This window comes from Mangifera indica, chromosome 12 (assembly GCF_011075055.1).
Source record: "Mangifera indica cultivar Alphonso chromosome 12, CATAS_Mindica_2.1, whole genome shotgun sequence".
Classification (NCBI taxonomy): domain Eukaryota; kingdom Viridiplantae; phylum Streptophyta; class Magnoliopsida; order Sapindales; family Anacardiaceae; genus Mangifera; species Mangifera indica.
The window spans coordinates 2,428,758-2,500,846 of record NC_058148.1 but is presented as its reverse complement, the minus strand read 5'-3'; the positions used below and the strand labels follow the sequence as shown (position 1 = coordinate 2,500,846).

General features: G+C 36.2%; 1 pseudogene; it reads right to left on the bottom strand.

Annotated features, from left to right (window-relative positions):
* Positions 1-45,201: 45,201 nt before the first annotated feature.
* Positions 45,202-67,326, bottom strand: LOC123193111 (annotated as a pseudogene).
* Positions 67,327-72,089: the final 4,763 nt, after the last annotated feature.

Below are 72,089 nucleotides of genomic sequence, written 5' to 3'. Positions count from 1 at the left end.
TGTGACATTCATTATCTATAAAACATATTAATATTTTCTTAGATAAATGTCTTAAGAATAGTTAAATTATGACGAGGGGATCCATGTTTGACACCTGATCGTGAAAACCCTATATGCACATTAGGTAGTTGTTTTTAAAATATCTGTAACTTTGATATTTTCATAACCAAAGGCACAGGTAATAGTGATAAAGTTATCATAATGTTTTTTTGTAATCGAGGACCCTATTCGTATTTATTAGACATGTAAACTGAGGGCACAATGACCAGACACACAACCACTACATTGAGTTAGTCATGGTTTCACAAGCGTGGCAAAGGCTCAAACCTAGTCTTTACTTTCAAAGTTCTAATACTTCACTAGTTTTGCTAATCCTTGGGGTCTTAGAGTTATCATAGTATTTTATGACCTCATCGAAAGATGATGACAGTTCTCATGTGTCAAAGTTGTTTGTTGGCAACTTGGTGCAACATAGAGCTATACATTGTAAATGTGTTAACTAAACTAACCCATCAAGAGGATTCCATATGATTGGTTGTTTCAATGTCTATGGAATATATCCTTTTAATGAATGAAGGTACATGTGATCTTTAGACTTAAGGTCATCATACCGTCTTGTGCAAGGAGTGGTATGGCTTGACACTAATCCAATATAGTCTAGTAAGAGGATTGTCAAAAAGGTTATGATTAGCCATATCAAGATGTACGAAAGGTCATGGCAGATCAACAGAGGATTCGTTACTCCCAAGCATAGAAGTTGATATCTTAGTTAAGGCCCTCTAAAAGATAGCAACGACTAACTAAATCTATAGTCATAGTGGATTGAGTTGATGTTTGATTTGATATTTATCCAATCATTGACAAAAGTTGGTTTATGTAACTTAAAGATTGCTGAGGAAGACACTTATCTATATCTCAACCTTGAAGAGATATCATATAATGAAAGGATTAAATTGTATACGCAATTGTATCATTGACAGGTTAAGAAGTCAAATATTGTCACTCCACTAGTCGGGTGCCCATGGTGTCTTGCTAAAGACTACTCTTGGTTTGTGTCTAGACGGATGTTGGGTTGGGAGACCAATACTAATCCAATCACTATCAACTTAATGGAGAGTCTATGGGTCACACACAAAAAGGAATTTATTAAACTTTAGAGGCATATTATTTTTTGAGTTGAATTCGAATTGGATTTAATCTAGATTCTAAATTGAAGGTTTCTAGTCTTGGAAAGGTCTTTAGACTCGAAAATATATTTTATGTTACTTAGGGACTAAAGCAAGATAATCTTGAATAGTCAGGGTTGTATTTGAGAAATCATAGGATTAGATGGGATTTATCCATTTGGATAAATCTAGGCCCAGTACATAATTATATGTCGGCCTAAGATCAAATAAAAATTAAATAATAAATAATATATATATATTAATATATGTGTACTTGTAAAATTCAAAGTGAAATTCATGGGTAAGGCCTGCGAGCATGCATTCATGTATATATGCTTTATGTGTATTACTTTCTCAAAAAATGCATATGTGAGAAACACTTATAATTATATTCAAAAAGGAGCCCTAGCAGCTAAGGTAGAAAAAGAGTTGGTGCATATTATGTGCAATTTCAGTTTCTCATAGAAATAAAGTGAGGCACAAACCATACATATATAAGTATTCTTTCTTTTGAAAAGATATAACATCACACATATTATTTATGTGTGAATAACCTAGTCATATTAAAAGGATTTCTTTCCCTAGTCATGACTATTCATCACAAGTCACAACCATCCTCATGATTCTAGCAGATTTTAAATGTAGATTTAGTTTCCAATCGATTTGTGCTCTATGTGGATACTAAGGTTCAGACCTACACTCACAATTCTTCTCAATTAATGGAAGTCAAATGAGCCATCTACGCAGGTATATTCTACAAATACCCTATGAGTGTTAATAACATGTTTATGAATTAATTATCCGATAAGGGCAATCTAGATAAGGTTTTTGCGGTATCTTAGTTTATTAATTACAAATTTTTAATTGCTATTCCACTGCTAGAAGGTCATAAATTCCCAATAGTGATATCAAAGCCAACCTTGAGGAATTAATTCACAAAATTATACCAATGAATTTATTTAATTTGATTGCATATTTTTAATTATTAATATCAAATGTTTTTATTATAAATTGTAATTGGTTGTTATAAAATTGTTGTTACAATTTTATAATTAATGTTATCATTAATTTAAAATTGTTGGTTGATATTTTGTTATTGCAATATATTTAAACCATATAAATAACGTAAATTTTGTGTTAAATTTATTAAGTTTCAATTTCTTGAGTTTTTGCTTGATATAGTTGAGATTTGCAAGTTATAAAAAAAATTTCTTTTGTTTGAATGTCGAATTGGTTTCACATTGGTGCATGAAATCGCCTTCGATACACGTTATTGCGTATTTCAAAGGTTGCTAGTGTGAGGATGGTTTATGTGTCATATTCCTTTATCCTAGTGATGTGGCTTGCCAAAATTGATAAATTTTTTGGTTTCTCCATCACGAAAAAAATCTAGAGAATTCAAGTTTGGAAAACACCATGCATGGGGTGGCTAAGTGGCACATTCCTCAACACCACCCCAACATAGTGTTGCTAGGCATGTTTGGACATCCCATGTCCAAGTCATGCTTTTGCATAAGTCCAACTATGCCCCCCCTCGACAACTCCCTGGAATTATGTTGCCAAGCATGACGGACATCCTATGTCCAAGTTATGCCCTTGCATAATTTCCAGGTATGCCCGCAACTTTTAGCCATGCTCTCTAACTGTGCATATTTTTGGAATTTTGTTGAATTTCATATGCATGATTGGACACTTTACCTATACACCCAACAAAGTGTAAATGATCAATTTGCTCCTGTTTTGTTGAACTAGGACTGAATTGAGATTTTCTTGACCTTTAGGGTTAAAATGCAATTATGCAAAAGTTAAGGGACTAAAAAAATTTGACACTTGGGTAAAATAATTAGAATTAATTCGTTTTAATTTTGATTATGATGTATGTATGTTTGTATATCTATGAGGCTCGATACATAGCTTAAGAACCTTATTTGAATGCTTTATGTTTCATTTTTGGGTTTGTAATCATTAAAATAGGATCTGTGTGTTCAACTTTTTCTAAAGTTTTATTTTACTTCTCTTCTCACCTAAATCCCCTCGAATGTAATACGAAGTTTCTATTTTACAAATGTAAAATTAGAATAGGATTTAATTTTTCATTATTAGAAAAATTATAACTAGGAAACGAAACCATATACAATTGAAGACTAAAGATGAAAGAATTATTGAAGACCCAAAGAGCAGGACCTAGGTTGACCAGTCAACCCCTTATGGCTCAAAGGGATTAACATTAGCTAAAACTATATATTAACACATTTAATTTACATTGTAGCATGCATGTTAAATTTTATTTTTCCGAATAATCACCTCCCATGCTAAATAACCAAAATTGGTGAGACAATAATAAATCCCTTAAATATTTATATTAAGTCGAAAATAATAAATGTCTTCCAATACAATGCTCAAGGAAAGCCCTTGTTCATTGGAACCTTATTTGCCAAAGTGAACGGTACACTTTTACCAAGCAAAAGATCGAGTGGTTGTTTGTATTGGGTCAAACTTAACTAGTACACTGAGCTTGTTTGCCAAAGCAAAGGTGAAAGTGTATTAGAAATAGAGTTAGGGACATACAATTATTATTGCATAGGTGATATGTAGTATCTACCCTAATGAAATCGAGTATCACAATTGATATCTCATGATTGATTTATGCGTAACTACTAAATTAGAGATCGTGGATTTTTGTGATTGCTTTGATTGATCTACTTAATTGGTTAATTCGAACTTGTTCGCTAAAATGAAGGGGAGAATTAATTTAATGAGATCTCAGCTTGCTAGGAAGTCCATTGAGATTTTCCAAGTCCAATGGAGAAAACTATTGGTTTGAATAAAATAATGAGAACATTTACTTGACGAAAAACCATTCTAAATTAATATAAAATTAAAATATGACATTATTTTTGTTTTTGTAGAATGGACTTAACACACGCCTAATATTTGAAAATGAGTTTGGGTTGAATGTAAAACACCTTGATTGATATCGATGTACACAAACTGTACTAGAAGAAAGGAGAATCTTGTATATTGTCATACAAGATTTACTAGTTGTGCTGAAACTTGGCACTAAAATGAAAGAATCTAATCCTTACTAGAAACATGAAAATGGATGGTGGAGTAGAAAATGAAACTCACGTGTTTAATATAATTAAATTGGTCGAGAGGGCCAAAACTTTAAACTCATATATGATAAATACAATGGCCTTTAACCTTGTTATCTCGTCTCAACCTGAAACCTACATTAAGTTCATTGTAGACTTTCTAAGGGATAACAAGGGAGAATCCATTAAAGGTTTGATAAGGATAGTAGTGAATGTTAATGTACACATTAGAATGGCTAAACAGGTCAATGCCAGTTTGAAAAGAGAGGAAGAAAAAAGTAAGGTTGACGCCTAGCTAAATTTTAAATCTCAGCCAATACACTAGAACACATTGAATGCTCATAGGGGCGTAGTTGGCAAAAGTAAGGTAATTTACTTTTGATGTGGTAAGTCTAGTCACTGAACTAAACATTGTAAAACCTTCCTATCTAACAAAAGAAAGAAGACTGAGTCTTCAACTTCAACTAGGATTGAGAATTGAATATTTTCTCAAATTCTCAAACTATTTAACACGAGATTTAAATTCTTACATTTGTTTAATATGAAGAAACTAAGGTAGAGTAAAATACTAGCCAAAAGAAGATATGGACCTACAAGTTGGAAATGCGATACGTGCATGCCACATTAGCTATAGGATTTGTGAATTCATTCTATTCTAACCCATAGGCAAGATGGAAAAAAATAATAACTAGTTATAATATTTTTCATAAATAAAACTTCTGAGGGATTTATTACTATGATTATTTCAAGAATTCTCAATCGTATAAATTAGTTTGGACCAATAATTTGGCATGAAAAACTAAGTCGTGACTAGAATTGTGATTCATTTTACTATTGCTAAATGATGGATACTAGTTATGTTTTTTAGACAAAGATAACTATGTTAGTCTTTTACTGTCTTTTAGTAAGAGCATTATTTGACTATTGAATTTCATCTAAACAATAAGAATTAGCAGTTTGTGTCTAACAAAACAAATTTTGAATTTCATCTAGTTCATTATACATACCAATGAATATGATTTATAGATCTTCAGAAATATGAATCTGAATATTTTGAAGAAATTCAAAGAATTCAAGAATAAAATAAAGATTTTGTTAACGCATGTATTCAATCAATTGGGTTAAACCAAATAAGTGAACACATAAGGTATATGGTCTAATTTAATGTTTGAGGTGTAGTAGGAGTTTTAATACTGACAAAATATTCTAAGGTAATATCTTAGTGATTGTAACCCACATTTATTTATGAGTATAACACATTTTATATTTGTTGTACATTGGATTGAAGTTTAATGACTTATTAACCTTGAAAAGGAATTGGTTGGGTACACAAGTTGATGAGTTTTATTTAAGAACTCATGTGGACATCGAAATCTAGAAATATTCGTATAAATAAAACCATAAAATTTTTTGGCATTACTAAGATGAATATGTTATCTGTATACGAAAGTTAGTGAGAGTACAATGATCATCTTGACATTGTATGACGATAAATATATCAAAATTAAATATGAAATTTGTAGCTAGCTTAGTAAAACTTGGGTAACCAAGTAATCCTTTAAAAAAGAACTGAAACTAAGTAGTCCATATCCTCAGCTGATCTATTATTGTAGATTGTATAAACTACTAAATTTAGGTTGGAGTGTTTATAACGGATAAAGGCTTAAGGGATTTAGCAAATAAGAATCCAAAAGGATTCTTTTTCGTCATAATGATACATACCTCTCTTGGATTATGTGTCATTGAACACATAAATTGAGAGACAAAGATTTTTATTAGTCTTAACTATTAGAATAATCATGAGTATCATGATATACACTCAAGGTTGATATCTCTATCATTTAGAAATATCAGTTATGTTCAATGATTTTTATTTAGACACAATTGATATTTCTCAATGATAGATATATCAACCTTGAATGACACATTAGGAATAAATGAGTGAAAGAAAAAAATTATGAGAAAGAAAAGAATTATGATATGTGTTTAATACGTGTTATGTGTCAATTATTTTGTTATAAATAGCTCAGACACGCTGAGTATGGAAGAGATTAGTACTGGTATGAAGTACTTTGAGTATTGAGTATGATTTTTTTACTGAGCTGTGGTCACTCACTCCATTTAATTTAATATTTTACAGGTAAAAGTTACAGCAAAGGTTCCCGAGGAGCACTAGTGAGACATGAGACAAAGGGAGAAAGACATCATAATTTTGTTGATTTATATGTGAATATATATATATATATATATATATATATATATATATATATATATATATATATATATATATATATATATATATATATATTCTTATATATATACTTGATGTAGATATTGGTGGATATGTATATATATATAGCTAGTTATGAAAATTGGTTGTAAAGTTTCTGTGGGTGATAATTTTTATGATGGTTATTATTATGTACTTATTTTATTAATTGTAATTAAACTGACAAAAAAAATTCACTTAGTTGGTAGGACTAGTTTGTGTGAATTGCTAATTCAGAGTGTTACAGGGCATAATTAAAAAGAAAAAAAAATTCCTCGGGCCCTCTAAAATTAGGGAACTCTTGCCGTTTTTCTGTAACACACCTATTGGTTAGGAGATGTTACATTTTTGGTATCAGAGCACGATTTTAGGCGCTTAAAAGTGGATATAATAAGAATATGTTGTAATATAATATAATATTTATATATAGTTTTGCATTCTAGTATTGCACAGGTGCCCCTCATGTCTCATAGATTAGCTCCCGAGAATTGACTATAGTAAGTTGTTTTCTTTACCTGTATTCAAATAATAGAATATTATGTATTTACACTTATGCAATTATTAGATGAGGAGTACCACAAAACGAGGACGAGGACGGGGTCGTGGAAAAGGTATTCAAAGAGAGACGGAAGAACTGTCTAACCTTACCCTATCAGGTGGTTCAGGATTTAGGCTAGCAGAAATCAGAGATATAGTCCGTCAGGTGTTGACCGAGAGTCAAGATAGACCCACACCTAAAAATATAGCCTGAGATGCCATCCGAGATGAGATTAGAAGTGAGATTCGTGAGGAGGTCATAAAAGAAATCAGAAATGAAATGAGGAATAAAGGGAGAGGAGAAATTGGAGCTCAAAGGCGACTTGAGCCCATTTATTCCTTACCTAGTCAGCATACCCCTCCTGAATTTAAAGGTACTAAAGATCCTTTAATGGTTGATGAATGGATCAAACAAGTGCAAAGTATTATAGATTTATTTCTTATGATTGATAGAGAAAAAGTTCGGTATACCAGTTTCCTGATGAGGGGAGAGGCTCGCGTATGGTGGGACCTAGTTAAAGAAACCAAAAATGTAGATCTGATGACTTGGCAAAACTTTAGAAGGGCATTTGAGGTCCAATACAGAACAACTGATGTGGTAGCAGTCAAAGTTCAGGAGTTCATTTCTTTACAGTAGGGAGAGGGTTCAGTAAAGGATTATTCTATTCGTTTTGATGTTTTATCTAGTTTTGCTCTAGGTATGGTGAGTACACCTAGTCTCTGCTTGGATAGATTTCTTTAGGGCCTTAGACCGGAGATAGCCTTGCATATGCTAGCTGGGCCACAACCTCCTCAAACTTATAAAGAGGCATTGGAGAGAGCATTGAGGTTAGAGGTATATGTTAATAAGCTACCCAGAAATGCACCTTCCATATCAACACCTCCATCATTGACAACACCCCAGACAGTGATGCCAAGTCGATCAGCTCTACCTGTTTCATTGACTGTTTCAACACCCTATTACAGTATCAGGGGGTAGTTTAATTGGCTCCAGTTTTATAAACAATGAAGGAAAAAGAAAATTCCAGTCAAAAGTAAGTAGAAAAGGCGAGAAAAGTGACAAGAAGCCTAGAAAAGAAAATATTCCCCAGTGTCAGATTTGTGGAAGACTTCATAGCGGGGAATGTTGGTACCAACAGAAACAGGTAATTTGTTATAGATGTTGACAACCAGGGCATATAGCAAAGGATTGCCAGAGTACCAAAGTGCCAGTTCTGATACAACCACAACAAATCCTGATTCTGCCAGTGCAACTAGGGAGAGGTATCAATGCACGGGTCTATACAGTTACCCATAGTCAGGTGGAGGCTAGTCCATCTACAGTTACTGGTCAACTCTTTTTCCACTATGTTTCCTTATATGCATTGATTGATTCAGGAGCTACACATTCCTTTATTGCACCGGGGGTTATTGAAAGGGTAGGTTTAATGTCTGTTAGATCTACCCATTCCAGTGGAGTTGAGATGCCAAATGGTGGGAGTGTGATTACTAATAAGATGTTAAAAGACCAGAGGTTAGTGATACATTGGAGAGAGTTAAAGGTAGACTTGATTGTCTTTGATATGCCCGATTTTGATGTTATCTTAGGCATGGATTTTTTAGAAAGATATGGAGTCGAGATTGATTGTAGAAAGAAAAAGGCTCGATTCCAACTGGATAATGAGGATTATTTTAACTTCAGAGAAGGCCATCAGCCTAGTATGATGATCAATAGTGTAGAAGCGCAAAAATTATTGAAAAATGGGTGTACAGGATATTTAGCTCATGTGGTATATGAACATGATATTCAAAAATTTGGTGTTCAGGATGTCCCAATAGTACGAGATTTCCCAGATGTTTTTCTTGATGAGCTACCAGGTTTACCTCTAGAGAGAGAGTTGGAGTTTAGTATATAGTTAGAACCTGGCTCAGCCCCAATTTTAAAAGTCCCTTACCGGATGGCTCCAGCTGAATTACAAGAATTAAAGAAATAGTTACAAGAACTTTTAGATAAGGGTTTTATTAGACCCTATCACTCTCCTTGGGGAGCGCCTATACTATTTGTCAAAAAGAAAGATGGGTCGTTTCATATGTGCATAGATTACAGGGAATTAAATAAACTTACAATGAAGAATAAATACCTGTTGCCTCGAATTGATGATTTATTTAATCAATTGAAGGGAGCTTCTGTGTTCTCCAAAATTGACTTGAGGTCAGATTATCACCAGGTGAGGATTACAAAACAAGATATTCCAAAAACAGCTTTTCGGACTAGCTACGGGCACTACGAGTTTGTGGTAATGCCCTTTGGATTGACTAATGCCCCAGCAATCTTTATGGATTTAATGAACTGAGTATTTCATAATTGCCTTGACAAATTTTTGGTGGTGTTTATTGATGATATCTTGATATACTTCAAATCAGAAGAAGAACACATTGAACACTTGAGATTTGTGCTATAAAGATTGAGAGAGAAGAAATTGTATGTCAAATTCTCTAAGTGTGAATTCTGATTGAACTGAGTAGTATTTTTAGGATATATGGTTACTAAGGAAGGTATAGTTGTAAATTCCAGTAAAGTGGAAATAATACTTGAATGGGCGAGGCAGAAGATTGTGAAAGAGATAAGAAGCTTTTTAGGGCTAGCCGGCTATTACAGGAGATTTGTACAGGGTTTTGCCCGATTGGCCAGACCACTTACAGCTCTTACTAGACAAGGAACTCATTTTTTATGGACTGATGACTGTGAAAAGAGTTTCCAATAGCTAAAAAGATGGTTGACTATAACTCCTATTTTAGTATTACCAGAGGAAGGTGTAGACTATGATATTTATTGCGATGCCTTGCATAATGGTTTGGAGTCGTACTGATGCAAAGGGGTAAGGTGATAGTGTATGTTTCTCGGTAGTTAAAAGATTATGAAACACGCTACCTTGCCCATGATTTAGAGTTAGTGGCAGTGGTTTTTGCTTTAAAAATTTGGAGGCATTATTTATATGGAGTTAAATGTAATATCTACACCGACCATAAAAGTCTAAAATATTTTTTCACTCAAAAAGACCTGAATATGCAACAAAGAAGATTGTTGGAGCTAGTCAAAGATTATGAATGTGATATTAAATATCACCTAGGTAAAACAAATGTGATAGCCAATGCCTTGAGTAGAAAGATTGCCATAGCTCATCTTACCACTCAGATAGAGTTATAGGAAGAATTTCAAAGGGAACAAATTGAGGTGATAGGGAGTCAAGTGGCCAAATTGGAAATTCAACCTAATCTCCTCAATGAAATAAAAGAGAAGCAAGTAGAAGACTTATGGTGCCAAAAAATAAGTCAACAGATATGTGAAGGGAAAACAACTGAGTTTCAAATGATAAATGACGTGCTCAAGTTCAAAAACAGGGTATGTATTCCCCAAGATCTAGAATTAAGAAAGAAAATCTTGAGTGAAGCACATGATACACTTTACACTACCCACTCTGGGGGAGTAAAGATGTATCAGGATTTAAAGAAAACTTATTGGTAGATAGGTATGAAGAAAGATATTAGTGACTATGTAGCTAAGTGCTTGGTATGTCAACAGGTCAAGGCCGAGCATCAAAGACCTTCAGGTTTGCTCCACCCACTTAGTGTTTCTAAATGGAAGTGGGAAGATATTTTAATGGATTTCATCATTGGCTTACCTCGAGTACAAAAAGGCTATAATTCACTATGAGTGACTGTAGATAGATTGACTAAATCGACATATTTTATTCCAGTGAAAGATAGTTTTGCTTCAAATCAACTAGCCCAAATTTATATACGGGAGATTATGAGATTACATGGCGTACCTAAAACTATTGTGTCGGATAGAGACCCCAAAATTGTTTCAACTTTTTGGGGTAGTTTATAGAGAGCATTGGGTACTAGACTGACATTGAGCACAACATATCATCCTCAAACAGATGGCCAAATAGAAAGGGTGAATCAAATATTAGAGGATATGTTGAGGTCCTGTTGCTTAGATTACAAAATGACTTAGCATGAAATGGTTCCATTGATAGAATTTGCATATAATAATATTTACCAGTCCACTATTAAAATGGCACCATATGAGACTCTTTATGGACGAAAGTGTAGATCCCCATTACATTGGGATGACATAGGAGAGCGAGATGATTTAAGTCAAGTTCTTGGGCCTAAGTTAACCTAGAAGATGGTGGAAGATATAAAGACTATCAAGACTAGATTGAAGCAAGCTCAGGACAGACAAAAGAGCTATGCAGATTTGAAAAGGAAAGAAGTAGAGTTTCAACCGGGTGACAAAGTTTTTGTGAAAATAGCCCCTTATAAACACGTGATGAGATTTGAAAGAAAAGGGAAACTTGCTCCAAGATTTATTGGCCCATTTGAAATTTTAGAAAGAGTGGGCAAGGTGGCTTATAGACTTGCACTTACACCTAGTATGGATCGAGTTCATAATGTATTTCATATTTCTTTATTGAGAAAGTACATTAGTGATCCTTCACATGTCTTGAAATCAGATGATGTGGAATTAAAAGAAGATTTAGCTTATGAGGAGCAACCAGTGCAGATATTAGATAGAAAAGTAAAAGAGCTTCGAAATAAGACAATTCCATTAATGAAAGTATTATGGAAGAATCATAAAGTGGAAGAAGTCACATGAGAGGTTGAGCAACAAATGAGAGAGAGATTTCCCAACCTATTTGTTTAAATTTCGAGGACAAAATTCTTTTAAGGGGGAAAGAAATGTAACACTTGGATTCAGGTATGTCAATAAACTCCACTTCCAAAATTACCCCTAGAGTTGATTTTATAACTTGTGGTTTAAATAAATTGCAAAATAATTATAGAAAACTACTAAATGAGCAATAATCTTCAAAGGGGGTAAAATGGTCATTTTAAAAGGATTTAAGAGGCAAAGTGGGAATGAAAATTGAATGGCATACTTGAAATTATACAGTACTGCTAAGGGTTTTTGGTAATTGGTTAATGATAAAATAGTTATTTATGAAAAAGGTAAAGGGCAAATTGGTCCAAAAGGTTTATAAAACCCATAACCTATTCATTTTCTTCTTCATTTGCTGAGAACCTCCATTATTTGAACTAAAGTTTTCCTTCAATCAAAATTCATCCAAAAACCTAGTTAAACCACCTAATTTCCAAAGCCTCCAGTTATAAAAAATGTAGATCTATCAATTCTGGTCAGTTCTAAGATAAGAAATTTAATTTTTAAGAGATGTGAAATTTAGAGTTTTGATGGATGATTATATTTTTGGTTGATTAAGGTTGTTAGGAAGAAGAAAAGAAGGAGAATAAGCTTAAATCACCTAATTACCAAGGAAAAGGTAAGAATTTTATATTTTACATGAAGTAAATTTGAGTTAGGTTATTTAAATAACCTTTACTTATATAAGTGTGTAAGGTATTAGAATTAAGGTGATTTATGCTTAAAAGGATAAAGAAATTCATTAGGATTCATGATGTAATTTTTTGCCACAAGGGCAAAAATGTCATTTTATGTGATATGGGTTAATTTTACTTAATTATGTGCATGATGTGTGTAATAACCCTTATATTAAGCCTACATTGTATATTTTGAAATTAATTCAATGCATGATATATATATAAATGCATGAGGAAATAATATGATGTTTGATAAAGAGTGAAAAGAATAAGGGAAAACAATGAATGGACATATTTCATATTATGGTTATACATGCATACATGAGGAATCATAGCATATGCATGATTTCAGAAAAAAAAAAAAAAGGTAAAACATTTTCTAAGTTATGCATGTTTTCAGAAAATGGAAAACATTTTCTAAGTTATGCATGTTTAAAATTCTTACACACGAGCTGTACTGTATGGACAGTAAAGAAAAATATAGGTTGTACTATGTGACAACCAGCTGTACTGTGTGGACAACCAGCTGTACTGTGTGGACAACAAAAAAAAATATTAGTTGTACTATATGGACAACAAAGAAAAAAATAGTGAAATATGCGTATAAGAGAGAATTGTACCTTACATGGTGACTACAAGTACTGTCATATGTACTCTAGTCGGTCAATGAAAATATTTGAAAAAAAAAAAAGAGAAAGAATTAATAAATATTTTATGAAAGTCAATTGCATTAGAATCATACATGCAAGCTTATGTGGCTAATAAAGAGTTAAGAAAGATGTATGATCAGAAAATAGAAAAGTCATGACACTCATACATGTATAAATCATAACGAGTGAATCATATCAGTATAGTAAGGAAATGAATAAATAGGTGAAAGAAAAGAATTATGATATGTGTTTAATGCGTGTTCTGTGTCAATTATTTTATTGTAAATAGCTCAAACACCCTGAGTTTGGAAGAGATTAGTACTGGTATGAAATACTTTGAGTATTGAGTATGATTTTCTTACTGAGCCGTGGTCGCTCACTCCGTTTAATTTAATATTTCAGAGGTAAAGAGTTACAGCAAAGGTTCTCGGAGAGCACTAATGAGACATGAGGCAGAGGGAGAAAGGCACCATAATTTTATTGATTTATATGTTTTGATGTATATGTGAATATATGCATATATATATATATATACTTGATGTAGATATTAGTGGATATGTAAATATATATAGCTAGTTATGAAAATTGGTTGTAAAGTTTCTGTGGGTGATAATTTTTATGATGGTTATTATTATGTACTTATTTTATTAATTGTGATTAAGTTGACTAAAAAAATCCAGTCGATTGGTAGAACTGGTTTGTGTGAATTGCTAATTGAGAGTGTTATAGGGCATAATTAAAAAGAAAAAAATATTCCTTAGGCTCTCTAAAATAAGGGAACTCTTGCCGTTTTTCTGTAACACACCTATTGGTTAGGAGAGGTTACACATTATATATGTATTCACTAGATTGATCCACTAAGAGGATTCTATATGGATAGTTACTCTAGTGTCTATGAAATATATTTTCTTAGTGAATGAAGGTACATATGATTTTTAGACTTGAGATCATCGAACCATCTTATGTAAGGATTGGTATGGTTTAACACTAGTCCAACGTTGTCTAGTCTTAAGATTGCTAAAAAGGTTACGATTGGTCATATTGAGATCTATACAAATGTTATAGTAGATTAATAAAGAATTTGTCTCTCCTAAGCACTGGAGCTAATATCTCAGTTAGGACCCTCTAACAAATGACAACGACAAACTAAATCTATAGCCATAGTAAGATTAAGTTGAAGCTTGACCTAATGTTTACTTGATCATTGACAAAAATCAGTCTATGTAACTTAAGGATAGCTGAGGAAGACACTTCATCTATATCTTAGCCTCAAAGGGATATTATATGATGAAAGGATCAAATTTTACGAGAAACCATATCACTAACAAGTTAAAAAATTGCTCTAAGGAGTGGCTATCATTAGGTGAGGATGAAAGAAGGAGATGAATGGAAAACAACTTTCAAGACTAAAGAAGGCTTATATGAATGGTTGGTTATGCCCTTTGGCTTTTCAAATGCTCTAAGTACCTTCATGAGGCTCATGAATAAGGTACTCAAACCTTTCATTTGCTCTTTTGTTGTAGTATATTTTAATGACATATTAGTGTATAGCAAAACTTGTGTTAATCATGTCTTGCACTTGAGGAGTGTCTTTGATGTGTTGAGAAAGAATAAGTTTTTTTTTTGGTAAGTAATGATTTTATACCAAAAATAAAGGATATACAAACGGCTTATCTAGGACAAGCCCCTAAGTTATGCCAACACACCAAGTAAACACTAGAAATACTCAAATAATGGCACATAGAGAAACATAATTACACCACACATACACACCAACTAATAGGAATACAATCTCAAATGGACTGAACACCATAACATGGCTATTCAAATATAGAATGAGGGATACCCCAATTGTTTGCAATGGACTCATTTTCACTAGACTTGTTTACTTTGTTCAAACAAGTCACCCTTACTCTAACACATTCTTTTATAAGCAATGTAATTCTCTCCTTGGGTAGTCCATCTCGTCCAAAGCAAATGTCGTTCCTAACCTTCCAAATGTGGTAGATGGTTGCACCAAAGCATAACTTACACAAAATGTTCTTGAAATTGTCTTCCTTCCATTTTTTAGCCAAATCCTTAATCAAAGAGACCCAAGGTTGGGGATTAAGATGTAGATGACATAGATTAATCGCCCCATTCCAGATTTGAAAGCTAAATGTGCATCTAAAGAAAAGATGATCCATGTTTTCCGGTTCCTCATTGCACAAAGGGCACAAATTGTGAGAGATAATACTGATTCTTACTAATTTATCCTTTGTCATAAGTTTGCCTCTTGTACCCAGCCACACAATGAAGGAATGCCTTAGAAAATATCTTTTGAACCAAACAAGGTTATGCCAAGAAACCTTTTCTCTCCTACTTCGAATCACCTCCCAAGCCAATTTGATAGAAAATATGCCATTAGATTTAGAGGTCCAAATTAAGGAGTCTTCTCCTCCTATTGGGCAACAAAGTAGTGCTTCCTTTATCTCCAAAAGGTGACATGAATTGGCCACCAACCATTTCCACCAATGCCCATCAATTACTTCCTTTACTAGAGCATGCTTAGGGATACCAGAATCATAGATAACCCGAGATCCATATTTATCTAGCAATGGACCATAGGGGTGCCAATTGTCATGCAAAAGAAAATTGTTTTTCCCATTACCAATGATCTTCTTAAACTTAGTCTTCATTAGTTCCCTTAGACCTAGAATCTTTCTCCAAACCCAAAAACTCTCACCATTAGGTTTAATTTCCTAAAAACATTTACCTCTTAAAGTATTGGCTTTAACCCATTCCACCCAAACTGAATTCCTCTTGTCAAAGAGGATTTTCCATATGTTCTTAATAATGGCAGCTTTATTCCATGATTTACTCCTCATAATACTTAAGCCTCCCTCCATTTTAGGAACACATACCTCATCCCAAGTAACTTTGGCTTTTTTACCATCCATAGATGCACCACTCTAAAGGAAAGTCCTTAAAATTATGTCAATCTCCTTATAGACTCTTGATGGGAGAATAAAGATAGATAACCAATACACTTGAATGTTAAAAAGGATTGCCTTAATAAGAATAAGTTTACCCACATAAGATAAGAATTTGCTACCCCATGAGGTAATTCGCCCAACAATCTTGTGAATGAGCAGCTTGCAATCACTACTTTTGAGTTTTGCAGAGGTAATTGGTACACCTAGGTACTTGAAAGGCAATTCTCCCACCTCCATATTGAAAATAGTCGAGAGATTAATCTTCTCCTCATAGGAAACCTTGGAAAGGAAGAGGTTGCTTTTAGCACAACTCATTTGGAGCCTGGACCATTTATGGAAAAGGAGAAGAAAGTTTTTCATGAGGGAGATAGACTCACAGTTTGCCCTACAAAACAAGATAGGATCATCGGCAAAATATAAGCGAGTTATGTTGTTCTTCTTACAGTTCCAATGATGGCAAAAAGAAGGATTGTTCTTGAGCTCCCCAAGCATTCGGGAAAGAATCTCCATCGCCATGACAATAACGTAAGGGGAAATAAGGTCCCCTTGTCTTAAACCATGAGAGCTCTTGAAGAAACCTACTAATTCATCATTAATCCCCAAGGAGAAAGAAGAGGTTGTGATACAACTTTGCAGCCAGCCTATGAATTTATTCGGAATACCAATAGCACCAAGGATTGCAAGAATAAACTCCCAATGTACCGTGTCATAGGCCTTCAAAAGATCAATCTTCATAGCACACTTCTTATCTTTGCTCACTTTGTGATAGTTATACATAAGGTCTTGACACAACATAATGTTTTCACCAATGTTCCGTCCACCCACAAAAGCTCTTTGGGCTTTATCAATGAAGTAAGGGAGACAACAAAAATTATGAATTTTATGAGCGGGAGAACAAAGCAACAATAACACAGCAAAGAAACGCCAAGGAGATGAGGAGAAACAAGAGAAACCTGATTAAAGAAAATAATCGGAGCAGTGCAAATAACTTGCAAGAACTGGAATGAAGGTGGTTAAGAAGCTAGAAAAGGATATGAAACACCATGAATGATCAAACGTAAAGAAAAAAAATACTTGAACCCTTAAAACTAATGCCATTGAATGAAAACCAAGAGTTAGAGTGAAACAAACGAAGAAGGGTGGAGGAGTCAATGACCAGGGGTCACTAGATCGAAGGTTGGTACCTGAAGGGCCACTAACCAGGGCGAAAATGATGGGGTGGATGAATTAAGAGAAAAGGGGTGAGGTTTTTGAGGTTTTATAGAGAAGCAAGAGCATTTCTTTTAGAGAGAGAGTATGCTTTATTTATAATAATAATTGCATTGTCTGTTGAGAAAGAATAAGTTGTATACAAAGGAAGAGAAATGTGAATTCTTTGTAGACCAAGTTGTGTTCCTTGGATATGTAGTTTCCAAAGATGGCATCCAAGTAGATCAATCCAAGGTAAAAGCTATTAAAACTTGGCCCCAACTGAAGACTCTTACTAAAGTAAAGAGCTTCCATGGCCTTGCTTCTTTCTATAGGCGTTTTGTGTCTAATTTTAGCACTCTCATGACTCTTATCATTGAACACATGAAGAAGAATAGGTTTGAATGGTCCACGACAACCTGCAAAGCATTTGAGGAGATTAAAAAAAGATTATGTGAAGCCCTCATCTTAGCCTTACCTAACTTTGATAAAGTATTTGAAGTGGAGTGTGATACTAGTGGAGTTAGCATTAGGGCAGTCCTCACTCAAGCTAAAAGACTCATAGCTTATTTTAGTGAGAAACTTAATAATACAAAGAGAAGATATTCTACCTATGATAAAGAATTTTATGCTATTGTTAAGGCCTAAGATCATTAGAGCCATTACTTAAGGCCTAAGCAATTTATTTTCCATTTAGATCATCAAGCTTTGAAGTTTCTTAGCAGTTAACAAAAGATAAGTACAAGACATGCTAAATGGGTAGAATTTCTTCAATCTTTCTATTTTGTTTCTTCCTATAAGCAAGGAGCTTCTAATGTAGTTATTGATGCACTCTCAAAGAGACGTTATCTATTATCCATACTTGATGCACGGGTCCTTGGGTTTTAGCTCATGAAATATTATTATCATAAAGATGAAAAACTTGGAGAGATCTTGAAAAAGTGTTCAATGGGTGTCTATGAAGACTACACTGTCCAAGATGGTTTCCTCTTCAAAGGAACCAAATTATGCATCTCTAAGGGTTCTTTTAGAGAGCTTCTCATTAGGGAGACACATGATGGTGGGTTGACAGGTCATTTTGGTATAAATAAAACCTTAGAGATGTTTAAGGAACATTTCTATTAGCCTAAGATGATTGGTGATGTCCAAGCCATTGTAGTAAGGTGTAAGACTTTTCAAAGGTCCAAATCTCATTTCAACGTTGGTCCTTACATGCCTTTGCTGGCTTTGGAGTAGCCTTGGGAAGATCTTAGCATGGATTTTGCGGTAGCTCTTCCTAGAACTCAAAAAGGGAAGGATGCAATAATGGTGGTGGTTGATAGGTTTTCCAAAATTGCTTACTTTCTACCATGCACTAAGACTAAAGATGAAAGCAAAGTGGCTAACTTATTCTTCAAAAAAGTGGTAAGACTTCATGGAATCCCTAGAACCATAGTTTCAGATAAGGATACCAAATTCTTAAGCCATTTTTGGAGGACTTTGTGGAGTAAATTAGGTAATGTTTAGCACCTCCCATCACCCGTAAATGAATGGCCAAATCGAAGCAACCAATAGAACCTTGGGAGACATTGTGCGAACCATGGTCAGCAAACACTTGAGAGATTGGGATTTGAAGCTTGCCCAAGCTGAATTTGCATACAATAGAAATACAAGCACTATAATCGGCCACTCTCCATTTGAGGTAGTGTATGGTCTCAATCCTTTAACTCCTTTAGATCTAACGTCTTTGCTTTTTGATGTGCAAGTTCATAAGGAAGCCAAGGAGAAAGCTACTGCTATGAAGAAACTCCATAAATCCATCAAATTTTAAATCATGAAGACCAATGAAGCTCACAAAAAGAAGGTCAACAAGCATAAAAAGCCACCCATTTTCAAACCTAGTGACTTGGTTTAGGTGCATTTAAGAAAAGAGAGATTTCCAAGCAAGAGGAGAAGTAAGCTAGCTATAAGGGCTGATGGACCATTTGAAGTGCTTGAAAGGGTGAATGACAATGCATACAAGGTGAATCTTTCAAATGAAATGGGAGGAGTCTCAACCACTTTAACGTTGGAAATCTTTCACCATACATGGAAGATAGTTACCTTAAGGACTTGAGGCTAAGTCTTTCCCAACCCAGGGGGGATAATGTATTTTCAACCATTTCTCCAACTCTAGCTTCCAAGTCTCTATCAAATCTCCATTTGGCTCAAGCTACCATTGAGAATGAAGAATTAGCTCCATGTAAGCCCAAAGATTCATTGCCTTATCCACCTTAGCCCACCTTTGCTTAAGGGTGCAATGTTATTACTTGCATCCGAAACTCTCATGATCTAGTAGGTCTTAAAGACCCAAGAAGTCCTCCTTTGAAGCCCAAGTGAAGTTGCAGCCATCCATCACTCCATTTTGAAGCCTAAAAAGGTGCTTAAAGCCTAATTAGAAGAGTTGGATGAAAATAGATGAAAGAAAAGCTTTTGTGGAGACAAGAGTCCACCTTTTATGGAAATAATAGTGACATTTTGTCTTATTGCATTTATTTAGAGTATGGCATGGCTTATTTTGTGTGGTTTAGAGTGAATTAAGGGCTAGCTTATTATTTTTATTAAAAACCTATGAAAACTTATATTTTTGCCACCACTTACTCCTTATATTTTTGCTTTTCTCTCCTAGGTGGCCTTTCTTGCTCATCCTCACTTGAATAATCATGAAGCATCAATTCCTCCCTATGATGTCTAGGAGGAGGAAGGGAAGGTCTAATATGTCTTCTTGGTTGATGTAGTTGGGTTGGGTAAGGTGGAGGAGGGGGTATTTGGCTTTGTGTTGAAGTTTGGGGTTGTGATAAGGGTGTCTGACTTTGAGTAAGGGTCAAGTCTCTCATCATTTACATCATTTGATTTATTTGGCCCCTAATGGCCTTAAGTTCTCCTTTGACCTCTTCTTTTAGTGCATATGGGAAAATTCCCAAGGATGAGAAGGTGAGGAGAATGAGGATGAAGTTTTTTTATGGGACATTTTTAGTAATGGTTAGTAGGTAAAGACTAATGGTTATAAGTGTTTTAGGGTTAGAGGGAGTATTGGTAAGTGTTTGGGTTAAAGAAGGTTTGTGTTTTAGGTAAATTAAGGTTCTGTGAACAGTAACTTATAGTGAACAGTAAATTTTGATGGTGAACAGTAGCTCTGGGAGGTAAAAATCAGTCAACAAATCACACAAATGGTGCATTTCCATCAAGACAATGCAACTACACATAAACTCAATTCTGGAAGTTACTATTCTTTTGGCACAACAATAATTTGTCTTCAATTTTTACCCAATCAAATGACCTTTGAATCATACAAATTATATATCAATGGAAAGGGCATTTAAAGAGATTTCTAATGGTATATAATAACAATCATAACTCAATCAACAAGGCATTCAAAACTTGTCTCAAAATTTGCTAGCAAAAACTGGAAATTGCAAAATCATACACTATGAATAGTTCCGAGGCATACAACACACATTCACACATTCGCACTTTGGATTTCAAGGGTAACAAGAAAATTAACCAAGGCATAAAGGAAAGTTTCACCAACCTTGGGATCTTCCACCACCAATTCTTCCTCCAAGATGAATTGGATAAAGGAACAAACAAAGAAAGAAAAGCTACAAAGCATTGCTTGAAAACTTCACTATCAAAGGAGTCTAAAGTTTACAAGTGAAAAAGCCACTCTTATATACAAGAGGAAGTGGCGGCAAAATGAGCATTAATTAGACAAGTAAGCTATGCCTTTCATTTAAGCTTAACCAATCAAATAAACTAAGGTCATACCATATTAATGAAGCAAAATAACAAAAGGGAACAACTTTTCCCAAAAAAGTGGAACTATGTCCACCAACTAAAGTTACTTGCTTCCTTTTTAGTTGCAATTCAACTAAATGGGCTTCATGGCATCTTGGGCTCCAATTTAAGTGATGAGTGGTTGCCTCATCTACTTGGGCTTCAAAGTGGGCTTGTAGTTGGCTTCTTGGACTCATTTAAGCTTTCATTTCATTAAGGCCTTGGATGCAAGTCATGAGAGTGCACCCAAATGTAAAGTCAGGCCAAATTGGAGATGGCAAAGGTTCTTTGGACTTGCATGGGGCTTTTCCCTCATTCCCTTTATTAGCTTGGGTTGAGTGGTGCATGGCTAAGAACTTGGGGGCTAAAAATGTTGAAGTGGCTGGAGATATATCATCCCCCCCGGGTTGGGAAGGACTTGCTTTCAAGTCCTCAAGCTGACCATCCTCCATGTATAATGAAAAATCTCCAATGTTAAAGGTGGCCAAGACTCCTCCCATTTCATCTAGAAGATTTACCTTGTATGCATTGTCATTCACCCTCTCAAGCACTTCAAATGGTCCATCAGCCCTTAGAGCTAGCTTACTCCTCCTTTTGCTTGGAAATCTCTCTTTTCTCAAATGCACCCAAACCAAGTCACAAGTTTTGAAAATGGATGGCTTCCTATGCTTGTTGACCTTCTTCTTGTGAGTTTCATTGGTCTTTATGATCTAAAATTTGATGAATTCATGGAGTTTCTTTATGGCAATAGCTTTCTCCTTGGCTTCCTTATAAATTTATACATCAAGAGGCAAAGAAGTTAGATCCAAAGGAGTTAAAGGATTGAGACCATACACTACCTTAAATGGAAAATGTCCGGTTGTAATGCTTGGACTTCTATTGTATGCAAATTCAGCTTGGGCAAGCTTCAAATCCCAATCTCTCAAGTGTTTGCTGACTATGGTTCTCAAAATGGCTCCCAAGGTTTTATTGGTTGCTTCAGTTTGACTATTTGTTTGTGGGTGAAGGGAGGTGCTAAACATGAGTTTAGTGTCTAATTTACTCCACAAAGTCCTCTAAAAATGGCTTAAGAATTTGGTATCCCTATACTTAACTATGGTTCTAGGGATTCCATGAAGTCTTATCACTTCTTTGAAGAGTAAGTCAGCCACTTTGCTTGCATCTTCAGTCTTGGTGCATGGTTGGAAGTGAGCCATTTTGGAAAACCTATCAACAACCACCATTATTGCATCCTTCCCTATTTGAGTTATAGGAAGAGCTACCATAAAATCCATGCTTAGATCTTCCCAAGGCTGCTCCGGAACTGGCAAAGGCATGTAAGGACCAACTTTGAAATGAGATTTGGACCTTTGACAAGTGTTATATCTTGCTACAATGGCTTGGACATCACCAACCATCTTAGGCCAATAAAAATGTTCCTTAAGCATCTCTAAGGTCTTATTTATGCCAAAATGACCTGTCAACCCACCACTAGATGTCTCCCTAATGAGAAGCTCTCTAAAAGAACCCTTATGTATGCAAAATTTGGTTCCTTTGAAGAGGAAACCATCTTGGATAGTGTAGTCTTCATAGGCACCCATTGAACACTTCTTCAAGATCTCTTCAAGCTCTTCATTTTCATGATAATAATCTTTCATAAGCTGAAACCCAAGGACTCGTGCATCAAGTATGGATAATAGATAATGTCTCCTTGAGAGTGCATCAACAACTATATTAGAAGCTCCTCGTTTATAGGAAGAAACAAAAGAAAAAGATTGAAGGAATTCTACCCATTTAGCATGCCTTGCACTTATCTTTTGTTGGCTACTAAGAAACTTCAAAGCTTGATGATCTGAATGGAGAACAAATTGCTTAGGCCTTAAGTAGTGACTCCAATGATCTAAGTCCCTAACAATAGCATAAAATTTTTTATCATAGGTAGAATATCTCCTCTTTGTATCATTAAGTTTCTCACTAAAATAAGCTATGGGTCTTTTAGCTTGAGTGAGGACTACCCTAATGCCAACTCCATTAGCATCACACTCCACTTCAAATACTTTATCAAAGTCATGTAAGGCTAAGATAGGGGCTTCACATAACCTCTTTTTAATCTCCTCAAATGCTTTGGAGGCTTCCATAGACCATTCAAACCCATTCTTCTTCATGCATTCAGTGATAGGAGCTATGAGAGTACTAAAATTAGGCACAAAACACCTATAGAAAGAAACAAGGCCATGAAAGCCCCTTACTTCAGTAAGAGTCTTCGGTTAGGGCGAAGTTTTAATGGCTTCTACCTTGGATTGATCAACTTGGATGACATCTTTGGAAACTACATATCCAAGGAACATAACTTGGTTTACAAAGAATTCACACTTTTCTTCCTTTATATACAACTTATTCTTTCTTAATACATCAAAGACACTCTTCAAATGCAAGACATAATCATCATAAGTTTTGCTATATACTAATATGTTATCAAAATACACAATAACAAAAGAGCCAACGAAAGGTTTGAGTACCTCATTCATAAGTCTCATGAAGGTGCTTGGAGCATTTGAAAGGCCAAAGGGCATAACCAACCACTCATGTAAGCTTCCCTTAGTCTTGAAAGCTATCTTCCATTCATCTCCTTTTTTCATACTTATTTAATGGTAGCCACTCCTTAAATCAATTTTGGAGAAGACACAAGCACCATGTAACTTATCAAGCATGTCATCAAGTCTAGGGATAGGATACCTATACTTGATGGTTATATTGTTAATGGCTCTACTATCCACACACATCTTATATGAGCCATCTTTCTTGGGAACAAGTAGGGCTGGAACGGAACATGGACTTATACTAGGCCTTACAAAGCCTTTTTCAATCAATTCTTCCACTTACCTTTGCAACTTTTTAGTCTCCATGGGATTACATCTATAGGCTGGCTTATTAGGCAATGGTGTACCTGGAACCAAGTCAATTTGATGTTCAATGCCTTTTATAGGAGGGAGGTTGGATGGAAGCTCTAGTGGAAACACATCTTCAAAGAGAGTTAAACTAAAGGATGGGTTTCTTTCTTCTCGTGTTTGATCTCCCCTTCAAGTATAAGTAATGCAAAAATAGGTTGCAAACTCAAAAGAGCCTTTTCTACTTACTGCTCATTCATATACATACTTTTCCTTCTAGCTTCTTTCCTTTTGATAGCCTTATTAGCTTCTTGGGGACTAAGAGGTAGCAAAGTAATGGTCTTCCCCTTGAATTTGAAGGAATAAGTGTTCTTTTTACCATTATGAGTTACTTCTCTATCAAATTGCCAAAGTCTCCCTAGCAACAAATGGCATGCATCCATGGGAATTACATCACACACAATCTCATCTTGGTAATGTTTGCCAATAGAGAAGGAAACAAGTACTTGTTTGGCTACTTGAAGGCTGGTCCCATTGCTCAACCATTGGAGCTTATATGGTTGAGGATGAGGTATGGTAAACAATCTAAGTTTCTCCACTAATGTAGATGAAGCCACATTTGCACAACTTCCACTATCTATAATTAAATAACACACCTTGCCTCTAATAGTTCATCTTGATTGGAAAATTTGGAGCCTTTGTTCCTCATGTGGAAAGGACTTGGAATGCAACACTCTTCTAATCACTAACATCTCTCCTTTATCAACCCTTTGTATGACCTCTTCTTCTTCTTCTTCAATAGCTCTATCTTCATGGCCATAATCTACATTTTCTTCATCTTCTTGAAGAGATTCTTCAATAGTTTGAATCTCCATCAATGACAAAGCTCTTTTATTTGGGTATTAGGCTTGGAAGTGTTCATAGCCTTGGCGTTTGAAGCATTTTTTATTGGATAGATAAAGTTTTCCCATCTTTGGTTTGTTCTTGCTAGGTTCTACCACCTTCTCTTTCCCTTTCTCCTTGAAAATGGTTTCGACAACCTTATAGTTGGATAGGGAACCCTTTTGAAAGGTGGTTCCCTTGTTGAAAGGAGGACTTTTGGAGAATGAAGTCCCCTTGGTAAATGGCTTGACAACTATAGACTTCATGGCCTTTTTTTACTTCTCCACCTTAATAGCCAACTTACAAACATCTTCAAAAGTGTAATATGGTTGCAACTCTACCATATGAGCAATGTCTTGGTTTAAGCCACCAATGAATCTTGCAATGGTTTGCTCTTTCACTTCCAGCAGCTCACTCCTCATTAATAGTTTCTCAAACTCCCTTATGTAATGCTCTACTCCATCACTTCCTTGCTTAAGGGTGTGTAGCTTGAGTAAAGATCTTGTTTATGGTTGTCCGGGAGGAATCTTATCTTCATAAGCTTCTTTAGTTTCTCCCAAGATCTCACTCTCTCTTTACCATCCCTTTCCCTTTGCTTCTTAAGATTTTCCCACCACAAGGATGCATAATCCTTGAATTTCAAGATGGCAAGCTTACATTTCTTCTCATCCGAATAACCCTCATATTCAAAAACTCTCTTTATAGCATGTAACCAAGCAACAAAATCATCCGGACTCATGCTCCCTTTGAATTTCAGAATTTCAATCCTTAAACCCCTATCATCATCCTTTTCTCTCCTAGGTGGCCTCTCTTGCTCTTGCTCACTTGAATAATCATGAAGCATCAATTCCTCCCTATGATGTCTAAGAGGAGGAGAGGAAGGGGAAGGTCTAATATGTCTTCTTGGTTGATGTAGTTGGGTTGGGTGAGGTGAAGGAGGGGGTATTTGGCTTTGTGTTGAAGTTTGGGGTTGTGATAAGGGTGCCCGACTTTGAGTGAGGGTCAAGTCTCTCATCATTTGCATCATTTGATTCATTTGATCCTTAATGGCCTTAAGTTCCCCTTTGATCTCTTCTTTTAGTGTCGTGTGGGAAAATTCCCAAGGATGAGGAGGTGAGGAGAATGAGGATGAAGTTCTTTTATGAGATATTTTTGGTAATGGCTAGTACGTAAAGGCTAATGGTTATAAGTGTTTAAGGGTTAGAAGAAGCATTGGTAAGTGTTTGGGTTAAGGAAGGTTTGTGTTTTAGGTAAATTAAGGTTCTGTGAACAGTAACTTTAAAGTGAATAGTAAATTTCGCCAGTAAACAGTAGCTCTGGGAGGTAGAAATCAGTCAACAAATCACACAAACAACCTAGGCTCTAATACCAAATGGTGCATTTCCATCAAGACAATGCAACTACATACAAACTCAATTCTGGAAGTTACTATTCATTTGGCACAACAACAATTTGCCTTCAATTTTTACCCAATCAAATGACCTCCAAATCATACAAATTATATATCAATGGAAGGGTATTCAAAGAGCTTTCTAATGGTATATAATAGCAATCACAACTCAATCAACAAGGCATTCAAAACTTGTCTCAAAGTTTGCTGGCAAAAACTGGAAATTGCAAAATCATACACTGTAAACAGTATCTGAGGCATACAACACACATTCACACCTTCACACTTTAGATTTCAAGGGTAACAAGAAAATTAACCAAGGCATAAAGGAAAGTTCCACCAACCTTGGAATCTTCCACCACCAATTCTTTCTCCAAGATGAATTGGATAAAAGAACAAACAAAGAGAGAAAAGCTACAAAACTTTGCTTGAAAACTTCACTATCAAAGGAGTCTAAAGTTTACAAGTGAAAAAGCCACTCTTATATATAAGAAGAAGTGGCGGCAAAATGAGCATTAAGTAGACAAGTAAGCCATGCCCTTCATTTAAGCTTAGCCAATCAAATAAACTAAGGTCATACCATATTAATGAAGAAAATAACAAAAGGGAATAATTTTTCCCTAAAAAGTGGAACTATGTCCGCCAACTAAAGTTACTTGCTTCCTTTTTAGTTGCAATTCAACTAAATGGGTTTCATGGCATCTTGGGCTCCAATTTAAGTGATGAGTGGCTGCCTCATCTACTTAGGGTTCAAAGTGGGCTTGTAGTTGGCTTCTTGGACTTATTTATGCTTCCATTTCATTAAAGCCTTGGATGCAAGTAATGAGAGTGCACCCAAAAGTAAAGTTGGGCCAAATTGGAGATGGCAAAGGTTCTTTGGACTTGCATGGAGCTTTTCCCTCATTCCCTTCATTAGCTTGGGTTGAGTGATGCATGGCTAAGAACTTGGGGGCTAAAAATGTTGAAGTGGCTGGAGATACATCAATCCCTTGGTTATTTTTCTTGTTACCCTTGAAATCCAAAGTGTAAAGACCAGAATGTGTGTTACATGCCTCGGGTACTGTTCACAGTGTATGATTTTGTTAGCAAATTTTGAAGCTAGTTTTGAATGCCTTGTTGATTAAGTTGTGGTTGACATTATATACCATTAGAAAGCTCTTTGAATGCTTTTTCCAATATACATAATTTGCATGATTTGGAGGTTATTTGATTGATTAGAATTGAAGACAAATTATTGTTGTGCCAAATGAATAGTGACTTGTAGAATTGAGTTTGTGTTATTGCATTGTCTTGTTGGATATGCATTAGCTAGGAATCCAAAAAAGCAAAATTAGATTTCAAATTAAAGAAAACCTTAGCCCAATGCCTAGAATTGAAACAAACCAAAAGTATAAAAACATTGACTTGGTGTCTACAGTTAACAAGAACCAAAGGTATAAGTTGATGCCACACTTTAAAATAGATAAGAAGGAGAGTGATAAGTCATATTGGAACATTGCAGGAAAATATGAATAGATAAGAAAGAAAGTGATAAATCATATTGGAACACCATAGCAAAATATGAATAGATAAGAAGGAGAGTGATAAGTTATATTTGAACACTACAAGAAAATATGCTTGATAAGTTCATGAGTTCTCAAAAGATCCAAGAGAAAAGATTGCATAATTTTATTATGTCAATGTGTATCATTTGCCTCAAGGCTTACAAGCGTATTTATAATCATAGTCTAAATAGGATAATAACAAATCTAATCTTTAGGATAATAACAATCCTAATATGAATAATAATCCTAATATAGATAAGATAATAATACATCCTAAATAATAAACCTAACATAATTATAATTCTTTAAAAAAAATAAAATTAAAACTCTTAAAACAAATAAAACTCCTAAACAAATAGAAAAATAGAAATACTAGGAAGTTGAACTTTAATTGAATTCTCTTGTTTTCTTCGCATGAATTTTTGCCTAATCAAGCTTCCACTTCATATTTTGACAATTAAAAATGTCACCAAGAATGTGCCATATCATTTCCCATGTGTTTGATGATCTCCACGTCATTTGTCATGTCATCCTTTACTGTCATGTCATTCTTCTTTCCTTTAGCTTGTGTCTTTAACATTTTCAATGTTATCCAACCTACCACATTGTTGTCATATTCCTTTATTATTGGATCACACATTCTTTTTCTTCGACAGATCACATCACCTTTTCTATACTCATCTTGACTACACTACTTCTCTTAGGTATTTTGGTCATTTCACCCCATACACAGTCGTGCTAAAGTTGTACATGAGTAATTCATGTGTCCTAGTTGACATCCAATAGTCATCAAAATGCTAGAGAAACTTAACTTGAAATCAAAGGTTCATGCACATGGGTGTGTGTATTATACCACATGGTCAAATGTCGAACTTAAAAAACAGACAAAGGAACCCTAATTTCATGTCATGTATATTTGATATCATATTCTACAATTTCAAAACGTTGGCATAACTAAATAATTATCCAAGATGTAACAACAAAATTATTCATGACTCATATAATTTCCATCCAATATCAAAACCCTTAAACATTCCTTAGTTTCATAACTTTATACTTCTCATAAAACACATTTGTTTATTAAATGCTAGAAATTCTTTCAAGCTAAGGGTACCACATTTTCAACGACTTATGATTCATAAAATAATACCATAAAATGTGTCTTTACAAACAAGGATCAGTAATTACTACAATTGTATTTATTAACCAATAAACATAACCATAACACATACTCACAACATCATTCACAAAAACTCATGGCACTTGATATTCAATATCAAAACATGACTATAGGATTATATTTCACATCAATCATAAGGGCTTAAACCTCTTTTTCACTGCAATTCAAAGAAGGACAAAAGTAGGTCGAGTCTGCTTACCTCAATTTTGTAGCAAGTTAAACACACTAGTAGGTCTCTTTCTTTCTATTTTTCTCTCACCATATCACTAGAAAACAATCATTGGAGCTACCAAAAGATAGCCCAGTCAATGGGCTTTAACATTTCCCTCTCTCTTTACGATTGTGTATTTAAGGATAAAAATAAAAATTCCTAAAACGTAATAAAAATGCCTTTTTAAGCTAAAACTTCATAATGCTATCCACAAGTATGTCTCTAAAATGCCCGACACATCATATATAAACTTATGACATGCAAAGAAACATTAGTTGAGCCTTCTCATACACAGTCATGTGTCACTCAATATTCATATTTTAACTTTAAACTCACTGAACATTATACATAAACATATAAAAAAACCATTGTGCTCTTAAGAAGTACTTGTATGTGTTACACTAACACTGTCTCATCTGTCTTGGTTACTATATCCAGCAAGTATCCCATAGAATCCTTACTCAGCATCTTTCTCACTTTAACACTGTTAATCATCATGTTGAGAACTCAATCCTCTCTAAATAAGAATATATCCCCATCATTTAAGTTGGGCCAAACTTTCTAATTTTTATAGTCTATCTCTACCCTATACTTGCTCAAGAAATCCATGCCAAGTATTACATCAAAATCCAGCATGTCTATTACTATCAAGTCCACAACCAACTCTTAAACACCTAGAGAAACCATCTCTCCCAATAACATGTGACTACTATAAATTTTGTCCATCAGACATCTCTATATTAATCTTTTTTACTAATGTGGGTTGTAAATTTGTCCTTTCTATTATGCCATATGCAATGAAACTATGCATAGCAATAGAATCAATTAAAACATATAATGGAAATGAATAAAAAATTAATTGACCATTAGAGGAAGACTGTAACACCCGGATTCAGGAATGTCAGTAAACTCTACTTCCAAAATTACCCCTAAAGTTGATTTTATAACTTCTTGTTTAAAGAAATTTGTAAAAGAATTATAGAAAACTATTAAATGAGCAATAATCTTCAAAGGGGGTAAAATGGTCATTTTAAAAGGATTTAAGAGACAAAGTGGGAATGAAAATTGAATGGCACACTTGAAATTATATGATAGTGCTAAGGGTTTTTGGTAATTGCCTAAGGATAAAATAGCCATTTTTGGAAAAGGTTAAGGGCAAATTGGTCCAAAAGGCTTATAAAACCCATAACCTATTCATTTTCTTCTTCTTTAGTAGAGAGCCTCCATAATTTTTAGCTAAAGCTTTCCTTCAAGCAAAATTCGTCAAGAAACCTAGCTAAACCACCTAATTTCCAAAGCTTCCAGTTATAAAAAGTGTAGATTTATCAATTCTAGCAAGTTCTAAGGTAAAAAATTTAATTTTTAAGAGATGTCAAGTTTAGGGTTTTGATGGATGATTATATTTTTGGTTGATTAAGGCTACTAGGAAGAAGAAAAGAAGGAAAATAAGCTTTAATCACCTAATTAGCAAAGAAAATGTAAGAATTTCATACTTTACATACTTGAAGTAAATTTGAGTTAGGTTATTTAAATAACCTTTACTCGTATAAGTGTGTAAGGTATTAGAATTAAGGTGATTTATGCTTAAAAAGATAAAGAAATCCATTAGGATTCATGATGTAATTTTTGGCCATAAGGGTATTTTAGACATTTCATATTCCTAGGGTTAGTTCAATGGATTTTGTGTATTGAATATATGAGAAATGATGAATTGATGAAAGAATTTGCATTAAGGGTAAGCATGTAATTTTATCCATAAGGGCAAAAGTGTCATTTTATGTGATGTAGGTTAATTTTTACTTAATTACGTGCATGATATGTGGAATAACCCTTATATTAAGCCTACATTATATGTTTTGAAATTAATTCAATGCATGAGATATATATAAATGTATGAGGAAATAATATGATGCTTGATAAAGAGTGAAAAAAATAAGGGAAAACAATGAATGGGCATATTTCATATTATGGTTATACATGCATACATGAGGAATCATAGCATATGCATGATTTCAGAAAAAAAATAATAAAGAAAGAGGTAAAACATTTTCTAAGTTATGCATGTTTTCAAAAAATGGAAAACAAGTATTTTTGGTTTTATACTGACTCATATGATACAAGAAAGTAGAAAGCATGTTTAAAATTCTTAACACGCGAGTTGTACTGTGTGGACAGCAAAGAAAAATATCGATTGTACTGTATGGACAACTAGCTGTACTGTGTGGACAACAAAGAAAAATATTAGTTGTACTGTGTGGACAACAAAGAAAAAAATAAAATAAAATATGCATGTAAGAGAGAATTGCACCTCTTATGGTGACTGCAAGTACTGTCATATATAGTCTAGACCGGTCAATGAAAAAAAAAAGGGAGAAAGAATCAGAAAATATTTTATGAAAGTCAACTGCATTAGAATCATACATGCAAGCCTATATGGCTAATAAAAAGTTGAGAAAGATGTACGATCAGAAAATGGAAAAGTCATGGCACTCATACATGCATAAATCATAACGAGTGAATCATATTTGTATAGTAAGGAAATGAATGAATGGGTGAAAGAAAAGAATTATGATATGTGTTTAATGCGTGTTCTGTGTCAATTATTTTGTTGTAAATAGCTCAAACACCTTGAGTATGGAAGAGATTAGTACTGGTATGAAATACTTTGAGTATTAAGTATGATTTTCTTACTGAGCCGTGGTCGCTCACTCCGTTTAATTTAATATTTTATAAGTAAAGAGTTATAGCAAAGGTTCCCGGGGAGCACTAGTAAGACATGAGGTAGAGGGAGAAAGGCACAATAATTTTGTTGATTTATATGTGAATATATATATATATATATATATATATACACACACACACATACACTTGATGTAGATATTGATGGATATGTATATATATATGGCTAGTTATGAAAATTGGTTGTAAAGTTTCTGTGGGTGATAATTTTTATGATGGTTATTATTATGTACTTATTTTATTAATTGTGATTAAGTTGACAAAAAAATCCAATCGGTTGATAAGACTGGTTTGTGTGAATTGCTAATTAAGAGTGTTACAGGGCATAATTAAAAAAAAAAAATATTCTCCGGGCCCTTTAAAATAGGGGAACTCTTGTCGTTTTTCTATAATACACCTATTGGTTAGGAGAGGTTACAAAGACTCACAACAAAGGATAAGCTTCTCAAATAAGGAATCCTTAATAAAGCTAAATCTGAGTTATGCAATCTTGAGGAGGAGTATCTTGATCATGTTTTTTTTCCAATGTCCTTATAGTAAATGAGTGGAAGGGGCTTCTTCCAGTTAATGGCAAAAGGTATGTTCCCATAGGTTGGAAAGCCTACACGATCGTCTTGGTACAATTTGGAATAATAAGGACTTGAAAAGTTACTTAAGGAAGCTTAACATAAGCATAACAGTCTATTATCTTCGAAGAGAAAGAAATAATAGGCTTCATAGAGCAACTAAGTGTCCTATAGAGATTGTACTAAAAAATGTGAAGAGGATTGTTAATGATAAGGTTGCAGACATCACTAACATAGGGAAAAGTTAGGATAACATTATGGTAGGCAAACTCATTAGGTTTTTAGGGTTTTTTGCAGTCTTTTAGTCAGTTTTTTGGGTAGGCTTATGTATTGAGTGTTTTGCATTTTTGTTGCTTGAAGTTTTTGTGTGTCTTGTCATATGGTTTGTCTTATCTAAGGGCTTGTCTTAGGTAAGGCCCTTTGCACATTTTTGTTGTTTTAATGAATTTATTTACTCACTAAAGAAAAAAGGAAAATTAATTAACCTATCATTATTGATAGATTGGCCTCAACTTGTGTCCATGCAACTGTAAACACTATATCTGGTGCTACTACTACTATGCAATCTCTAATAAAGTAACTAGGCTGCTTGTACTTATAGCATACTATTTAACCAACCAAGCACTCACTTGTATGTCTTCTCCTACATCTATGATATGTAAGGGGCTCATCACGCCTCAGTTGATTCGCTCTTCTCTATTTCTTCCTCTTTCAGTTTTTTTATTGCTTTTAATCTTGAAGGTCTTCTTGCATTTATTGTCTTTATTGCCTCCATCACGACTGTCATCCTTTTAACAACCATTTAACATTTTCTCATCTAATCTCTAGGCTAAGGTTACTAAAATGGGTTGAATTGGTATGCCTTTATCTTTGGCTATCCTCTTATGGCCTCTAATCTTTGCACCCTGCTTCAGGCCTTTAAATATGAACTGGGGGGCATAATCTCTCATCATGACATCTTTAGTTGTAATAGGCCTGAGCGTATTACTGAAATTCTTAATCTTTCATTTGTCTATGCTAGCAACCTTTAGAGCATACTTGGCTAACCTATTAAGCTGTGTGGAAATTTTTTCACTAACATACTACCTTATCTTAGATTGATAAACTTTTGGGCTTTCACATTAAGGGTATATATGGATAGGTACTCTTTCTCAAATCTACACTTGAAATTAGCCTAACTTATATCTGATGCTCAACTGGTTTGACATAGCATCTGACACCAAACCTTGGCATCACCTTTTAGTAAGAAACTAACATACTAGAGAATTTCTTGATTTGTCGTCTCAAATAGCCCAATGACATCCTATATTACCTCCAAGCACTATTTTGCTAGAACTAAGCTATTCTAGACTCGGGAGGCTAGTGTCTACCTACTAGTTGTATATAAGGTGAAATTGCCTTCTACTACCACTTGTTATTGTAACTTTTAGCGCTTCCCTTACTACTCTATCCTATTGGGGTGATAACTCAACAATTAAGGGTTGTTTAACTATTTGTGAGGTTTCAACTAGTGCTTGACACTCTTTAATGACTGTCAATTCTCCTAGAGAATGTTTTGTATAATCTATCATATCATCGAGTTGTCTACCTATGGTGTTACTCGTGTATTGAAGGCCTGTCCTTATGGCTCATTTCCTTGGTAAAAACCTTTGGAACATTTTCGATAAGCCTTCTAAATCTCCTTATCTTGAAATAAAATTACAAATCAGGCAGATGTACAACTTATCTTAATGTACATTAACTCATACTTACAATGGTAGGCATGCAGGAGAAGATAGAGTTGCATGAGTGGCTAGTTCCTTACTTAACTTATACACTTTTCAAACACACTTAAACCTCAGGACACCATTTTGGGTTCCAAAATCATGCTCTGATATTATAAATGTAACACTATTCTCTAGATACATACCCCTACATGGAATATGACTCAAAGAGATTTGTGCAACTTGAACTTTCCCTTGAATATAATGAAACTTAAAGCTTAATATTAACACTTATGCAATTCTGTGCAAAAAGGTGTCAAGATATTAACTAAAATACCTCATACCATATTAATACATAAACATCATCCAAACAAATAATAGTGTCTGAAATCCAATCTTAATAAAAATGTGCATAAAACAAATACAATGTCCAAAAAGGAAAACTGAAAGACATAAAATAGAAATGATGAAAGTGTCGTTCAACCTTATGAAATGAATTAAGCTAGGCTGTTGACTCCTCCTTATGCCCTGCTACTCACTTCTAATTGTAAGCCACAAAAAGAAATGCGCGAGTGAAAAAAAACTCAATAATAGGTGACCTCTTGACACCCTAGTGTCCTAAATACATAGGCCATGTCGCACAGACTACTAAAACCTAAGTTGAACTCAACATATTTGATGCTATCATACACCCCAGACTAACTATCATGCCTTACGCTTATGTCAATTAGACTATCTAACTAACTAGCTATGATACCCTGGTTATACAAAGAAACTAGTCGTAGTCCCTTCCTTACCACATATGCATTACTTTACTAAAATACCATCCTCAAATGACCCTTACCATAAGCGTGTATGTGATGTATCCCTCTAATCAAATGAGTAACTAATCGATATCCCACTCTATCTTACTATGGACACCTAAACTAAAAAAGACTAGTTAATGCAACTTGGCGTCAAGTGCATGATTCATCTCATGGGTATCTATCTCTTGTATAATCCTATTGCTTTCACATGTATCACCACTTACACATACAGTTGATAACTATCTAGATATACACTACTTTCCTTAACTTTCTCATTTTTTACCTATGTACGATTCTGATATGATTAAAGCTCAACTAAGCCTTTGGATAATGTCTTAGGTGAGTTAAAGCAAGGATTCACAACTTGACTTCTAACTAAGTATTTTGGCCAAACAATAAAGAAGCATAAACAAGTATCAATCATTGTAAAGGAAATAAGATGAACAAATAAACATCCAAGGCTTAAACGTTCAACCACTAGTCAAGGACACTCCATCACCTTTCTCTGGGCAACTAGAGAGAGGATAAAGGAACAAGTTGCAACAAATGCTCAAAAGTGATTTTCATTCATTAAAGTCTAAAACATTACAAGAAAGAACTAAGCCTTTACATAGGCTTCAAAAATACATTAAACTAAGTTACATTTGAATTCAAACAACAATAAAATAAAGCTCCTTAAGCATTAGTATATAGAAGATGCTCAAAGAGGAAAAAGAACAAGGAGTTACCCATGTATCATGAATTAACTAATGTATAATTATTTAAACAACAACTAATAAAACAAACAACTCCATTGGGCTTAAGTATTAGTTTTGGACCCAAGTGATTGAATCGCAACCAAATGAACCACTTAGACCCAAAAGAGCTTGGATGTCTAAATGGTGAAGTAAGTGAGCTTGGGCTTGGATTTGCTTATTGCCCTTAGAAGTATTGGAGTTTGATTGTAAAGGTTTGACTAAATCGTTAGCATTCTCCTAAGGTTAGGAAGGATTTGTCCCTAAATTTGAGAAGTTCTCATCCTCCAGGTATGGTGTTAAGTCTTCTACATTGATGGTTGTCAAGACGCCTCCAAATTCATCTATTGTCTATAACCCATGCAATGATTTCAAAAGCACTATCGGTTCTTGGGGCTAGTTTGCTCTTCCTTTTGGATGGAAGGTTTCCTATGCTTGTTAGCTTTTATCTTGCATGTTTCAATTGCCTTCTTATAAAGTTGCAAATTAAGAGGCAAAGATGTTAGTTCAATAGGAGTAATTGTGATAGGAATCATGAAAGCACAACTTCAAGTGATCCATTGCGCATACATAAGGATCTGATAACAAAAGCTAAAGTTAAAAGGATGTGAGAAGCTTCAAATGGGCTTATTGAAGATATTTGGACTAAAATCAACTCATAAAGCTTGAAGGAACATCACAACTTAATAAACTTCATTCAAGTTAAAGGATAATATATTTGAAGAATCGGGGTCATTTGTATATGTGTTATTTAATTATTTTATATTTGGTATGGGCTGAAACTTTGTTTTAATTTAAGCCCAATCATTTATTTAACAAGTCAATAATTGTAATGGGCTGGACTATGTTTTAATATAAGCTTATTTAATAGGTTAGGTTACTGATTTCTATTCTATTTAGGATTCTATTTTAGCCATAAATAGGTTTGCAACCCTTTGGGAAGGGGACTTTTTTATAAGAGTAATAGTATTGAGAGGCTTCTTTTCTCTTTGGTCCTTTTGAGAACTTTTTGATCTTATCAAAATTATTATTGCGATGATCTAATCTGACTTACCACTCATATTCTCAACTTGTTCTAAAGTGTGGAGTCAAAATCCTTTCTTATATCTTTGGTTCATGTTTCTTAATAAACATTGAGTCAAGGTTTTCACTTACATAAATCTAATTTAGCCTTCTTAGGGTTTGAATTTCTTGTTTTGCTTGTAGGTCTAATTGCACTTTTGGGGTTTACATCAATTGGGTTACACCATAAACTACCTTAAAAGAGGAATGCCAAATGGTAACACTTAATGCCCGGTTATATATAAACTCAACATGGGTTAGCTTCACATCCTAATCCTTAAGATATCGATTCACCATGGTTCTTAAAAGTGTACCGAAGGTCCTATTGGTCACCTTAATTTGGTCATCGATTTGTAGGAAATAGAGGTACTAAATATGAGCTTGGTCCCCAATTTGCTCCACAAGGTTTTCCAAAAGTGGCTTAGGAATTTAGTATCCCTATCAGACACTATGGTTCTTAGAATGCCATGCAATCTCATAATCTCCTTGAAGAACAACTCAGCTACCTTACTTACATCATCAACCTTGTTACATGTAGTGAAATAAGCTATTTTGGAGAATCGGTCCACTACCGCCATGATAAAGTCTTTACCTCTTTGTGTTCTTGGCAATGCAACAGTAAAGTCTAAGCTTAGATCCTCCCATGGACCCAATTTGAGTGAGCTTTAGCTCTTTGGTAAGTAGCACAACTTACAATGATGGCTTAGACATCTCCTAACATCTTTGGCCAATAGAAGTGTTCTTTAAGCAACTTCAAAGTCTTGTGAACACCAAAATGACCTGCCAAAACTCCACCTTGTGTCTCCCTAATTAGCAACTCTTTATAAGGCCTATTTGGAACATAGCCAATTGCCCTTGAACAAAAAGCCTTCTTACATAGTATTCTCTCCACATGCATCTCTAGATCACTCTTTCATGACCTTGATTATCTCATTATCATCACCATAATGCTCTTTCATAAGTTGAAAGTTGAGAACGCTAGCATTAAGAATAGAAAGCAAAGAATGTCTCTTTGACAATGTATTGGCAACTACATTAGTAACACCTTGCTTATAAGATGAAACAAAAGAGAAAGATTGGAGGAACTTTACCCATTTGGCATGCCTTAGATTGATCTTGTGTTGGCCAATGAGGAACTTCAAGGCTTGATAATCCGATGGAGGACAAATTGCTTTGGTTAAAGTTAATGGCTTCAATGGTCAATTGCCTTTACAATAACATAGAACTCTTTATCATAGATAGAATATTTTCTCTTGGTCTCATTAAACTTCTCACTAAAATAGGCCAATGGTTTCTTGGATTGAGTTAGGACAATGATGTGATCCATGGAAGACCAAGAACATGTGATTCAATAATGAAGGACTATGATGAGAGTGTGGTAGGATAACATTAAAAACACAAGCTAAAGGTAAGAAGCATGATGTGGCTATCAAGGATGAAATAGCAAATGACGTAGAGAGCATCAAACACATGGGAAATGATATGATACATGCTTGGTGACGTTTTTACTTGTTAAAAATATAAAATGAAAACTTGATTAGGCAAAAATTCATGTGAAGAAGCAAGAGAATTCAATTAAAGTTCAATTTCTTATTAAAAGAAAAAACAGTAGCAAAAACAAAAACAGAAGCAAAAAAAAAAGTGGGAAAGTGGGGATTCCCAAATTGGGGAGAATAATCTTGGATTAGGATTGTTTTGTTTTCTTTAATCTTTAGGAGAAGTATTGTAATTACCTAAGTTGGGAGATTGAGTTCTTGATTTGTTCCTAAAAATTTAAATTTTCCTTGAAAATTTTGGTATTCCTAAATTAGGGGATTAGACCTTGGTTATTCCCTTAATTGCTTTGAATTTTTTTAGGAGGAGATTTTGTGTGATCTATAGAAATTTTCTTTCCTATTTTTGGCCAAGTAGCTTTAAAAAAATTTTAAAAAAACAGTAAAAAAAAGAAAAAAAAAAAAGGTTAAAAAAAAAGGAGAGAGATCAAGGACAAAGTTAGCACACTTACCTCCTTTGAATTTGATTTCCTTTATTCTTGTCATCTCTTTTGAATTTCTTTCCCTTGACTATTCATTCTTGTAATTGTGTTAATTTTTTTTTCCAATTCTGAAAATTTTCTTTCTTCTTGAATCTTAGTCTCTTTATTTTAGTAGTCGGTAATCGTAACATAACCTAGGTTGACTGGTGGTCATTTGTCATAAGTACCGTTTTGATTTGTTCTTAAAAAAAAAAAAAGAGTTTCAGATTAGAGAGTTGGTGAGAACATTAGAGTGAAAACACAAGTGTGAGTGTAAACACATGAGGGAGCATGTGAAGATTTTTGTTCACAAACACATTTTGTTTTCAAAATTATAACATGGTAGAATATTCGGGTAAAACTGAGACTTTTACAATGCAAGCAATCCAACAACAGTTTGAGCAACTTTTTAATCCAATAGGGAGTGTTAACGATAGATTGGATATATTAGAGCAACAACAGAGTGATAGAAGGGAAAATAGTACAACTAAGGGTAGAAGAAAAGCACCAGTATAAAGGATGAGGATAGGATAGTTACCGACAGTGAGGATGATGAAATAAGTGATAGGTTGAATAATATAAGGAGTAAATGAGGACATCGAAGTCATAGAAATAGTATGTATAAAGAGAGTAGGCAAAGTGATAGTAACCTTAGTAGCATTAAGATGAAAATTCCACCTTTTTAGGGTAGAAATGATCGAGAAGCCTAGATTGGGAGCAAAAAGTAGATCAGGTTTTTGATATACATAGGTATTTCGAGGAGAAAAAGGTGAAGTTGGCTGTTGTAGAATTCATTGATTATGCTAGCATTTGGTGGGACCAGTTATTGAAAAGTAGTGTAGGAGCTTGGGTAGACCTATAGATACTTGGGATGATATAAAGAGTGTAATGACGCAACGTTTTGTTCCTAGTCACTACCATAGGGATTTACTTTAGAAGTTACAGGGGCTTAGGCAAGGGACCAAGAGTGTGGAGGACTATCATAAGGAGATGGAGATAGCCATAATTAGGGCTAATATAAAGGAAGATAGGGAAACCACTATGGCTAGGTTTTTAAATGGGTTGAATAAGGAAATAGCAAATGTTGTAGAGCTCCAAAACTATGTTGAGCTAGAGGATTTGGTACATATAGCAATGAAGGTAGAAAGACAATTATAGCTTAAGGGTAAAAGGGATGTAGTTTCCTATTCTGGTATTGGGAAACCAAGTGTGTCAAAGAGAGATGATAGGCCATCTTTTAAGCCAAAAACTAAGTACTCTAAACCTAAAGGAAAGGAGTCTAGCCGAGAAAAGTTTAGTATTAAACTCGAACCATCAAAGAGGAACAGTCAGATAAAATGTTTTAAGTGTTTGGGTAGGGGTCACGTAGCTTCCCAATGTCCTAACAAAAGAACCATGATGTTTAGAGAGGATGGTGAATATAAGACAGAGGAAGAGTTTAGTGATGAGTCTATGCCACCAATAGAGGATGCTAGTGATATAGAGTTGGAGTATGCAGTAGAGGGTGAGGCATTAGTGTTTAGGAGAGCTTTAAGTTTACATTATAAGGAAGAAAATGATGAGCAAAGAGAGAATATTTTCCATACTAGACGTCATGTGAAGGGTAAGGTGTGTACTTTAATTATAGATGGGGGTAGTTGCATGAATGTAGTCAGTATCGAACTTGTAGAAAAACTTAGTTTAACCACAATCAAATACCTTAGACCTTATAAGCTTCAGTGGTTGAATGACTGTGAAGAAATTAGGGTGAACAAACAAGTAGTGGTGGCATTGTCTGTCAGTAGGTATCAAGATGAGGTGTTGTGTGATGTAGTACCCATGCATGCTGGACACATCTTGTTAGGGAGACCATGGCAATATGATAGAAAGGTGACACATAACGGATTTAAGAATAGATACTCTTTCTTGATAAGCCATAAACTCATCACACTTGTACCATTGTCACCAAAGCAAGTTTTTGAGGATCAAGTAAGGTGAAGAAAGATGAATGAAGAGAGAAAAGAAAGTGAGAGTGAAAAAAAAAGAGAAATGTGAATGAAGATGAGTGAAGAAAAAGTAAGGCCGAAAAAAGGGTGAGCAATTCGGCCATGAGAGAAAAAACAAGAGAGAAAACAAGGAGCAAAAAAAAGAGAGTTTTTATGGGAAGATGAGTGATGTGAGGATTGCCTTTGTGACTAAATAATATCCATTATTGTTAGTTTACTAGGAAAGTTTTATATCTTTCACTAATACTGACAATTCTCTTCCTAGTGTGTTTGTTTCTCTTTTGCAGGAGTTTGAAGACGTATTCCCTAAGGAGATTCCTGATGGACTACCTCCAATTCATGGGATCAAGCAACAGATTGACTTCATACCTAGAGCAGTGATACCCAATCGACCAGCCTATAGAAGTAATCCCAAGGAGACAAAGGAGCTTCGAAGGCAAGTGGAGGAGTTGATGAAGAAGGGATACGTGAGAGAGAGCATGAGTCCGTGTGCCATACCAGTGATTCTAGTGCCTAAGAAGGATGGGACATAGAGAATGTGCGTTGACTATCGAGTCATCAACAAAATCACTGTAAAGTATCGCTATCCTATACCTAGGTTAGATGATATGCTTGATGAGATGTATGGATCTTGTATCTTTTCAAAAATTGATTTGAAAAATGGGTATCATCAGATTAGGATGAAAGAGGGCGATGAATGGAAAACCGCTTTTAAAACCAAGCATGGACTATATGAATGGTTGGTAATGCCATTTGGGCTTACTAATGCGCCTAGTACGTTTATTGAAGACGTATTCCCTAAGGAGATTCCTGATGGACTACCTCCAATTCATGGGATCAAGCAACAGATTGACTTCATACCTAGAGCAGTGATACCCAATCGACCAACCTTCGAAGGCAAGTGGAGGAGTTGATGAAGAAGGGATACGTGAGAGAGAGCATGAGTCCGTGTGCCATACCAGTGAGACAAGAGGAGAGTCTTCGTAAGGCTAAGTGGAGGATGAGATTAATGAAGAAGGGTATCATCAGATTAGGATGAAAGAGGGCGATGAATGTCCAAGCATGGACTATATGCCGTTACTAATGTAGTACGTTTATTGAAGACGTATTCCCTAAGTTCCTGATGGACTACCTCCAATTCATGGGATCAAGCAACAGATTGACTTCATACCTAGAGCAGTGATACCCAATCGACCAGCCTATAGAAGTAATCCCAAGGAGACAAAGGAGCTTCGAAGGCAAGTGGAGGAGTTGATGAAGAAGGGATACGTGAGAGAGAGCATGAGTCCGTGTGCCATACCAGTGATTCTAGTGCCTAAGAAGGATGGGACATAGAGAATGTGCGTTGACTATCGAGTCATCAACAAAATCACTGTAAAGTATCGCTATCCTATACCTAGGTTAGATGATATGCTTGATGAGATGTATGGATCTTGTATCTTTTCAAAAATTGATTTGAAAAATGGGTATCATCAGATTAGGATGAAAGAGGGCGATGAATGGAAAACCGCTTTTAAAACCAAGCATGGACTATATGAATGGTTGGTAATGCCATTTGGGCTTACTAATGCGCCTAGTACGTTTATTGAAGACGTATTCCCTAAGGAGATTCCTGATGGACTACCTCCAATTCATGGGATCAAGCAACAGATTGACTTCATACCTAGAGCAGTGATACCCAATCGACCAACCTATATAAGTAATCCTAAGGAGACAAAGGAGCTTCGAAGGCAAGTGGAGGAGTTGATGAAGAAGGGATACGTGAGAGAGAGCATGAGTCTGTGTGCCGTACCAGTGATTCTAGTGCCTAAGAAGGATGGGACATAGAGAATATGCGTTGACTATCGAGTCGTCAACAAAATCATTATAAAGTATCGCTATCCTATACCTAGGTTAGATGATATGCTTGATGAGTTGTATGGATCTTGTATCTTTTCAAAAGTTGATTTGAAAAGTGGGTATCATCAGATTAGGATGAAAGAGGGCGATGAATGGAAAACCGCTTTTAAAACCAAGCATGGACTATATGAATGGTTGGTAATGCCATTTGGGCTTATTAATGTGCCTAGTACGTTTATGAGATTAATGAACCATGTCTTGTGTGTATTTATTGGCAAGTTTGTAGTCGTTTATTTTGATGATATTCTCATTTATAGTCGTAGTCTAGATGAGCATATAGGACATGTGCATGATGTTTTGCTTGTGCTTAGGAAAGAGAGGTTATTTGGTAATCTTAAGAAATGTTCCTTTTGCACTGATCAAGTTGTGTTCCTAGGATTTGTGGTTTCATCTAAGGGAATTAAGGTAAATGAGGAGAAGGTCAAGGCTACCCAAGAGTGGCCAACACCTAATTCTATGATCGAGGTTAGGAGTTTCCATGGTCTAGTTTTTATAGGAGATTTGTACGAGACTTTAGTATACTAGTGACACCACTAATTGAAGTTATTAAAAAGAATGTAGGATTTTGGTGGTGATACAAACCCCACCTATATCAAAAGTAGAACCTAATATCCAATTTTGATTCACTGCCCAAGATCGTTCAAAGTAATGGTAAAAGTAATGGATGGAACTAAGACCCTTTGTTTATAAAGAAACAAGAACCTTAGTTATTAAAAGATGTATGTCACACAATTTTAAAGATTAAGAATAAGCCTTGCAATTGATATGACAAGAGAGAATTAGAAAACAATACAAGATCTTGTATAGTTTTCAAAGAACAAAGTAAAGAAAAAATTCCTCTCATTTGATTAAATTGTGAACTTGGATAACAAAACTAATAATGATCTTTTTTCTAGGGCTGCCAAATACACTTATTTATAGAGACACAAAACTCTTTCCAACAAGTATAAGGTAACTAAAGCTTGGTGGAAAGAAAACAAAATAACTCCCTAAAACACTCCTAATTGTATTTGGCAAATATAGATTATTTAACTACTAATTAGGCAACACAAAAAAAGAAATATTCTCCTAACCTTATAAGGTAGGAAGAATTTAAGGAAAGACAACTAAAACAAATCCTAACTAAATAAAGACTATTATAATTTCGGTCAACTAAGGAAGAAGTTTAAATGAGTCAATTCTTGAATCTTTAGAAATCTTTTCTTGAAATCTTTTCTTGAAATCTTCTAGGATTTTTTTGAATATTCTTCATTCCAAAAATCTTTCTTGAAATCTTCTAGGATTTTTGTGAATATTCTTCATTCTCCAAAAATTTTTCTTGAAATCTTCTAGGATCTTCGTGAATATTCTTCATTCTCCAAAAATCTTTCTTGAAATCTTCTAGGATCTTCTTGAATATTCTTCATTAACTCCAAAAAATGAACAAACAAACTAAGTAGCTTTAAAATAGGAAATTAAGCTAACTAGCTTGTAATCTTCAGCATGCATCTCCAAAGGCCTAGAACGGTTTGAATCCACATGCTTGCTTATGTGATGTATATGTGGCTCCATTGTCATTTTTGGGTTCCAAGTCATCCTTAAGTCTCCATGCAACCTTTGAAGCCAAGAAGAATGAAGTTCCAGCAAATCCCAAGCCAAAGGGAGCATGGCACCTTCAATTTTGGCCCAAAACCACTTTTGGATATAGTCTTATTACATCCACCCAAGGTCCAAATGAATAGCTTGCTCCAATTGATCCAAAAGTGCAACTTTTAAAGTCCATCAATGGTCCAAACGTCCAAGCATCATTTTGATAAGCCCAAGTGAAGTTACAACCATCCATCACTCCATTTTGAAGCCCAAAAAGGTGTTCAAAGCCCAATTGAGAGAGTTGGACGAAATTGGATGAAAGAGAGCTTTGGTGAAGACAAGAGCCTACTTTTTATGGAATAATAGTAACATTTTGTCCTATTGCATTTATTTAAAGTATGGCATGGCTTATTTTGTGTGGTTTAGAGTGAATTAAAGGCTAGGGTAAACTAATTTATTAAAAGTCTATGTACACATATATCTTGCCGCCACTTACTCCCATATAAAGTGGTTACGCTTTGTAAAATGCAGTTTTTTTACTTTTGGAATGAAAACTTGAAGAAGCTTTATTGGCTCTCTTTCCTATTTCCTTTATCCAATCATTCTTGGCGGAAGATTGGTGGTGGAAGACCCCAAGGTTAGTGGGACTTTCCTTTATGCCTTGGTTACACTTTATGTTTCCTTAGAAATCCAAATTAGAGTGTGTATGTGTGTTAATCTTGATTATGGCAGACAGTTGCAATATAATTAATATTTCTGCCATTGCATTCTACTTGTAATTTGATTGCCTTACTCTACACCAATTGTGTACGTCCATAGCTTGAAAGAAAGTTCTTTGTGTTGTAATTATAATGAAATGAATTCGGTTGGATTTGAAGTTGATTTGGTTGGTTAAACTGTAAGAACAAAAAAACTGCTCATACCACATGAACAGTGAAAACAATTTTTGATTTTTGGTTTCTTGTTGCATGTTTGGTTGAATATGCACCATTATGATATGAAGAACAATGAATTCAAAGCTTGTTTGAACCTCTTCGCCCTTGCTTTTGTCATTGGACCTTCATAAAGCAAAAGATCATTTGACTTGCTTGGCACCTTGATTGCATCATTCCTCCCTTCCTCAAAATGATTTGTCCTCGAATCAATACCTTCATCAAAATCAAAAGGAGACAAATCAGCAACATTAAAAGTAGTACTAACACCATACTCACCAGGCAAATCAATCTTGTAGGCATTGTCATTAATGCGTCTTTGCGCATCTCCACGAGGTAATAACTTAGAACGTCTTTGAGTTGGAAAACGTTCTTTGCGCAAATGCACCCAAACCCAATCACCAGGTTCAAATACAACATGCACACGCCTTTTGTTAGCTTGCCTTGTGTATGTTTCATTCTTGTGTTCAAGATTAGCTCGCACTTTTTCATGCATTGCCTTCACAAATTCCGCCTTCTTTTTGCCATCTAGATTCACTTGTTCACTCATTGGTAAAGGAATTAAATCTAGAGGACTCAATGGAATAAAACCATAAACAATTTCAAAAGGGCAGAAATTAGTAGAAGAATGTACACTGCGATTATAAGCAAACTCAATATGTGGCAAGCAATCTTCCCAAGACTTCATATTATGCCTAACCATTGTTCTAAGTAATTGAGACAAAGTTCTATTAACAACTTCAGTTTGCCCATCAGTTTGTGGATGACAGGTGGTCGAAAACAAGAGTTTACTACCCAATTTACCCCACAAGGTTTTCCAAAAGTAACTTAAAAACTTAGCATCTCTATCACTCACGATTGTTTTAGGCATACCATGCAAATGCATAATTTCGTTAAAGAACGAGTTGGCAATATGTTGCGCATCATTAGTTTTATTACATGCTATGAAGTGAGCCATCTTAGAAAACCTATCCACAACAACATATATTGAATCATGCCCACGCCTAGTCCTAGGTAAACCAAGCACAAAATCCATGGAGATATCAATCCAAGGTGAACTAGGTATGGGTAGAGGTATATACAAACCGTGTGGTTTTTAACTTAGACTTAGTCTGTCTACACACAATACACTTATCACAAATTCTTGCAGCATCGGCTTTCATGTTAGGCCAATAAAAGTGATGATGTAAAACATCCAAAGTCTTAGTTACACCAAAGTGACCCATCAAGCCACCCTCATGTGCTTCACGTACAAGAAACTCATGCATGGAACAATTAGGTACACAAAACCTATTGTCCTTAAACAAGTACCCATCATGCCTATAAAACTTTTCAAAATCAACTTTCTCACATGCATGATAAACATTACTAAAATCATAATCATTCATATACAACTCTTTGATGTATTCAAATCCTAGCAAATTAATGGTGCATTTCCATCAAGACAATGCAACAGCACATAACCCCAATCATGGAAATTACTGTTCATATAGCACAACATCAATTTATTTTTCAATTTTAACCAATCAAATGAACTCCAAATCATACAAATTATAGATCATTGGAAAGACATTCAAAGAGCTTTCTAATGATATATAATAGCAATCACAACTCATTCAACAAGGCATTCAAAACTTGTCTCAAATTTTGCTGGCAAAAACTGAAAATTGCAAAATCATACACTGTGAACAATATCCGAGGCATACAACACACATTCGAATCTTCACACTTTGGATTTCAAGGGTAACAAGAAAATTAACCAAGGCATAAAGGAAAATTCCACCAACCTTGGGGTCTTCCACCACCAATGTTCCACCAAGAATGATTGTATAAAGGAAATGAGAAAAAAAGCCAACAAGCTTTCTTCAAAATTTAATTCAAAACCAAAACCAAAACTTTTACTAATGAAGATCCACACCCCTTTATATAGGAGGCATGGATGACAATGATACAATATTTCCCCAAAAAGTCAACTACAATGGCATGAATTAAACTAAGCCATTCATTCTAAACCAAGCCCATACATAGTAATTAACTAAAGACAAAAGTTAGTTGCTTTTTTCTTAACTTTAGGAATGATGTTTTCTAACTAAAACAACTAAATTCTAACTTAGTTCAAATGTAACTAAAACCCAATTTTGGGCTCTTTGGGCTTCTTAAAATGATGCTTGGAGTTTGGGCCATTAATAGACTTTAAAAGTTACACTTTTGGATCAATTGGAGCAAGCTATTCATTTGGACCTTGGGTGGATGTAATAGGACTATATCCAAAAGTGGTTTTGGGCCAAAATTGAAGGTGCAATGCTTCCTTTGGCTTGGGATTTGCTAGAACTTCATTCTTCTTGGCTTCAAAGGTTGCATGGAGACTTAAGGATGGCTTGGAATCCAAAAATGACAATGGAGCCATGTATACATCATCCTCCTTGGGTTGAGAGGGATTTGCTCTCAAATCCTCAAGATGGCTACCCTCCACTTGTTGACCATTCATAAACAAGCTCTCTTTCTTGACTTTTTTTCCCTTAGTAGCTTTATGAACTTGTTGTGGACTAAGAGGAGTTAAAGTGATAGTCTTGCCATTGAATTTACAGGAGTAAGTGTTCTTCTTGCCATCATGCTTCACTTCCCTATCAAATTGCCATGGTCTTCCCAACAACAAGTGACAAGCATCCATAGGAATTAGATCACACAAAATCTCATCACTATAATGCTTACCAATGGAGAAGGAAATAAGCACTTGTTTGGCTACTTGGAGGCTGGTCCCATTACTCAACCATTGGAGCTTGTATGGTTGAGGATGAGGTATGGTAGGTAATCCAAGTTTTTCCACTAAGGTAGATGAAGCTACATTTGCACAACTTCCACTATCTATAATTAAAGAACACACTTTATCTCTAATGGTGCACCTTGATTGGAAAATGTGGAGTCTTTGCTTTTCATAAGGAAGAGGCTTGATATGCAAAACCCTCCTAATAACTAGCAACTCTCCTTCATCAGCTCCTTGTAGAATTTCTTCTTCTTCCTTGTTGGCTTCATCACTTTCATGGGTAGAAACTTCACTTTCTTCTTCTTCTTGAAGAGACTCCTCAATTGCTTGTATCTCCATCAAGGATAAAACTCTCCTATTAGGGCATTTAGCTTAGAAGTGTCCATAGCCTTGGCATTTAAAGCACTTTTTGTTAGAGAGGTTAGTCTTCACCATATTAGGCTTGTCCTTAGCTGGTTCCACCATTTTTTCCTTGCCTTTCTCCTTGGAAGAAGAATCAACAGCATTTGTGTAGGATGGGGAACCTTTATGGAAGGTAGTTCCCTTGGTAAAAGATGTGCTTTTGTTAAATAATGTCCCTTCGGAGAATAACTTAGAAACCATGGGCTTCATGGCCTTCTTTTGCTTCTCCACTTTAATAGCCAACTTACACGCATCTTCAAAAGTGCAATATGGTTGCAACTCCACCATATGTGCAATGTCTTGATTCAATCCTCCAATAAATCTTGCAATGGTTTGCTCCTTTACTTTCGGAAGCTCACTCCTCATTAATAGCTTCTCAAACTCCCTTATGTAATGCTCTACTCCACCACTTCCTTGCTTAAGGGTGTGTAGCTTGAGGTAAACATCCTGTTTATGGTTGTTTGGAAGGAATCTTCTCTTCATAAGCTTCTTTAGTTTCTCCCAAGATCTCACTCTATCTTTACCATCCCTTTCCCTTTGCTTCTTAAGATTTTCCCACCACAAGGATGCATAATCCTTGAATTTCAAGTTGGCAAGTTTACATTTCTTCTCATCCAAATAGCCCTTATATTCAAAATCATCTGGACTCATGCTCCCTTCAAATTCTAGAATTTCAATCCTTAAACTCCTATCATCATCCTTTTCTCTCCTAGGTGGCCTCTCTTGTTCTTCCTCACTTGAATAATCATGAAGCATCAATTCCTCCCTATGATATCTAGGAGGAGGAGAGGAAGGTCTAATATGTCTTCTTGGTTGATGTAGTTGGGTTGGGTGAGGTGGAGGAGGGGGTATTTGGCTTTGTGTTGAAGTTTGGGGCTGTGATAAGGGTGCCCGACTTTGAGTGAGGGTCAAGTCTCTCATCAGTTGCATCATTTGATTCATTTGGTCCTTAATGGCCTTAAGTTCTCCTTTGACCTCTTCTTTTAATGCCATGTGGGCAAATTCCTAAGGATGAGGAGGTGAGGAGGATGAAGATGAAGTTCTCTTATGGGACATTTTTGGTAATGGCTAGTAGGTAAAGGTTAATGGTTATAAGTGTTTAAGGGTTGGGGGTGAGTATTGGTAAGTGTTTAGGTTAAGGAAGGTTTGTGTTTAAGGCAAATTAAGGTTATGTGGATTAACCTTGAACTATTGGATCTTCTCTCTCTAAAAATTATGTTCTCCCTTCTCTCTAAAAAAACCTCACTCCCCCCTTCCTTTTCCTTGTAGTTTCCTTTTTTCATTCTCGGCTAGATTGGTAACCTTCAGTTACCATCCTTCGATCTGGTGACCCTTGGTCACTGGCTCCTCCACCTCTTTCCGGTTGTTGCTTAAAGCTCATTTTCTTTATCAATGGCATTTTGTGTTTTAGTCTCAATCTACTTTTATTGAAGGTGTTGTTTCTAGTGTTTTACTCATTTAAGGCATTCCCGGTTTCAAACTCTTTCCAGTTCTGATTATCTTGTTTTCAGTTTCTGGTTCTTTCCTTCACTTTTTCAAGGTGTCTTCTTTGCTGTGGTGTTGTTGAAGTTTCCTCTCACTTGAAATTCAAATTTGGTGTTGGTGCATATCCATCACGACAATGCAACAATTCATAAACTCAAATCTGGAAATTAATGTTCATATGGCACAGCAGCACTTTGTCTTCCAATTTAACCAATCAAATTACCTCCAAAGCATACAAAGTATAGATCATTGGAAAAGTTATTCAAAGAGCTTTCTAATGGTATATTATAGCAATCACAACTCAACCAACAAGGTATTCAAAACTTGTTTCAAAGTTTGATGACAAAATCTGAAAATGGCAAAATCACACACTGTGAACAGTATCCCGGCATACAACACACATTCACACTTTGGATTTCAAGGGTAACAAGAAAGTTAACCAAGGCAGAAAGGAAATTTCCACCAACCTTGGGGTCTTCCACCACCAATTCTTCCACCAAGATGAATTGGATAAAGGAAAAAGCAACTAAAGAAAAGCTACAAAGCTTTACTTGAATATTTCATTATCAAAGAAGTCTAGCCTTTACAAGTGAAAATCCACTTTCATATACAAGAGCAAGTGGTGGCAAAAATTGGGCATTAATTTGACATGGAAGCTTTTCCCTTCATTTAAGCTTAACCATTCATTCAATACTAAGGCCATACCATATTAATTGAAGAAAACAACAAAAGGGAACAACTTTTCCCTAAAAGCTGGAACTATGTCCACCAACTAAAGTTACTTGCTTCCTTTTAGTTGCAATCCAACTAAATGGGTTTCATGGCATCTTGGACTCCATTTAAGTGATGGAGGGCTGCCTCATCTACTTGGGCTTCAAGTGGGCTTGTAGTTGGCTTCTTGGACTCATTTAAGTTTCCATTTCATTAAGGCCTTGGATGCAAGTAATGAGATTGCACCCAAAAGTAAAGTTGGGCCAAGGTGGAAAAAGCAATGAATCTTTGGGCTTGCATGAAGCTAATTCTTCATTCTCAATGGTGGCTTGAGCCAAATGGAGATTTGATAGAGACTTGGAAGCTAGGGTTGGAGAGGTAGCTGAAAATACATCAGGTGTTGTTTCTAGTGTTTGGCGCTCATCCCTCTTTGGTGCTTGCTACATTCTTCTTTTCCGTGGCAGAATCACCTTTCCTTTTTTTGGTTATTCTTCGTCTATTGTGCCTTTTGCAGGCTAATAGCATAGTTCTAGTAAGTCAAAATTCATCTTTTGTTTCTTTCCTCTCTCTTTCCTTAAACATCCTTATACCGTTTTAGTATGTCTTCTTCTGACTTGGAAAAGGCTACTGAAGCAAATCCTCTTGTTGCTAGTTCTTCGGCTTCCGCTGGAGAAGGGGTAAAGAAGTCTCCTTGGACCTCCCTTTTCTCCCCAAAGAAATCATGTACTAAGCTGGAATATTTTAAACCTAATGGTAAAGATGCTAAAGGGCGTGTGTGTGTTGCTCCTCCTCAAATAAATTGTGGAAGAGGGTGCAATAAAATGGAGAACATGTGCGGTAGGCTTTTTCCTTGGCAAAAGACTATCATTCTTGGTTGTTAAGAACTCTAGAGAAAATATGGGCTACTTATGACCTTACTGAGGTTATGACTTCCGGCCAAGAAGTGTTGATCCGAACCTAAATCCAATGGAAGGTCCTTGCTCGGTCCATAGTCCATCCAAGACTCCATCAAGTGCAATCCAATCAAGACCAATAGAAGAATACCAAGTCCAACCTCATCACTTGTTAAATTCTGCCCTACATGAAGTGTGGAGCCCAAAACCTTGTCTTGAGGAGAGGCAAGCACAAAACCAACCTATGTTCAAGTCCATTTCGTCCCTTCCTTCATTTTGGGTCCCAAGCCCACCTTTGGTCACTCATTTATCACTTGGATCCATTAAAAGTCCAACAAACCCAATGGAGTGCTTAATTAGCTCTAGATATTTTATTGTCTAATTATGCACTTTACTTATTGTTTGTGCTAGATTATGTTTAATTCAGTTTGTTAGTTGCCTTGGGTGAAGCTAAGTCAAAAAAGCTCAAAGAAAGAGGCAAGAGTTGACTTATCACATGGCTCTAGGAATTACTTCTTTTGGCAAGACAATTCATGACAATTTGGCCTTCCCTTGCCTAACATTCTTCTTTGGGATTAACATGAAGATTAGAGCCAAATGTCTTTGAAATGAGCTTGGAATGTAATGTAGCTTCATTTAGGTTTCATTTAATTGTAGTTTGAAACCTATTTAAACTATCCTTGGCTGATGTACGTTTTTTCACTTAGCTTGAATATTAAAGAAAGTCTTTCTTGCAATTGTTGCAATTTCTCTTTATCCAACTCTTGACCAAGGGGTTGGTGGTGATTCAAGGCTGGTGGGTTTCCCTTTAGGCCTTGGTTTATTGGTTAGATTGTTGTTTGTTTGTTCTTAATCTCATTTATTATCATTTTCTTCCTTGGCCAAAATCTCTCTTGAATTCTATTTGGCTGGAACTTATTCTTTTTCTATTGAGTTTAGTAGTTAAAGTTGTGCTTGGGATTGAACTTGCTTGATCATCCTAATATAGCTCACCTATTAGTTGAACTTGAACTAAAACCACATCAAGTGTTCATTCTTAGATTCCAAGATATGGATGGAGTTTTTAGAGCAGTGGAAGAGGGACAATTAACCATTGGAGGACAACCTTTTCTTGTTAGGAAATGGACTACAAACCTCCCCATGCTGATTAATGATGTAAAGAAGGTGGCTATTTGGGTTAGAATGTATAGCATTCCTCTTGAGTTTTGGACTCCAAAAGGTCTTAGCTACATAGCTAGTGCTATTGGAAACCCTCTTTATGTGGATTCTATCATTGAAGGAGGGACAAGGCTAGACTTTGCAAGGATATGCATTGAGATCAAAGTGGATGCGAAATACCCGGATTCCATTAGTTTAACTCTTCCGAATGGTGAAAGTATGGTGATAAATGTAGAGTATAGTTGGAAACCTCTAAAATGCAATGGTTGCCAATGCTTTAGACATTCCATAACCAACTATGCTTTTGCTTCTAAGCTTGAAGGTAGCTCTACATCTCGAAAAGTTTTGAAGGATAGGGTTGGTACGGTAGTGACTAAGAAACAATATGGGAAAGATAACATGATGCAAGTGGCAAAAGGATATGATAAGAAAGCCAAAGGCAAAGGTGTGAAGATACGAAATCTGACGGTAAACACTCATAAGAGTAGTAGATTCTTGGTGTTAGCCCCTATTGAGTCCCATGAGCAAGACAAAAGGAGCATAGTGATGCATGAGGAGGGGAACTCGAAGAAATCTATTGAAGATGTAAATTCAGAAGGAAAGGAAAAGGCAAATACAGCCAGCATATTTAAGAATTGTCAAGCCACAGTGGTAAATGGCCTCCACAAGTGGTATGGAGGATATGGAAAATGAGGACTTTCCAACAATAGTCCCATTTGGTGGTAAGCTAAAGGTGGATGAGATGGATCTTAGGAAGAAGGATGTGGACATGAAGAGTATGAACTTGGGGAAGAAATTGGCTAAGCTTAAGAAAGCAAATCCCCCTCCCTCATTATCCAAATGACCAAGGTTGCAAGCTGGAATATTAGGAGCCTTAATGCTCCTATCAAGCAAAGGGAGGTAAGACACTTCATTAAGAATAATAACATTGATTTAATGGCTGTGTTGGAAACAAAAGTAGGGAATGATGATTTAATTAGAGTGAATGCTAATATTTGGAAAGAGTGGGAGTATGACAATAATAATGATATACACCCCAATGGGAGGATTTGGGTAGGGTGGAATAAGGACACCATCAGATTAGACATTATAGAGAAGAACCCTCAATTTATTCATGGGGAGGCTTGGTTAGTTAAGGAGAACACTCATATAGCTATAACTATAGTATATGGGTTTAACCAACTGTTGGAAAGGAGAAGCCTTTGGAGGGAAATAACTAGGTACTCAAATCAGATGGGGAGGAAACCGTGGCTAATTATGGGCAATTTCAATGCAATTAGAGGTCCGAATGAGAAACTTGGAGGGGTGTCATGGGGAGATACATATTGCGATGACTTAAATAAGTGTTGTGGAGAGGCTAATCTAGATGTTCTTTGGTATATGGGAAATCAGCTCACTAGGAGTAATTGTAGTGAAAGGCATAGGAGGATAGCATGCAAGTTGGATAGAGCTCTTGTGAACGAACATTGGAAGGATGTTTTTACGGAATCATTAGCCATTTTTCTCAACCCTTCTATCTCTGATCATTCCCCGTGTATTGTGACTTGTGGCGGTTGTGAAGAGAGAAGAAAGGTCCCTTTTAAATTCTACAACATGTGGGCAAACCATAAAAGCTTCCTTAGTATTGTGAGGGAGGTTTGGAAATGGGATATTGAAGGCAGCCCTATGTATAATCTCATCAACAAACTTAAGAGATTAAAGGGTGAGTTAAGGAGGCTAAATAGGGATGGATTTTGGAGAATCTCAGAGAAGGTGGTAGAAGCAAAAGAAAGGCTGGAGGATGTTCAGAATAGGCTCTAAAACAACCCTTTTAATGAAGACTTGGCAAAGGAAGAAAAGACTTGGTTGGAGACTTACTCAAGACTTAGTGGAGCTGAAGAATCTTTGGCTCGCCAAAAAGCAAAGGTTTATTGGCTTCAAGAAGGTGATCAAAATACTAAATATTTCTTCAAATGTATCAAAGCTCGAAGGAGTGGGAAATCTATCAATGGTGTGTGCCTAGATGATGGGACGTTTGTGAGTGATATGGGAGATGTTAAGAAGGAATTTGTAAGCTATTTCAAGAAGGTCCTCAACTCCACAAATTCATGCAATTCTTATATTGAGGAAATTCAAAGGGTATTAACTTTTTGAATGGAGAATCAAGAAAAAGAGAACATAATCAAGGATGTGGAGGAGGATGAAATCAAAACCGTTATCTTTGCCATGGACAACAATAAAGCTCCGGGGCCGAATGGATATGGTGCTTTCTTCTTTAAAGTAGCTTGGGAGATTGTTGAGAGTGATGTGGTTAAAGCTATTAAGCACTTCTTCTCCTCGGGTCATCTTCTTAATGAGGTAAATTGTACTATCCTTGCTCTTGTCCCTAAGGTTGCTAACTCTTCAAGGTGTAAGGATTATAGGCCAATAGCTTGCTACAATACTATCTGCAAATGCATCTCAAAGATCCTTCCAAATCACCTAAAAGTCATCCTCCCAAAGTTCATTGATAAAGCCCAAAGAGCCTTTGTGGGTGGGCAGAATATTGGAGAGAATATTATGTTGTGTCAAGACCTTATGCACAACTACCATAAAGTGAGCAAAGATAAGAAGTATGCAATGAAGATTGATCTTTTGAAGGCATATGACACAGTTCATTGGGACTTCATTCTTGCAATTCTTGAAGCAATTGGTATTCATGATAAATACATTGGTTGGATTAAAAGTTACATCATAACTCCTTCTTTCTCTTTGGGAATAAATGGTGAATTAGTGGGTTTTTTCAAGAGCTCTCATGGTCTTAGACAAGGAGACCCTTTATCCCCTTACCTATTTGTCATGGCAATGGAGATCTTTTCCCGCATGCTTGGAGAGCTTAAGAACAATCCTTCTTTTGGCCATCATTAGAAATGTAAGAAGAACAATATAACTCACTTATGCTTTACCGATGACCTTTTATTGTCTTGTAGGGCAGATTATGATTCTATTGCTCTTATGAAAAGATCATTATCCCTTTTTCATAAATGGTCTGGGCTCTAAATTTGTTCAAAAAGCAACATTTTCCTTTCTGGGATTCCTCAAGAGGAAAAGATCAAGCTCTCGGTTTCTATCAATTTGGAGGTGGGAGAATTGCCTTTCAAGTGTCTAGGGGTACCAATAACTTCTTCAAAACTCAAAAGTAGTGATTGCAAGCTGCTCATTTATAAGATTGTGGGGCGTATTACCTCTTGGCGTAGCAAATTCTTATCTTATGCGGGTAGACTCTTACTTATTAAGGTTGTCCTATTTAGCATTCAAGTGTATTAGTCATCTATCTTTATTCTCCCTTCAAGTATCCATAAGGAGATAGATGGTATATTAAGGAATTTCCTTTGGAGTGGTGCTTCCATGGTTGGTAAAAAGGCCAAAGTTGCTTGGGATGAGGTGTGTGTTCCTAAAATGGAGGGTGGCTTAGGTATTATGAGAAGCAAATGTTGGAATAAAGCTACCATCATAAAGAATATGTGAAAGATTCTCCTTGACAGGAGGAATTCACTTTGGGTGGAATGGGTTAAGACCAACAAGCTAAGAGGTAAATGTTTTTGGGAAATCAAACCTAATAGTGAGAGTTCTTGGGTTTGGAGAAAGATATTAGGCCAAAGGGAAATAATGAAGACCAAGTTTAAGAAGATCATTGGCAATGGGGAAAACACCCTTCTTTGGCTTGACAATTGGCACCCCCATGGACCGTTATTAGATAAGTATGGTTCTCGAGTTATCTATGATTCAGGTATCCCTAAGAATGCTCAAGTAAAGGAAGTTATTGATGAGCATGGGTGGAAATGACCAGCGGCAAATTCATGTCACCTTATGGAGATAAAGGAAGCTCTCCCTTACTGCCCAATAGGTGGTAAGGACTCCTTAATATGGTCCCCTAAATCTAATGGCACCTTTTCTATCAAATCGACGTGGGAGGTAATTTGAAGTAGGAGAGAAAAGGTTACTTGGCACAACCTTGTATGGTTCAAAAGGCACTTTCTAAGACACTCCTTCATTGTGTGGTTGGGTATTGGAGGCAAACTTATGACAAGGGATAAATTAGTTAGAATCGGCCTTATCTCCCACAATTTATGCCCTTTGTGCAGTGAGGAATCGAAATGCATAGATCACCTCTTTTTTAGTGTGCTTTTAGCCTCCAAATCTGGAATGGAATGCTTATTCTTTGCCATCAACAACTCAATTCCATACCGTCGACCTCTTTGATTGCGAAATTGGTTAACAAATGGAAGGAGAATAATTTCAAGAATATTTTGAGTAAGTTATGCTTTGGTGCAACCGTCTACCACATTTGGAAGGTTAGGAATGATATTTGCTTTGGAAAAGATGGTTTACCAAAGGAGAGAGTTACAATGCTTATTAAAGATTGTGTTAGAATAAGGGTAACTTGCTTGAAGAAAGTTAACAAGTCTAGTGAAAATGTGTCAATTGCAAACAATTGGGGTATACCTCATGCAATATTTGAGTAAGCTTATGTTGGTTTCGGGCTTGTGATTGTTTTCCATGTAATGTGTTTGTTTATGTGTTGTTGCCTTGGTGCATTATGTACCAATGGTTGGATATTTGTGTTCTTGCTTTGGCATAACCTAGGGGCTTGTCCTAGGTATGCTTGTATTAGGCTTAATCTAGGGACTTGTCCTAGATAAGCCACTTGTATATCCATTTCTCTTTCGTATAAAATTTTACTTACCAAAAAAAAAATTAAGGTTCTGTGAACAGTAATATTGTAGTGAACAGTAAATTTTGTCGATGATCAGTTCCTCCGGGAAGTAGAAATCAGCCAACAAATCACACAAACAACCTAGGTTCTAATACCAAATGGTGCATTTCCATCAAGACAATGCGACAACACATAACCTCAATTCTAGAAATTACTGTTCATATGGCACAGCATCAATTTATCTTTCAATTTTAACCAATCAAATGAACTCCAAATCATACAAATTATAGATCATTGGAAAGGGCATTCAAAGAGCTTTCTAATTATGTATAATAGCAATCACAACTCATTCAACAAGGCATTCAAAACTTGTCTCAACTTTTGCTGGCAAAAACTGGAAATTGCAAAATCATACACTATGAACAGTATTTGAGGCATACAACACACATTCAAATCTTTACACTTTGGATTTCAAGGGTAACAAGAAAATTAACCAAGGCATAAAGGAAAGTTTTTTTTTTTGGTAAGTAATAATTTTATACCAAGAGAAAAGGATTTACAATGGCTTATCTAGGACAAAGCCCCTAGATTTAGCCTAATCATGCAATCCTAGGACAAACCCCTAGGTATTGCAAATAACACAAGAACAAAAGAACAAAAGCATTACATATAAACTCCAAATATCACCATTCATCAAAATAAAAAATCAGTCTACATGGACTACATGAAAATCGAAGGGGAGAAACCCCATTTGCTTGCAATGTATTCATTTCCTCTAGTCTTGCTTACCTTGTTCAAGCATGTCACCCGAACTCTAACACATTCCTTTATAAGCACCATTACTCTTTCCCTCGGTAGACCTTCTCTTCCAAAGCAAATGTCATTTCTAACCTTCCAAATATAATAGATGGCAGCACCGAAGCTTAACTTGCTCACAATGTTCTTAAAGTTGTCTTTCTTCCATTTTCTAGCCAAGTCCGTGACCAAGGAGATCCAAGGCTGGGGGAGAATTAGTTGATGACAAAGGTTAAGAATTTCATACCAAATTTGAGAACTAAAGCTGCAATTAAAGAAGAGATGCTCCATACTTTCCGGCTCCGCATTACACAAAGGACAAATATTGTGAGTGCCAATACCGATACTTAGTAATTTATCCTTTGTCATAAGTTTACCTCTTATACTCAGCCAAGTGATGAATGAATGCCTTGGGAAGTGCCTTTTGAACCACACAAGTTTGTGCCATGGTACCTTTTCTCTCCTAGTGCGAACTACCTCCTAAGCCGATTTGATGGAAAAGGTGCCATTGGTTTGAGGGGACCATATTAGAGTGTCCTCACCTCCCATTGGGCAGCAAGGAAGAGATTCCTTTATCTCCAAGAGGTGACATGAATTAGCCACCGGCCATTTCCACCTATTTCCGCCCACCACTTCTTTTACTAATGCATTTCTTGGTATGCCCGAATCATAAATGATCCGAGTACCAAATTTGTCCAGCAAAGGTCCAAAAGGGTGCCAATTGTCATGCCAAAGGAATGTGTTCTCTCCATTGCCGATGATCCTCTTGAAATTGTTCTTCATTTGTTCCCTAAGCCTTAGAATCTTTCTCCACATCCATGAACTCTCCCCATTTGGTTTTAACTCCCAAAAGCATTTACCTTTTAGCTTGTTTTCTTTGATCCAATCCACCCAAAGTGATGTACTCTTATCAGCAAGGATCTTCCACATGTGCTTGGTAACAGCTGCGGTATTCCATGATTTGCTCCTCATAATACCTAAACCACCCTCCTCTTTAGGGGTGCACACCTCATCCCATGCAACTTTTGCTTTTTTCCCATCCATTGATACACCACTCCAAAGGAACTTCCTTAAGATACCATCAATCTCCTTATGGACACTAGAGGGGAGAATGAATATGGAGGACCAATACACTTGGATGCTAAATAGGATTGCTTTTATGAGAGTGAGTCTTCCGGCATAGGATAAAGATTTGCTCCGCCAAGAGGAAATTCGCCCAACAATTTTATCAATGAGCTGCTTGCAATCACTGTTTTTGAGCTTTGAGGACTTGATTGGCACACTTAAATACTTAAACGGCAATTCTCCCACCGCCATGTTAATTGTTGCCGAGAGAGTAGTCTTTTGCTCCTTGGAAACTCCGGATAGGAAAATATTGCTTTTAGAGCAGTTCATTTGGAGTCCAGACCATTCATGGAAGAGAGAAAGAGTGTTCTTCATGAGAGAAATTGATTCAACATCCGCCCTACAAAACAACATTAGATCATCGGCAAAGCATAAGTGGGTGATATTGTTTTTCTTACATTTCCAATGATGGCTGAAAGAAGGATTGTTCTTGAGCTCCCCAAGCATTCAGGAGAGAACCTCCATAGCAATGACAAAAAGATAAGGGGAAATCGGGTCCCCTTGTCTTAGCCCATGTGAACTCTTAAAGAAGCCTATTAATTCACCATTAATCCCCAAGGAGAATGAAGGAGAGGTGATGCAGCCTTGAATCCAGCTTATAAATTTTCTGGGAATGCCTATAGCATCAAGAGTTGCCAAAATGAAATCCCACCGAACCGTATCAAAGGCTTTCTTTAAATCAATCTTCATGGCGCATTTCTTATCTTTGCTTGTTTTGTGATAGTTGTGCATGAGGTCTTGACAAAGCATTATATTTTCACCAATGTTCCTTCCACTCACAAAGGCTCCTTGGGCCTTATCAATAAAATTAGGGAAGATACCTTTGAGGCAATTGGTAAGGATTTTAGAAATGCATTTATAAATTGTGTTGCAACAAGCGATAGGCCTATAGTCCTTGCAAAAGGAAGGGTTTGCAACCTTAGGAACAAGGGCAAGAATAGTGCAATTTACCTCTTTAAGGAGGTGACCGGAGCTAAAGAAATGTTTGATAGCTTTGACTACATCACTCCCAACAATCTCCCAAGCTGCCTTGAAGAATAAAGCACCATAGCCATCCGGTCCAGGAGCTTTGTTGTTGTCCATGGCAAAGATTATGGATTTAATCTCATCCTCCTCCACATCCTTTGTCATAGTCTCCACATCTTGAGGCTTAATTTGGAAATTGACCAGCCTTTTAATCTCTTCAAAATTCAGTTTACAAGAATCCAAGGAGTTGAGGATCTTCTTGAAGTAACTAACAAACTCATTCTTGACATCACCCATGTTATTCACAAAGGTTCCATCTTCAAGGCATACACCATTTATGGAGTTTCTATTACTGCGGCCTTTAATGCATTTAAAGAAATACTTGGTGTTTTGGTCCCCCTCTTTGAGCCAATGGACTTTGGCCTTTTGACAAGCCAAAGATTCTTCTGCCATACTAAGTCTACTGTAATTTTCCAGCCAAGTCTTTTCTTCTTTAGCTAAATCTTCATCAAGTGGGTTGCTTTGGAGCCTCATTTGAATATTTTCAACCATATTTTTTGCTTCCAAAACCTGCTCGGAAATTTGCCAAAAACCACTTCTATTTAACTTCCTTAACTCTCCCTTCAAACCCTTGAGTTTGTTGACAAGATTAAACATGGGGCTGCCATTAAAATCCTCTTTCCAAGCCTCCTTTACAACATGTAGGAAGTTTTCATGATTCGCCCACATGTTGTAGAATTTGAATGGGACCTTTCTCCTCTCCACAATACTCCCACACGTCACAACACATGGGGAGTGATCTGAAATAATAGGATTGAGGAAATTAGCATAGGAATCCGGAAACACATCCCCCCAATGCTCATTGACAAGAGCTCTATCCAATTTGCAAGCTATCCTCCTTTGGCCTTCACTAGAATTACTCCAAGTGAGCTGGTTCCCCATATACCGCAAGTCATCTAAGTTAGCCTCTCTACAACAATTGTTTAAGTCTTCACAATAAGTATCTCCCCATGCAGCCCCTCCGATTTTTTCGTACGGCCCTCTAATTGCATTAAAATCCCCCATGATTAGCCAAGGCTTATGACCCAACTGATTTGAATGCTTACTAAGTTCCTTCCATAGACTTTTCCTTTCCAATGGTTGATTGAATCCATAGACTATGGATAAAGCCACATGAATATTCTCCTTCACTAACCAAGCATCACCATGAATGAATTGGGAGGCCTTCTCTTTGATGTCTATTCTGATTGCTTCTTTATTCCATCCTACCCAAATCCTTCCATTAGGGCACACCTCATTATTATTATCATATTCCCATTCCCTCCATATATTACGAGTCACACTAGTGATATTATGGGCTCCTACTTTAGTTTCTAAAACAGCCATGAAATCAATATTATTTTGCAAGATGAAATGTCTAACCTCTCTTTGTTTAATAGGGGCATTAAGGCCCCTAATATTCCAGCAAGCAACTTTTGTCATTTGGATGGGATGGGAGTGGAATTTTCTTTTCTTTGCTTTGCCGCTTTCTTCCCCAAGTTCCTACTTTTCAAATCAGCATCTTCTTTTCTAAAGTCCATCTCATCCACTCTTAGTTTCCCTCCAAAAGAAAGCATCATAGGAGAGGCAACTTGGTCCGAGTCATCCCCTCCATTTGCATTTTTAGTGCTGCTTTTGGAGCTTTCGTCATTCTCTTGAGCTTTCTCATTTGCTGCCGATGTAGTGTATTTCTTACCCTCCATTATGGCATCACTATCACCAGTGGAAATCCCATGCTTTCCTTCCTCAATCAGAATTATATTCTCCTTTCCAAGTTCTTGAGTCTCCTTTATAGTTAATGCAGAGAATCTATTATTCTTATGAGTTAGCAAAGTTTTCCCCTCCAGCTTTTGCACCTCCATCTTTCTACCTTTGGTTTTATTGTCAAAGTCTTTTGTTACTTGCTCTAGTTTGTCTTTCCCATTAAAGTTCACAGGGAGCACTCTTCCAGCCCCTTCCTTTGGAGTTTTCCGTGGGATAGAGACAACATTTTGCTTTGGTGCTAGAGAACAACTTGCTGTGGTGTGACCGAAACATTGACATCCCTTGCATTTAATAGGTTTCCATGTGTATTCCACTTGGATTATCACTGATTCTCCATTCGGCAAAGCTAAACATATTGAATCAGGACATTCCGCATCCACCTTTACCTCTATACAAATTCTTGCAAAGTCCAGCCTTGTCCCTTCTTCAGTTATGGAGTCCACATAGAGAGGATTTCCAATTGCACTTGCTATGTAGCTAAGACCTTTTGGGGTCCAAAATTCAAGAGGTATGCCATACAATCTAACCCAAATAGCAACCTTTTTGACATCATTGATTACCATTGGAAGATTTGTAGTCCATTTCCTAACAAGGAATGGCTGCCCTGCAATGGTTAGTTGTCCCTCTTCCACAGCTCTCATAACTCCATCAATGTCTTGAAACTTAAGGATAAAGACACCTTGGCCGGAGGTCATAACATCTTTGAGGCCAAACGAGGACCAATACCTCTCCAAAGCTCTTTTAACAATCAAGAATGATGGCCTTTTGCCAAGGAAGAAGCCCACCGCACATGAATTCCATCTAGTTGCTCCTTGCTCAGCTACTTCGGGAGGAGGTGCCACACAAATTCGCCCCAAGGTATCCTTCCCTTTAGGTTCAAAAAACTCCAGCTTCATAGAGGGTTTCCGAGGGGAGAAAAGGGAGTTCCATGAGCTTTTCTTTTCACCTTCTCCAGCTACTGCCGAGGGAGTGTTAGGGGAAAAAGTAGAAACCTTTTCAATGGCAAGGGGAACCAACCTGTTTTGGAGAAGAGAAGAAGTTGACAAATGAGGTGGTAAAGAAGGTTCCTTGTTATGCATGTCTTCAATCAAGTGGATATGCCAAGAAAGGAGAAAAAACAGCCTATGCTAGGCGCAGCAGTCAAAGATACACGGAAGAGACAATGCACAGCAGACTATGCAATGTCGAAAGAGGAAAGATCAGTTTTGGAAGAAAAGAAGACAGCTGTAGACTTCCAAAAAAAGGAAAGACCAAAGAAAGAGTAAAAAACTTTGAATATTTGAATTTTTTGGAGGGGTTTAGACACACCGAGGAAGGAAGGAGAGGAGGAACTAAGGTCACCGGAGCAATGCAAACTGAAAATACGAGAAAAAATAAAAACACAACATCATAGTAATAGGGGAAGAGGGAAGAGAATGGAAGAAAACACAGCTTGCATTACTAAAAGAACTAAAGCTAGAAACAAGAGGATGTCCGAATAGAGAAAAAACAGGAGAGAGGAGCTGCACGGAGGGAGGAGCCGGCGACCAAGGGGGTCTCCGGCCAAGGGTTGGTGCCGGAGTGGTCACCAACCTAAGGAAAGGTTGACAATGGGGTGGAGTTGTTGAAGGAAAAGGGTAAGGATTATAGAGAGAAGGGAGAGCATTTTCTCACTCTAACTTAGCCTTATAGTTGGATGGGGAACCCTGGCATAAAGGAAAGTTCCACCAACCTTGGGGTCTTCCACCACCAATCTTCCACCAAGAATGATTGGATAAAGGAAATGAGAAAAAAAGCCAATAAGCTTTCTTCAAAATTTCATTCAAAACCAAAACCAAAACTTTTACAAATGAAGTTCCACCCTTTTATATAGGAGGCATGGATGGCAATGATACAATATTTCCCACAAAAGTCAACTAAAATGGCATGAATTAAGCTAAGTCATTCATTCTAAACCAAGCCAATACATAGTAATTAACTAAAGACAAAAGTTAGTTGCTTTTTCCTTAACTTTAGGAATGATGTTTCCTAACTAAAACAACTTAATTCTAACTTAGTTCCAATGTAACTAAAACCCAATTTTGGGCTCTTTGGGCATCTCAAAATGACGCTTGGACATTTGGGCCATTGATGGACTTTAAAAGTTGCACTTTTGGATCAATTGGAGCAAGCTATTCATTTGGACCTTGGGTGGATGTAATAAGACTATATCCAAAAGTGGTTTTGGGCCAAAATTGAAGGTGCAATGCTTCCTTTGGCTTGGGATTTGCTAGAACTTCATTCTTCTTGGCTTCAAAGGTTGCATGGAGAATTAAGGATGGCTTGGAACCCAAAAATGACAATGGAGCCGCGTATACATCATTTGGCATCTAAAGTAGCAAGTAGAACATACCTTCGTGAAAGTGCATCGGCCACTATATTTTCTTTACCTTGCTTATATTTGATGACATAAGGAAATGACTCAATGAATTCACTCCACTTGGCATGTCACTTGTTAAGCTTGTTTTGTCCTTTCAAATGCTTCAAAGATTCATGATCAGTGTGTATCACAAACTCTTTAGGCCATAAATAATGTTGCCAGGTTTCCAAAGCTCGAACTAAAGCGTACATCTCCTTATCATAAGTTGGATACTTCAAGCTTGCACCATTCAACTTCTCACTAAAATAAGCAATTGTTCATCTATCCTGCATTAAAACAGCTCCAATTCCCAAACCTGAAGCATCACATTCAATCTCAAAAGTTTTAGAGAAATTAGGATGAGCAAGTAAAGGAGCCGAAATCAACTTATCCTTGAGCATATTAAATGCTCGTTCTTGTGCATCTCCCCATTTAAAACCAATACTCTTCTTGATCACCTCGGTTAATGGTGCGGCAATAGTACTAAAGTCCTTTACAAATCGCCTATAAAATCTAGCAAGGACATGAAAACTTCGAACATCACCAACACTATTAGGTGTAGGCCACTCCTTGATTGCCTTGACCATTTCTTCATCTACCTCAATTCCTTTTGCACTAACAACAAAGCCTAAGAAAACAAGCTTATTTGTGCAAAAATTACACTTTTTGAGGTTAGCAAACAAACACTCTTTACACAATACTTCCAAAACCATGCGCACATGCTCAATACGTTCTTCAAAAGATTTGCTATAAATGAGTATATCATCAAAGTAGACAACCACAAACTTTCCAATAAAAGGACGCAAAACGTGGTTCATTAATCTCATGAATGTGTTAGGTGCATTAGTTAAACCAAATGGCATGACTAACCACTCATACAAACCATATTTGGTCTTAAATACAGTTTTCCACTCATCTCCCTCTTTCATGCGAATTTGATGATAACCACTTTTCAAATCAATTTTAAAGAATATAATAGCCCCATGCAACTTATCAAGCATATCATCTAACCTAGGAATAGGATGATGATACTTTACCGTTATCTTGTTGACGACACGACAATCAACACACATTCACCAAGTGCCATCCTTTTTGGGTACAAGTAGAACGGGTACGGCACATGGGCTCATGCTTTCTCTAATGTAGCCTTTGCCCAAAAGTTCTTCAACTTGCTTTTGCAACTCTTTGGCTTCCTTGGGATTACACCTATATGCGGGTCTGTTTGGAATTGTAGAGCTGGGTATGAGATCAATTTGATGTTCAATCCCTCTAATTGGTGGTAAACCACTAGGGATTTCTTCGGGAAACACATCTTGAAAATCTTGTAAAAGAGACACAAAAGAACTAGGCAAAGAAGGGTTAAGGTCATTAGTGTTAAGACAAGATTCTTTATAAACAAGCATAAGAATAGATTACTTTAAAAGCAAAGCTTTTCTCACGTCTTTTCCTTTTGCATAAAAACTTGCTTTTCTCTCTTGCTTTTCCACTCTTGTTACACTCAACTCTCCTTTGGAATACACTTCACTCTTTTTTTCATTGGGCATCCTTTCATTAAACTCTCATTTTTCCACTCTTGACTCACACCTGTCATTGCTTTTCTCACAGCTCTCCTTTTTCTTGTGCGCCTTTTCTTTTTCATGCATACTCTCTCTTTCTCTTTTTATTGTTTTTTTCCCTTTCAAACTCTTCAATTCTTTGTCTAAGGACTTTTTGGTCCTCATACACTTCCTTGGGGGTTAAAGGTTTAAGGGTTATAGGGATATCATTAATTACAAAAGAGTATTTATTAGAAAACCCATTATGAAGAACCCTTCTATCATATTGCCAAGGTCGCCCCAAAAGAATGTGACTTGCTTGCATAGGCACTACATCACACAACACTTCATCTTCATACTTGCCTATGGAAAATGCCACCCTTACTTGTTTATTTACCTTCACCTCTCCACAATCATTCAACTGTTGTAACATGTATGGTCTAGGATGTTTTAAAGTAGGTAAATGCAATTTTTCAACTAGCATGGTACTTGCTACATTAGTGCAACTACCCCCATCAATAATCAAACAACATACCTTATCTTACACTTTACATCTAGTGTGGAAGATGTTCTCACGTTGCACCTCATCCTCCATCTTGGCTTGCAAATTCATGACTCGCCTTGCAACTAGTAATTTTCCATGCATAGGACTTTGCAAAGTCTCATCTTCAATTGCATCCTTAAGCTCGGGCATCTCCAAGTCATTAACATCCTTGCTTTCGCTTACCACTTCTCCACCTCTTATGGTCATAGTACGCTTGTTTGGACAATTTGAGGAGATATGTCCATAACCCAAACACTTAAAGCATTGTACTTCATGTGTTTTCTTGGTTTGATTTTCATTATTTTCCTTACCCTTGGCATTCCCCCTTCCTTTGCACCTTTATTATTTTCAAACTTTGGCTTATTGAAGGTCTTTTCTCCACCCTTCCAATTCGACCTCCATGATGTGCTAGGAACAGCTGAATTGCTCTTTGTACCTTTAGACTTCAATTGCCCTTCAATCTTGATGGCCATATGCAACATATCTTCCATGTCGACATAGTGATGTAACTCCACTAAGTCGACTATGTTTCTATTCAATCCATGCAAAAACCTGGCCATTGTTGCCTCACGGTCCTCTTCAATATTTGCTCTAATCATGGCAACCTCCATTGCTTGATAATATTCTTCAACACTCTTAGAGCCTTGTACTAGATTTTGGAGTTTTTTGTACAATTCTCTATAGTAGTGTGATTGAACAAAACGCTTGCGCATGATGGTCTTCATTTCATCCCAAGTTTCAATTGGTTGTTCACGGTTCCTCCTTCTACTAGTCACCAATTGGTCCCACCAAACAAGTGCATAATTACTGAACTCTACAGCGGCTAACTTTACTTTCTTTTCTTCGGAGTAGTTATGACATTCGAAGATGAATTCCACCTTTTTCTCCCACTCCAAGTATGCCTCGACGTCACTCTTGCCTTGGAAGCTTGGAATTTTCATCTTTATGCTTCCCAAGTTGCCATCTACCTTGGTACGCCCATTCCTTCCCGAATTGGATGTCTAATCATCATCGTCTTGTTCATGTCTCCCACAAGTTCTAAAAGTGTTTGTACTTTGCTCCCCATGATGGCTTGACTCCAAATTGTCAAGTCGGTCCACCACATCTCCAATTTTGGATGCCATGTCTAGTTTCATCCTTTCCATCATTTGTTGAATGGACTTCATGAAAATTTTCAGATCGAGTGCTCCTTCCCCTTCTTGAGACATGGTTCAGAACCTACAAATCAAAGTTAGAATGGAAATAGAAAGAATCTCACAAAATGCTCCCTCACGTGTTTAACTCTCAATTGATGGCACTCACGCTCATATTTCACTTGATTTTAGGCTTTTCCGCTCTAATGAGCGCACCACTAGGCTTTTACCTCTCAATTTCCTTAAACTCGGTTCTTATACAACTAATAAGTCCTTTATATATTGTTTCCATCTACTCACCAATATCAATGCAAACTTAAATTGAACCTTTAAAATTTGAAGCAACACACCATTCCAAGAAAAATAAGAAATTAAGCAAGTGAACAAAACTTGACTTAAGAATAATGAAAACCCAATTTAAGGCTGTAAGGAAAAAGAAAAAACGTTAGCAACAGAAAATAACTACTAAAGAACCAACTCAAGAACTTTGAATGATTCCACCAAACAGAATTTTAACAAATATATATATATATATATATATATATATATATATATATATATATATATATATATATATATATATATATATCTTTTTATGAGAATGTGAAAACAAGAATTCAACTCACAATCATAAGATTCAAATCAAGTTAGGAACTTTGGGTTGTCCCAATTGTATCGTGCATAATTTTTTTTCTCTTTTTTTTTTTTTATAATAGATGTTGATGTATTTTCGGCTACCTCTCCAACCCTAGCTTCCAAGTCTTTATCAAGTCTCCATTTGGCTCAAGCCACCATTGAGAATGAAGAATTAGCTCCATGCAAGCCCAAAGATTCATTGCTTTTTCCACATTGGCCCAACTTTACTTTTGGGTGTAATCTCATTACTTGCATCCAAGGCCTTAATGAAATAGCAACTTAAATGGAGCCCAAGATGCCATGAAGCCCATTTAGTTGGATTACAACTAAATGGGAAGAAAATAACTTTAGTTGGTGGACATAGTTCCACCTTTTAAGGAAAAGTTGTTCCCTTTTGTTAGTTTATTCATTAATGTAGTATGGCCTTAGTTTAAATGAATGGTTGAGCTTAAATGAAGGGCAAAGCTTCCATGTCAAATTAATTGCCCCATTTTTGCCACCATATGCACTTGTATATGAAGTAAATTTTCACTTGTAAAAAGGTTAGACTTCTTGATAATGAAATATTCAAGTAAAGCTTTGTAGCTTTTCTTTAGTTGCCTTTTCCTTTATCCAATTCATCTTGGAGGAAGAATTGGTGGTGGAAGACCCCAAGGTTGGTGGAAATTTCCTTTATGCCTTGGTTATCTTTCTTGTTACCCTTGAAATCCAAAGTGTGAATATGTGTTGTATGCACGGATACTGTTCACAGTATATAATTTTGCCATTTTCAGATTTTGCCATCAAACTTTGAAACAAGTTTTGAATGCCTTGTTGATTAAGTTGTGATTGCTATCATATACCATTAGAAAGCTCTTTGAATGCCCTTTCCAATGAACTATAATTTGTATGTTTTGGAAGTCATTTGATTGGCTAAATTGGAAGACAAAGTGCTGCTGGGTTATGAACAATAATTTCCAGATTTTGAGTTTGTGACTTGTTGCATTGCCTTGATGGATATGCACCATTTGGTATCAGAGCCTAGGTTGTTTGTGTGATTTATTGACTGATTTCTACCTCCCGAAGCTACTGTTCACTACAAAATTACTGTTCACAGAACCTTAATTTGCCTTAAACATAAACTTTCTTTAACTTAATTTGCGTTAAACACTTACCAATACTCATCCCCAACCCTTACACACTTATAACCATTAACCTTTATCTACTAGCCATTACCTAAATGTCCCATAAGAGAACTTCATCCTCATCCTCCTCATCCTTGGGAATTTGCCCACATGGCATTAAAAGAAGAGGTCAAAGGAGAACTTAAGGCCATTAAGGATCAAATGAATCAAATGATGCAAATGATAAGAGACTCGACCCTCACTCAAAGTAGGGCACCCTTATCACAGCCTCAAACTTCAACACAAAGCCAAATAACCCCTCCTCCACCTCACCCAACCCAACTACATCCACCAAGGAGACATATTAGACCTTCCCCTCCTTCTCCTAGACATCATAGAGAGGAATTGATGCTTCATGATTATTCAAGTGAGGAAGAACAAGAGAGGCCATCTAGGAGAGAAAAGGATGATGATAGGGGTTTAAGAATTGAAATTCCGGAATTCGAAGGGAGCATGAGTCCGGATGATTTTGTTGATTGGTTACATGCCATAGAGAGAGTTTTTGAATATAAGGGCTATTCGGATGAAAAGAAATGTAAACTTGCCATCTTGAAATTCAAGGATTATGCATCCTTGTGGTGGGAAAATCTTAAGAAGCAAAGGGAAAGGGATGGTAAAGAGAGAGTCAGATCTTGGGAGAAACTAAAGAAGCTTATGAAGAGAAGATTCCTTTCGGACAACCATAAACAAGATCTTTACCTCAAGCTATACACCCTTAAGCAAGGAAGTGATGGAGTAGAGCATTACATAAGGGAGTTTGAGAAGTGAGCTGCCAGAAGTGAAAGAGCAAACCATTGCAAGATTCATTGGTGGTTTAAACCAAGACATTACTCATATGGTAGAATTGCAACCATATTGCACCTTTGAAGATGTTTGTAAGTTGGCTATTAAGGTGGAGAAGCAAAAGAAGGCCATGAAGTCTACGGTTGCCAAGCCATTTACCAAGGGGACTTCATTCTACAAAAGCCCTCATTTCCACAAGGGAACCACCTTTCAAAAGTGTTCCCCATCCAACTATAAGGCTACCGAAATCACTTCCAAGGAGAAAGGGAAAGAAAAGGTGGTAGAACCTAGCAAGAACAAACCAATTATGGGAAGACTTGATCTCTCCAATAAAAAGTGCTTCAAATGCCAAGGCTATGGGCACTTCCAAGCCGAATGCCCAAATAGAAGAACTTTGTCATTGATAGAGATTCAAGCTATTGAAGAATCTCTTCAAGAAGATGGAGAAAATGTAGATTATGGCCATGAAGATGGAGCTGCCGAAGAAGAAGAAGAGGAGGTCATGCAAAGGGTTGATGAAGGAGAGATGTTAGTGATTAGAAGAGCATTGCATTCCAAGTCCTTTCCACATGAGGAACAAAGGCTCCAAATTTTCCAATCAAGATGCACCATTGGAGGCAAGGTGTGTTCTTTGATTATAGATAGTGGAAGTTGTGCAAATGTGGCTTCATCTACATTAGTGGAGAAACTTGGATTGTCTACCATACCTCATCCTCAACCATATAAGCTCCAATGGTTTAGCAATGGGACTAGCCTCCAAGTAGCTAAACAAGTACTTGTTTCTTTCTCCATTGGTAAGCATTACCAAGATGAGATTGTGTGTGATGTAGTTCCCATGGATGCATGCCATTTGTTGCTAGGGAGACCTTGGCAATTTGATAGAGAAGTAACTCATAATGGTAAAAAGAACACTTATTCCTTCAAATTCAAGGGGAAGACCATTACTTTGCTACCTCTTAGTCCCTAAGAAGCTAATAAAGCTATCAAAGGGAAAGAAGCTAAACGGGAGAGTATGTATATGAATGGGCAGCAAGTAGAAAAGGCTCTTTTGAGTTTGCAACCTATCTTTGCATTACTTATACTTGAAGGGGAGCTCAAACATGAGAAGAAAGAAGCCCATCCCTTAGTTGAATCTCTATAGGCCGAATTTGAAGATGTGTTCCCACTAGAGCTTCCATCCGGCCTCCCTCCTATAAGAGGCATTGAGCATCAAATTGACTTGGTTCCGGGTGCACCATTGCCTAATAAGCCAGCCTATAGATGCAATCCCATGGAGACTAAAGAGTTGCAAAGGCAAGTGGAAGAATTGATTGAAAAAGGCTTTGTGAAGCCTAGCATGAGTCCATGTTCCATTTCAGCCCTACTTGTTCCTAAGAAAGATGGCTCATATAGGATGTGTGTGGATAGTAGAGCCATTAACAATATAACCATGAAATAGCAACTTAAATGGAGCCCAAGATGCCATGAAGCCCATTTAGTTGGATTACAACTAAATGGGAAGAAAATAACTTTAGTTGGTGGACATAGTTCCACCTTTTAAGGAAAAGTTGTTCCCTTTTGTTAGTTTATTCAGTAATGTAGTATGGCCTTAGTTTAAATGAATGGTTGCGCTTAAATGAAGGGCAAAGCTTCCATGTCAAATTAATTGCCCCATTTTTGCCGCCATATGCACTTGTATATGAAGTAGATTTTCACTTGTAAAAAGGCTAGACTTCTTGATAATGAAATATTCAAGTAAAGCTTTGTAGCTTTTCTTTAGTTGCCTTTTCCTTTATCCAATTCATCTTGGAGGAAGAATTGGTGGTGGAAGACCCCAAGGTTGGTGGAAATTTCCTTTATGCCTTGGTTATCTTTCTTGTTACCCTTGAAATCCAAAGTGTGAATGTGTGTTGTATGTACGGATACTGTTCACAGTATGTAATTTTGTCATTTTTAGATTTTGCCATCAAAATTTGAAACAAGTTTTGAATGCCTTGTTGATTAAGTTGTGATTGCTAT